Source organism: Tachypleus tridentatus, chromosome 4 (assembly GCF_004210375.1).
Source record: "Tachypleus tridentatus isolate NWPU-2018 chromosome 4, ASM421037v1, whole genome shotgun sequence".
NCBI lineage: Eukaryota > Metazoa > Arthropoda > Merostomata > Xiphosura > Limulidae > Tachypleus > Tachypleus tridentatus.
This window is the reverse complement of record NC_134828.1, coordinates 90,822,168-90,894,256: the sequence shown is the minus strand read 5'-3', so window position 1 is coordinate 90,894,256 and position 72,089 is coordinate 90,822,168. Positions and strand designations below refer to the sequence as shown.

At 33.6% G+C, this 72,089-nt stretch overlaps 1 protein-coding gene across 1 annotated transcript; it reads right to left on the bottom strand.

The window, feature by feature from the left end:
• Nucleotides 1-29,926: 29,926 nt before the first annotated feature.
• LOC143248378 (homeobox protein orthopedia-like) lies at nt 29,927-46,163 on the bottom strand. The gene is made up of 3 exons (XM_076496739.1): nt 45,878-46,163; nt 45,035-45,366; nt 29,927-31,225 (listed from the first exon to the last, which is right to left on the bottom strand). Exons 1-3 carry the CDS (start codon nt 45,912-45,914, stop codon nt 30,611-30,613), a joined length of 984 nt encoding a protein of 327 aa, XP_076352854.1. The 5' UTR covers nt 45,915-46,163; the 3' UTR covers nt 29,927-30,610.
• Between the last annotated feature and the right edge of the window lie 25,926 nt (nt 46,164-72,089).

The following is a 72,089-nucleotide window of genomic DNA, read 5'->3' as shown; positions in this document are numbered from 1 at the left end:
AAAACATAATCAAACCTACAGTTGGACAGACAATTCAAATTGTACTTATTTTTGTATGGCTTCTAAACTAAAGAAACTGATTAGTTACACCTGTTGTTTCGTATATGATATATTCCTTCAACAAGGGCCTGGGATAGCCAGGTGGGTTAAGGGGTTCGACTCATAATCAGAGGGTCGCGGATTCAAATCTCCGTCGCACAAAATATGCTCGCTCTTTCAGCCATAAGGGCGTTATAATGTGACGGTCAATACCGCTATTTGTTGGTAAAAGGGTAGCCCAACAGTTTGGTTGTGAATTAGTAAATCACAACAACAGTTTGACTGTCAATTAGTAAATCACAACAACAGTTTGGTTATGAATTAGTAAATCACAACAACAGTTTGACTGTGAATTAGTAAATCACAACAACAGTTTGACTGTGAATTAGTAAATCACAACAACAGTTTGGCTGTGAAATAGTAAATCACAACAACAGTTTGGCTGTGAACTAGTAAATCACAACAACAGTTTGGCTGTGAACTAGTAAATCACAACAACAGTTTGGCTGTGAATTAGTAAATCACAACAACAGTTTGGCTGTGAATTAGTAAATCACAATAACAGTTTGGTTGTGAACTAGTAAATCACAACAACAGTTTGGCTGTGAATTAGTAAATCACAACAACAGTTTGACTGTGAATTAGTAAATCACAACAACAGTTTGGTTGTGAAATAGTAAATCACAACAACAGTTTGACTGTGAATTAGTAAATCACAACAACAGTTTGGCTGTGAACTAGTAAATCACAACAACAGTTTGGTTATGAATTAGTAAATCACAACAACAGTTTGACTGTGAATTAGTAAATCACAACAACAGTTTGACTGTGAATTAGTAAATCACAACAACAGTTTGGTTGTGAATTAGTAAATCACAACAACAGTTTGGCTGTGAAATAGTAAATCACAACAACAGTTTGGATGTGAATTAGTAAATCACAACAACAGTTTGACTGTGAATTAGTAAATCACAATAACAGTTTGGTTGTGAACTAGTAAATCACAACAACAGTTTGGCTGTGAATTAGTAAATCACAACAACAGTTTGGTTGTAAAATAGTAAATCACAACAACAGTTTGGCTGTGAATTAGTAAATCACAACAACAGTTTGACTGTGAATTAGTAAATCACAATAACAGTTTGGCTGTGAATTAGTAAATCACAACAACAGTTTAGCTGTGAACTAGTAAATCACAACAACAGTTTGGCTGTGAACTAGTAAATCACAACAACAGTTTGACTGTGAATTAGTAAATCACAACAACAGTTTGGTTGTGAATTAGTAAATCACAACAACAGTTTGTCTGTGAATTAGCAAATCACAACAACAGTTTGACTGTGAATTAGTAAATTACAACAACAGTTTGGTTGTGAATTAGTAAATCACAACAACAGTTTGGTTGTGAAATAGTAAATCACAACAACAGTTTGACTGTCAATTAGTAAATCACAACAACAGTTTGGTTGTGATTTAGTAAATCACAACAACAGTTTGGCTGTGAATTAGTAAATCACAACAACAGTTTGGCTGTGAATTAGTAAATCACAACAACAGTTTAGCTGTGAACTAGTAAATCACAACAACAGTTTGGCTGTGAACTAGTAAATCACAACAACAGTTTGGCTGTGAATTAGTAAATCACAACAACAGTTTGGCTGTGAACTAGTAAATCGCAACAACAGTTTGACTGTGAACTAGTAAATCGCAACAACAGTTTGGTTGTGAATTAGTAAATCACAACAACAGTTTGACTGTGAATTAGTAAATCACAACAACAGTTTGACTGTGAATTAGTAAATCCCAACAACAGTTTGGCTGTGAATTAGTAAATCACAACAACAGTTTGGCTGTGAATTAGTAAATCACAACAACAGTTTGGCTGTGAATTAGTAAATCACAACAACAGTTTGGCTGTGAACGAGTAAATCACAACAACAGTTTGGTTGTGAACTAGTAAATCACAACAACAGTTTGGTTGTGAACTAGTAAATCACAACAACAGTTTGGCTGTGAACTAGTAAATCACAACAACAGTTTGACTGTGAATTAGTAAATCACAACAACAGTTTGGCTGTGAATTAGTAAATCACAACAACAGTTTGGCTGTGAACTAGTAAATCACAACAACAGTTTGGCTGTGAACTAGTAAATCACAACAACAGTTTGACTGTGAATTAGTAAATCACAACAACAGTTTGGTTGTGAATTAGTAAATCACAACAACAGTTTGGTTGTGGATTAGTAAATCCCAACAACAGTTTTGTTGTGAATTAGTAAATCACCACAACAGTTTGACTGTGAATTAGTAAATCACAACAACAGTTTGACTGTGAATTAGTAAATCACAACAACAGTTTGGCTGTGAACTAGTAAATCACAACAACAGTTTGGCTGTGAACTAGTAAATCACAACAACAGTTTGGCTGTGAATTAGTAAATCACAACAACAGTTTGGCTGTGAACTAGTAAATCACAACAACAGTTTGGCTGTGAACTAGTAAATCACAACAACAGTTTGACTGTGAACTAGTAAATCACAACAACAGTTTGGCTGTGAATTAGTAAATCACAACAAGAGTTTGGTTGTGAATTAGTAAATCAAAACAGCAGTTTGACTGTGAACTAGTAAATCACAACAACAGTTTGGCTGTGAACTAGTAAATCACAACAACAGTTTGGCTGTGAAATTGCAAAATAGATTTTATCAACTAGGAAGTGATCTTTATCTACTTGGCAATACCCCATGCTATGTGGCGTTATGTCTGAATACATATATATTTGCTATGACGACTGTACTACGTCAGAACAGATCACTGTCAAGGTCTGACTGAAATGTTACTAAACTCAAACAAAACTTTGAGTTTTGTTTCTGTTTAGTGGCTTTCAATGACGAAAAAGGATAGGTGCAAAGTTTTGTGAGTTTATTAATATAGCATGATTTAAGATGAATAATCTAATAAATATGGTACGTTTTGCTATTTTAAGTATTAGTAAACTAACTGTTTAAAGAATAATATGTCATTATAACACTGAAAGCTGCTTCTTACTGACCATTGATGAAGTGTGGAGACAATGATGTAATTGTTCACATAAGTGTACAAGTTACCATCTTTGACATAGGTTGAAGATCGTATGGTTTATGAGTTAGTTTCAATGTTTCATGGACTTTTATTATAAAAATTTGTTATTTTTTAGCAATTACTAGGACTGTAATGTAAATAAATCGAATCAAATGGCTCGTGTATTTTTAATCTTAACAAAAACAGTTGTGAAGTTTGTAACATATAGATGTGAAACTATTTATTGAAAAAGATGACGCTAACATGGTGAGTTGTGCCCTCCAAGATAAATCAGACAGTTAGTATGTTCTGTGAGTAATTATTATGATATTAATTGTCATGTAATGAATACTGGTAAAAGTATTTAAAAACCATCTTATCGCTGTTGTTAGATAAATGTAAAATAGTCATTGTCAATTAATTAAAATATTAATTAATTAATATTAATATTTTAATTAAAATTAATTAAATTAATTAAAATATTAATTAATTAATATTAATATTTTAATTAAAATTAATTAAATTAATTAAAATATTAAAATATTCGTCTGATATATAGCAACAATGTTTTTAAACACGATACAGTTAAAACAATAACGAAATCTCGTATATGTGAGGAAAAAACTGTTATAAACTAACTGATATATTCTGACCATTTGCTGCATGTCGAACAGAGTACGTACTGGCCCGGCATGGCCAAGCGCGTAAGGCGCGCTACTCGTAATCCGAGGGTCGCGGGTTCGCGCCCGAGTCGCGCCAAACATGCTCGCCCTCCCAGCCGTGGGGGTGTTATAAGGTTACGGTCAATCCCGCTATTCGTTGGTAAAAGAGTAGCCTAAGAGTTGGCGGTGGGTGGTGATGACTAACTGCCTTCCCTCTAGTCTTACACTACTAATTTAGGGACGGCTAGCACAGATAGCTCTCGAGTAGCTTTGTGCGAAATTCCAAAACAACCAAACAAACAAACGAACAGAGTATTCAATAATTGTAAGCTAACCTGTTAAATACTGAGAATGTTTCGTAACACAAGTTAACGCACTTCCTAGACAGCAACAGTGTTTCATCATTAATGACTGTATTTTAGAAACATACAGTTTACTTAAATACAAAACTTGTAGTTAACTGATATGCAGCACTATTAAGTTCATTATTAAATATATTGTGTATTATAATTATGATCTATTTGAATATATTAAGCGAGTAGTGAATATTAATTATTATACTAACTGATACTAAGTATATATATGAAAGCACTGAATCGTTACAACTTTAATCACTCGGTCCACTTATTGACTTGGTCATTCTAATACTGTGATTTTTCTAATTTTGTATATTTTATTAACCAAGATGGTTAGTGCCTTTAATGTCAAATACGTCACACTGTCTTACTTTATTTCTTCAAACTGGAGTGTTTTTGTCATACTCTGCTTTACTTGTACGTTGCAATACAGTACTTACTTTGTAAACTGCATAGACTTGACCAACTCAGAACTGATCTTCAAATGAGGCACACTTGATAACCTGTGTTTTAGTGATGTCGTAGAATAAAGTTTCATCAGATGCTGTTACAATCGTGTTCTAGTTTGACATCAGATATAGGTTTGTTAGTCTTGCGAATGTATAATAGAAACGGCATTTATAAACTTGAATGTATGTTTTGTGATAAACAGTCCACACGTTATGGCATTTTAAACACTAGTAACCAATAATTCACTCCTTTAGGTGAAGGTGGTTATTAGTTAGGTATGATTTGTAAAACATTATGTGTCCTATAAGTTTTGTGTGCATTTGAAGGTGATCGATGGTTCTTTATAAAAGGACGAATACAGTTAGTCAGTCATTTATTATTTTTATTACAAATAATGAATTTTAACATAATTAAAGGTAGACATTGATCATCTATCTATTGACAGTCGTTAAAATAATAATTTTGACATGTGGAAATCTCATGAAATATGAGTAAAATATTTTGGTACAAACTAATAAAACAGTTTAATTATTACGTAAAGAATGTTTAATTAACGATTTTGTTGTATGAGTTTTGTTTATTGCACAATATCGATTTGAACCTACAGACATATATTGTGTGTCTGGTATATTATATATTGTTATTATGTTATAATTAATAATATTTTATGTAATTGAAAATACTTTTTAGGACGAATTAATTATAGTTGTATTAATTAGTTGATAATTTAGTACCGAAAATCTTCAAACAAAAGGTTTTCATTATTGTATCGTCCCTTTTTTTAAGACGAATTATTTATAGTTGTATTAATTAATTAATAATTTAGTACCAAAAATCTTAAAACAAAAGGTTTTCATTATTGTATCGTCCATTTTTTACGATTAATTAATTACAAATACATTATTCTTAAGTGTCTTTTTTCTATAACAACTTGATTGATAATAAATGATTTAATTAATTAATTACAAATTATTTACTTAATAAATGTTAATTATCCTATTTATAATGAATTAATTGTAAATTAATTACTGTTAAGTATCTTTAGAACGAACTAATCATAAATTAAATTGTGTTAGGCGTTCTTTTAAAACGATTTAATACTTAAATAATTAATAATTATTAGCATGATGAGACATGAATTATATGAGTTACGGCGGCCTCTATCGATGCACAAGTCTATGATATTACTTTTGTAAAGAAATTTTCAGAACGATATTTTTAAACTGTGTTAATAGTAATTAATTAATGCAATCACATGTGTTTTTAAGGCTCTTCAAACAATACAGACAGCTTAGTGCAGCGTAACTTATGTCACAAACATGTAATAAATAACTTTACAAAGTTTTCATCACAGTCTTTTCCATTTCAGAAGCTCCCCGCTAGTACAACGGTATGTTTGCGGATTTACAAAGCTCAAATGAGGAGTTCGATTCCCGTTAGTGTGCTCAGCAGAGAGCCCGATGTGGTTTTGCTATAAGAAAAAAAAACAACACACACACACTATTCTAAAAAACAACAACAAACTAAACTTTAAGATATAATGATCTACTACAAAATGTTAGTGTACATTTCAGAACTGTTTCTTAATGTGTGATATTAGCAATGTCTTAGTATGATTAAGGAGATCGACTCATTTCAAATACAAATGTCCGTATTAACGCCCTCTCAGTGGCACAGTGATACGTCGAAAAAAAAACACAACCGGCTTAAAATATCCGTGGTGTATCTTTGTGCGTTAGACAAAGAAAATAAACCTTAATTAATTGTAACTAATATATGAGGTCAATAACTTCTAGTTATGAAGAATCGAGACAACTGAGGGAATTACAAAAATGTAAATCAGCAGTTGGCAGGATGCCAACATACTTATTCAAATAAAGAAGGAACAACATATTTTTGGTTAAATATACTATTTAAGACATTGTTATTAATGGGACTCCATTTATGAACCTGTGTATAACAATAGAGGTAAAACGAGATATTGTTTTAAAAGTTAAAAAACGTAATGTCATATACACTGACAAATAAGATAATTTTGTGTGAAAAATCAGTAAACGAGATAATTAGTCATCTTTGTAAAAGTAGGGTCAGGCCTCTCGACTCGCAATCTGCTGTTCGTGGATTTGAATCCCCGTATCAAAATACATTATTGCCCTTTCAGCCGTATGAGCGTTATAATGTGATAGTCAATCCCCCCTATTCGTTGGTAAAATGAGTATCCCAAGAGTTGTTAGTGGATGGTTATAACTAGCTGTCTTCCCTCTTGTCTTCACTGCTAAATTAAGGAAGGCTAGTGCAGACAGCTCTCGAGTAGTTTTGTGCGAAAGTAAAACAAAAAACGCACCATAAAGAAACGTGTAAAAGTAATTATATTAACTTTTCTAGTCATCCTTCTATTGTTCTTTTTATAAAAAAAATATATCTTCCTGTTATTGAAAGTGTGTTTCTTTCAGAGAGAAAGTTTTATGACAGAGAAAAACTGTTTATTAAAATTGATGTTTTTAATAGATTGCAAGAGTTTAGCTATCAATTAAAGCCACTTTGACACAAAAAAAAATCTATACATAGGAAGATGTTGGGAGATGCTTAAGTGTGGTATAGAACTTAACGTGCTTGTTGGATTTCACAACTTCTTGCCGCTTTCTGCACGGAGCAGCCGTAGATACACTCATAAGAATGAAGATCAAATCGTAAGTAGCTGAAATGTTGGCGGATGCTACTGTATGATTTAGCTGCCTTACCGTTAATCTATCAGCTCATAATTATATAGTGTAGTAATTAGTTTTCAGGAACGAATGTGTCTGTTTTCTTCTAGCAAAGCCACATCAGACTATCTGCTGAGTCCACCGAGGAGAATCGTACTCTTAATTTCAGCAATGTAAATCCATATACTCCAAGAATGAACGAACAACAACAATACAAAAAATGTCATTGAGAAGGTATGAGATATAAAATGGAAATAAATTGTGTTCTAGATATAGTTGGTTTTTTTTCCATTTTCTAATAATATCCAAGGGTTTTTTCAAAATGTAAAAGAGTCAACACTCCCTTCATAACGAAACTGTATTATAGTTACCAAAAGCAGGACTCAACCCAATCTCTCAATTTCCGATAAACCGTTCAGGCAAACAACCCGAAAAGATCATGCTGTGTGTTTTATTAAAAAGCCAGTAACGACCCACCCCAACCACGGAAACTCCCCTACGCTATTGTCTACTCCATACAAGGAGCGGACACACTTTGTCAGCACGTGCCACGTACTAAACTGAAACGCCGTTCGACATGTGATTAATCCGATTCCTGAGTTACCAGCAGAAAAGATCAGAGCGATGAACCAATAAGTTTAGGCGTCCTGGCTAGTGGCTTACTGATTGAGCGCACGGAGATCACTGTATACATCAACTAATATAAACTCTATTAGCCTTGTAATTCGTGCTTCAGGATAGAAAGAGAAAGCGAACAATAACGAAGCTTTCTCGTAAAGTTTGATCCGTCGAACTACCGGGACAACAAATGACACGAGGTATTTGTCGGCACACAAGGTGATGTTTGAGTCATCCTTGATCAATTCCTCGTGCAGTTACAATGAAATGTTTAATCGTTTCTTTGAGCTTTGATGGACAACACGAAACACGTGTTAACAGGCGTATGATCTGCTTGACTGTTTCCGTGTAATTACTGGAATATTCGTGTTATTAACACAAAAGATACATTACTTCATGTATTTAAAACATACCGAAAAATTGAATTCCAAACAGTGAACTAAGACTACTACTCAATATTATTTGTTCAATGCAAAGACACATTGGTCTATCTGCCTTGTCCATAGATCGAACCCTGGATTTTAGTGTTGTAAGTTCGTGAACTTACCGCTCTCTCGAGAGGAGACATAAAAGATTTAATACGGTCAAATACTAAATAATCTTTGGTTTTTATTAATCACTTTTAGTGTAAAGTTTGAACATTTCTATACACATTTCTCTGGGTATTCTGCTCTTTATTGCTACTAAGAAAAGCTGTATTATATATTATGTATTATAGGTAAAGTTTAGATACTGTTCTAAATTACAGTTTCATTCTATGATTTAGTTGTTTGCTATAGAGAGCAGCTAACTACCATGATGTAATTACCAGGAAACATTTCTAATATTTAGAGTACCTTATTGATAAATAGGAGTACTCAGTATGTGAATTTACAAAGAAATCAGTTCAGTGGAAGTGCAGTTTGGTTTATGTCAGAAAAGTTATTCGTTGAGAATATAGCATTTACACCCTTGTGCAAAGTAATTGAAACAAGACGGAAAATTACGATTTTTTTCAATTTTTTGCATTTTATTTCTGAGAATCCAAAAATTACTCACAAATTAATACATGGTATGACCGCCTTTATTTTTTAGAAGATCATTAATCCACTTTGGCATCGAGTCCACGAGTTGACTGCAATCTTTACTAATTTTGTATCGCGGTACCACACCTCAATTATGGCCTCAATTAGCTGACCTTTCGTAGTACACTCTTTTCCCCGAAGTCTTTCTTTACAAATCGCCCAAAGATTTTCAACAGGATGTAAGTCTGGAGAGTTTCCAGACCAGTTCAGCACCTTTATTCGCGTTGTAGTCGTAAAATTCTTCACAAGTTTCAATGTGTGGCACGGAGCCTTGTATCATACCATCTACGATATGTAAGCCTCTAACACCATAGTAGCTGAAAAAAACCCAAAACATTTTTTTCAAGAGATGTTTTACGAACTGATTGATGTGAGATTCTCGAAGTTTCTCACCTGAAGATCTGCGAACATGCTGACTTCTTTCACCCTGTACGAAGAAATGAGTCTTGTCACTGAATAACATCTTCCTCCATTGTTCTTGAGTCCAGTTCTTGTATTTCAGACCCCATTGATACCGTTTTTTCTTCATTGAGTTGATAAGAAGTTGTTTTTGACTGGTCTTCTTGCCCTTCGACCGACATCAAGAAGCCTCCGACGAACCTTTGAAGAGCTGACTTTTATTCCTTTAACCTCCAAATCTCTTTTTATGGCGTCACTTGTCTTTCGTGGATCTTTCACACACTCCCTAACCACGTACGCGTCGTCTCTTGGCGTTGTTTTCCTTTTTTGGCTACATCCTCCTTTACGTTTCGGACTGATAGATCCGGTACTCACCTTAGCCTTGATCACACGGCTGATGGTTGATAGGCGAACACCAACAACGTCCGCGATTTCCCTGTAAATCATACCGGTGTGCTCAAAATTTCGTCATATATCCCAAAAATAGATCGACCGTACTGCAAAACACAGCTAATGACGCCGTCTGTGTGAAAAAATGACTATTAAAGGAAATCAGTGGGTCCAGCGAGCCTACACCGGCCGCCATGCTGAACCTATTGTAAAATGACCATTTGTTTCAATTAATTTGCACAAGGGTGTATTTGGTCAATTGGTGAATTAGTGTTCTTTATTAATCGATTAGCCTTGCAAGGAATATTTAGAAATAGGTCTCACGTCTTACAGTTTAGATTGAAACATTGTATTTAAAATTAGGCTAACATCAGCTTCCACTTTTGTGCTGAAAGGTTTGTGTGAAGGTAGGCGTACAAGTGAACATAGTTGAAATAATCGTTTATTAAAGAAGTAAATAAATCTGCTATTATTAAGTGGAATAGATCTTGCATTACTTTTGTAAATAATCGAAAATAATCTGCCAAACGAAAGAATGCTACAACAATATCCGGTCATCAGATCTTATCAACTCGAAAATGCCTCATTACAAAAATAAGTAACCTCTACGAACGGACGTCAATCATGTAGCAGGATTTGTAGAAAACTTTGATGGTATTGGTAAGTGAAAGTAATACTTTACGCAGACGCGAGATAACCATTATTCTGTTTTGTCTACAATATAACATCAGATAGAATTAAATATTTTAGCACCAAACGTTAGAGCAACAACGACTTATGAGGTTTGGGGTTATTTGTATCCGGTCCGGTCGTTTTCTAACAACAACAACAAAACTTGAACAAAAAAGTCCAGTAAAGCAAAACTCGCAAACAAGTATTGGAAAATCAAATTGAAACCATTGTATAGTTTCTTTAAATAATAACCAAAACACGACGTGACTTGGCAAGGTTGCAATGGCTCGTTGAGCAGCGTAAGAACGTCGTGATGTTGAAACAGTTTCATGAATATTGTATGTTTATTTGTGTAGAGTTCGCAGAGAGTGAACAATATGCACAATGGCAGCTAGAGTCGTCGTTACTCGTTTAACTCACTCGGTGCTTATTTGACAAAAAACAACAGCCTTGGTGTTTAATTAGCACACAATAATAAAAATAGATTTTAAAGAAAATTATAGATTTTTTAATGTGAAATATTCTGTAAATAACAATCACTAAGTAAAAATGTCAATAGCAAAATATTCTACAAATAAGGCCCCGGCATGGCCAGGTGGTTATGGCACTCGACTTGTAATCTGAGGGTCGCGATTTCGAATCCCGGTTGCACCAAACATGCTCACCCTTTCAACCGTGGGGGCGTTATAATGTACGGTCAATTTCACTATACGTTGGTAACAGAGTAGCCTAAGAGTTGGCGGTGGGTGGTGATGACTAGCTGCTTTCCCTCTAGTCTTACACTGCTAAATTAGGGAAGACTGACGCAGATAACACTCGAGTAGCTTTGCGCGAAATTCAAACCAAACCAAATCTATGAATAACCATGACCAAGGAATAACGTCAATAGGGAGCTATTCTATAAAGAACCATCAGTTACGGTGTAGCATCAATATTGAAATATGTTACAAATAACCATTTCTAAGGTACAACGTGAATTGGTAAATGTCATATAAATAACTATCACTGAGGAACAATAGCAATAAATATCTATATATATACTCTATTAGTAACTATCTTTGAGTTTTAGTAGTCTTGCTGGGTGAGTTTGATTCTATACATAAATTATTTGTTGAACTAGAAGGAATGTTAAATCGTTATACAGTAGTACAGAATTAAAAAGGTAAATCCTAGAAAAGGAAGTTCACAAGTAAAGAGTGAAAAATGATACAATGTGGTAATCAGGTTAACTGGTGTCCGTCATAAAGTATAAATATACATAGTTTTGAAGTTTGAGGAAAAACTATGCCAAAAAATAGTTTCCTATTATAAATATTCTTTGGTTTGGTTTGTTTGTTTTGAATTTAGCGCAAAGCTACACGAGGGCTATCTGCGCTAGCCGTCTCTAACTTAGCAGTGTAAGACTAGAGAGAAGGTAGCTAGTCATCACCACTCACCGTCAACTCTTGGGCTACTCTTTTACCAACAAATAGTGGGATTGGCCGTCACATTATAATGCTCCCACGGCTGATAGGGCAAGCATGCTTGATGACGGGCCTTCGAAACCGCGACTTTCGGATTACGAGTCGAGTGCCTTAACCACCTGGCCATGCCGGACTTCAAGTATCCTTTGGATATAAACACTAAATTTCTAATAACTTGCAGCAGTCTTTGTATATTACCCTCTGAAATAAGTACCTCATCATTTCTAGAGAACATTACACTAAATTACAGAACAATTAGTGTTGTCTGTGACCTTTGTCCAAGCTTGAATATTAGCACAGTTTTAATATCCTGTTTAAAAAGATTTCGATTTAATTGGATATTGGACAAAAGAAAGTACCTCTATCAAGTATCTCTATCAAGAGTATATTTATCAAATATCATTGTTCAGACCAACTGATATTTGTAACAGGATTTTGTCAGCAGTAACAACTGGATACGTCTACTACCAGGAAAAATGAGACAGCCAACACCTGGTGAGAACTGAAGGAAAATATAATTGAACTGTCATATAGAATACAACAAAAGTTTGAGTCTCTCAATAGACTAATCTAAGATCATTCGACCGATCAGACAGTGCCAGACTGGTGTGCCCCCAAAACCCAACCAGACAATACGCGACAAACGTATCCCTAGAACTCAACCAGACAATACCATAGAAATAAGACAGTACCAGTCAGATGTGTTTTAAGATCCCAGTCAGATAATACCTGGTAGATGTGTCACAAAAAACCCATAATAACAAAAAAATACAAGATAATGTCTCAAGAGATCAATCAGACAATACTGAATAATGCGTCACAAGAACCAAATCAGACAGTACCATGATAACAAGGAAATACAGGATAGATGTATCCAAAAATAACAATCAGACAATATAGGATAGATGTGTCACAAGAACCCAATCAGACAGCTCCAGACTAGTAAGGAAATGCAGGATATATGTGTTCCAAAAACCCAATCAGACAATACCAGACAAATGTGGTGCCCAAAAGACAGTATGACACAAACGATGTGACAAAAATCACTTTATGACAGTCACAATGAGATTTAAAACCGATAATGTTATATGAAGATAATAAACTACAGTTTTAATGTGTTTATAGCGTATGAGGTCTTCTTGTGGAAGTGATGCAACATTGGTGCAATTGTTCACACGCCAGAAGTTTCTTTTCTCACTTCTTTATCAAAGTAAATAACTTGAAGTGTGGACCTGAACATTGTTGTCAAGTATGCCACCCTTCAGCCGTTTTCTTTGAACAGTACAGCCCTTTCCAATAAGTTAAAATAGAACATTATTTTAGTCACGACTATCTTGTTGCTGCCATCACTAAACCAACTTAAACAGCTCTTCTCATTAGTAAGAACTACTTCGTCTTGAAGAGTTTATAGCATGTTGAATCCCGACATCATAAATCGGTCCAATCTGACATTAAATACCATTCATACCTTGTAGTTAATACATGTTTTATGACTACTCCTTTAATCAGAACTGCTTCTGCATACGTTAATAGTTCATTTCATTAACTCTTATCGAAGGAGGAGATTCCCAAATCTAACGACATTAATGTTTTAAATAAACTTTACTTTCATGAGTTAGGATGCGTGACCCATACACAGTCTATCACAAAAATAAATTTGTAATAAATTGTAGATTTGTATAAGTTTCAAAGACAGAGGAGTACGTAATAAATAAAACAAGTTTGTGGACTTACATCGCTAAAATTCGGGGTTAGATTCGTTGCAGTGGACACAGTAAATGTGGCATTGTTCTAAAATAAATAAAATAGTTTAGATTATTAACGAGAATAAGTTGATAAATAATCGTATGAAAGTATAATGTTCTCTTAAACTTATGATTGATCTATCAAGATTTAAAAGAAATGAAAAACGGTTTATTGTTTTCCTAAATGAAATAGATATGATATTTTTAGGTTTCCTGCATTCAGGTTTTTGTTCTGCTACAAGATGCAAAACAGTTTAGAATAAACATTTATGTTCGAATTTTTTACTATTGGCCAGGTGGGTTAAGGAGTTCGACTCGAAATCCAAAGGTCGTGGGCTCGAATCCCTGTCGCACCAAACATGCTTGCCCTTTCAGCCGTGGGGGTGTTATAATGTTACAGGCAATCCCACTATTTGTTGATAAAAGAGTGATTCGATTCAAAAGTTGGCGGTGGGTGGTGATGATTAGCTGCCTTTCCTCTAGTCTTACACTGCAAAATAAGGAACGGCTAGCTCAGATAGCCCTCGTGTAACTTTGCGCGAAATTGAAAAAAAGCAAAACATTTTATTATAATACTGTGGAAGTATTTTTGAGGTTCACAGGCAAAAAATTCTTAAATTTCCATTGGCCTCCCAATGGCCTAGCGGTATGTCTACGGACTTACAACGCTAAAAACCGGGTTTCGATACTCATGGTGGGCTGAGCACAGATAGCCCATTGAATAGCTTTGTGCTTAATTCAAAAACAACAACAAAACAACAACAAATTTCCGTTTCTCTGTCAACATTATTCTTCGTACGTTAGCTCTCCTGTTTATCATTTTTATTCTCTGGTTTCCATGGGGACGTTTTCATCTTTATTGCTAGGCAACAGAAAGTATAATATAGAGTTTATTGGAAAAGGAGGGGTCGTTCTTTTTAATCAATAGCTCATTGCATCCTATAATAGACACTCGCTCCGCCCTGATATAGTTCCGTACATTACGTCAAGGTCTGATAAAATGACAATCAAAATTTAATCAAAGTCTCCTTATTTCAGGCTTAATTTCCCTTTGAATTGATTAGATATTTCTTTCTATTATCGTGTAACTTTTCGCGAGTTTCGAACAAACCCAAAGCCTCTTTTATTAATCCATTCTAGCAGAAAACTATGCATCAGTCATGTTTTCTTTTCTTCCAAGACTCGCTATGGCCAGGTGGTTGAGGCACTCGACTAGTAATCTGAGGGTCGCGGTTTCGAATCCCCGTCACACGAAACATGCTCATCCTTTCAGCCCCTGGGGGGCGTTATAATGTTACGGTCAATCCCATTATCCGTTGGTAAATGAGTAGCCCAAGAGTTGGCGGTGGGTGGTGATGACTAGCTAGCTGCCTTCCCTCTAGTCTTACACTACTAAATTAGGGACGGCTAGCGCGCATAACCCTGGTGTAGCTTTGCGCGAAATTCAAAACAAACAAACAAATAAAACAAATTTTCTTCCAATAGTAGAGGCCTCCAGTGACACAGTGAAATGTCTTCGGGTTCACATCGTCAAAAACCAGGTTACGATACCCGTGGTGGGCAAAAACACAGATAGTTCATTGTATAGCTTTGTGCTTAATTCTAAACAAACAAACCAATAGCAGAGAAGCGAAATTAAATCCGTCTATCTTTAAAATAGCATGGCTGTATATTTTGAAGCATAATTGTTTCTTTCTTTCAGCGTAGCGCTATATAACTGGCCATCTGCTCTCTGTTCACTACAAAGAATCGAACTCCGGATTTTAGAGTGTAAATACGCAAACTTACTGTTGACTCACTGGAAGGGATATAATATATATATATATACTACAAACATAGGTATCCAGAAACACCAGGCTTAAAAAATAATGATATAGATGTTATCCTGGACCTTCTTCTTCCATTATTTTCAGTCGCAGTATATGTACAGTTAATCTGGTGAAAAGTTACCCGTGTTATGCGCGGCATCAACCGTCACTTTCATTTGGTGCTGGCCTCGTTTGTTTTGCTAGTGATTATAAATTAAAAATAGTTAAGCAACCGACTGAGTTTGTCAGCCAAATGTTTGGCCAGTTCCTCAAAAGCGGTTCCCCGATAAGACAACGGTAAATCATTGGATTTACAACACTAAAATCACGGGTTTGATACCCCCTCCGTGGATACAGCAGATAGCCCAATGTGCGTTTTCTTGTAGCAAAGCCACACCGGGTTATCTACTGTGTACACCGAGGAAAATCGAACCCCTAATTTTAGCGTTGTAAATCCGTAGACTTACCGCTTTACCAGCGTGGGAACTACATATAGATATTGAAAACCTATTAAATATTAGTGGTTTAACCAAAACTTGAGATTTTATGTTTTATTTCTTAGCATAATGGACACTGTTAACATTCATCTCTTGTGATTTAAAAATCAAATTTCGATTGCAGTTAAAAGTAAAACACTAACATTTAATCAAATTGCAACATTGTAAACAAATTTATAAAAAAAAAATGCAAACGTCATTCGTAACAGAAACAACAAAAACAAAATTGGTTAAAATAAAAAAAATACTTAGATGAATACATTTAAACTTCGCCAGCAATCAACAGCTAAACAAGTAAACATAACTCATATAATTAATCAGTGATGACGAGCAAACCCACTTGTAGAGAAAAAAATATACATGTAAAAACGACTGGTTTGGGTTGAGAAAATGTTTTTTTCTGAGCACGACCTCTACATTCCTCCACTCATTTACACAACTGCCTTCAAACATGTGGTCAGCTATCGGTCAGTTACCTCTTTCTTTCTTTGTGAACCTGATGATGACCGAAGAAGATAGAAACGTTGTTTTACATAAAAATTTTCTCAGCCCAAACCAGCCGTTTTTACATATATATTTTCCATATAATTAAGTTGCAACACATATTCACGTGCAATGATATATAGCGCCATCTGTTACGTATTAAAATCCCTCTCGTAAACATTACCATTGAATTTTACGATAATACACTTTTAGAGTAAAACAGTTTCGTTTTATCCAACTAAAATAATTATATTATTTTACCTGTTTAATACTTCTAATCCACGTGTATGGTCAAGCAGTTACTAACTGACAGCAACTCGTTTTCATATTTTGATGTGGACATACGATTTAAGATGTTCACTTGTTCGTTTCTTTCTTTCATTTTATTCCTAAAAGCCAATGGTTATTGTTCTACACCTAAAATTTACAACACGTTAAATACTGGCTTGCTTGAAAACTTTAACTGTTTAGTTAAACACTTGTATTTATGATTCCGGACAGGAAACAATCCAAAAGCTTTTTTTTTTTTTTAATTAAGCACAAAGCTGCAGGATGGCTGTATGTGCTTTGCGGACCACGGGTATTGAAATTTAGTTTTTAGCGTTTAAGTCTGAAAACATACCGCTGTGCCACTGGGTGACTCCAGCAGTAAAGGTGATAATTTCTCAAACGTAACACGAAATAAAAACCTAATTGAAGGCAATCCTCGAAACGTTGCTGTAATTTGTTGTTACTTACTATCGATAAAACGTTTACAAGAAGTAAATATACTGGAGATATCACTGAGTGATACATTTCATTCTGTAACAATCATATTATTTCTAAAATATTACTGTTTACTTTCAAACCAAATACTCCCGGTAAATCATAGGTAAACTTGAAGATTTTTATCGCTGAAATTACAGGTTCAATCCTATCGTTTAGCACAGAACAGATAACGCATTGTGTAGCTTTGAACTAAGAAAGTAAACTAAAACAGGTATGCTCAAAATAACACTAAAATATCATTCGCCAGTTTCGAAACAAATGCATTCAAAATAATACTTAAATATTAGTCTCTTGTAGTGACACAAAGATGCATTCAAAATAATACTTAAATATTACTCTCCTTCAGTCACACAAGGATGTTTAAAATAATACTCAAATATTACTCTCCTGTAGTTACATAAGGATATTTAAAATAATACTCAAATGTTACTTTCCTGTAGTCACATAAGGATGTTTAAAATAATACTCAAATATTACTTTCCTATAGTCACACAAGGATGTTTAAAATAATACTCAAATGTTACTTTCCTATAGTCACACAAGGATGTTTAAAATAATACTCAAATGTTACTTTCCTATAGTCACACAAGGATGTTTAAAATAATACTCAAATGTTACTCTCCTATAGTCACACAAGGATGTTTAAAATAATACTCAAATATTACTCTCCTGTAGTCACACAAAAATGTCTAAAATAATACTCAAATGTTACTCTCCTATAGTCACATAAGGATGTTTAAAATAATACTAATATATTACTCTCCTGTAGTCACATAAGGATGTTTAAAATAATACTCAAATATTACTCTCCTGTAGTCACACAAGAATGTCTAAAATAATACTCAAATGTTACTCTCCTATAGTCACATAAGGATGTTTAAAGTAATACTAATATATTACTCTCCTGTAGTCATATAAGGATGTTTAAAATAATACTCAAATGTTACTCTCCTATAGTCACACAAGGATATCAAAAATAATACTCAAATATTACTCTCCTGTAGTGACACAAGGATGTTTAAAATAATGCTCAAATGTTACTCTCCTATAGTCACATAAGGATGTTTAAAATAATACTCAAATGTTACTCTCCTGTAGTGACACAAGGATATCTAAAATAATACTCAAATATTACTCTCCTGTAGTGACACAAGGATGTTTAAAATAATACTCAAATATTACTCTCCTGTAGTCACATAAGGATGTTTAAAATAATACTCAAATGTTACTCTCCTATAGTCACACAAGGATATCTAAAATAATACTCAAATATTACTCTCCTGTAGTGACACAAGGATATCTAAAATAATACTCAAATATTACTCTCCTGTAGTGACACAAGGATATCTAAAATAATACTCAAATATTACTCTCCTGTAGTGACACAAAGATGTTTAAAATAATACTCAAATATTACTCTCCTGTAGTGACACAAGGATATCTAAAATAATACTCAAATATTACTCTCCTGTAGTGACACAAGGATATCTAAAATAATACTCAAATATTACTCTCCTGTAGTGACACAAGGATGTTTAAAATAATACTCAAATGTTACTCTCCTATAGTCACAAAAGGATGTTTAAAATAATGCTCAAATGTTACTCTCCTATAGTCACATAAGGATGTTTAAAATAATACTCAAATGTTACTCTCCTATAGTCACACAAGGATATCTAAAATAATACTCAAATATTACTCTCCTGTAGTGACACAAGGATATCTAAAATAATACTCAAATATTACTCTCCTGTAGTGACACAAGGATGTTTAAAATAATACTCAAATATTACTCTCCTGTAGACACACAAGGATGTTTAAATAATACTCAAATGTTACTCTCCTATAGTCACAAAAGGATGTTTAAATAATACTCAAATGTTACTCTCCTGTAGTGACACAATGATGCTTAAAATAATGCTCAAATATTACTCTCCTTTAGTAACACAAGGATGTTTAAATTAATACTCAAATATTACTCTCCTGTAGTGACACAATGATGTTTAAAATAATGCTCAAATATTACTCTCCTTTAGTCACACAAGGATGTTTAAAATAATACTCAAATGTTACTCTCCTATAGTCACAAAAGGATGTTTAAATAATACTCAAATGTTACTCTCCTGTAGTGACACAATGATGCTTAAAATAATGATTAAATATTACTCTCCTTTAGTAACACAAGGATGTTTAAATTAATATTCAAATGTTACTCTCCTATAGTCACATAAGGGTGTTTAAAGTAATACTAATATATTACTCTCCTGTAGTCATATAAGGATGTTTAAAATAATACTCAAATGTTACTCTCCTATAGTCACACAAGGATATCAAAAATAATACTCAAATATTACTATCCTGTAGTGACACAAGGATGTTTAAAATAATGCTCAAATGTTACTCTCCTATAGTCACATAAGGATGTTTAAAATAATACTCAAATGTTACTCTCCTATAGTCACACAAGGATATCTAAAATAATACTCAAATATTACTCTCCTGTAGTGACACAAGGATATCTAAAATAATACTCAAATATTACTCTCCTGTAGTGACATAAGGATGTTTAAAATAATACTCAAATGTTACTCTCCTATAGTCACACAAGGATACCTAAAATAATACTCAAATATTACTCTCCTGTAGTGACACAAGGATATCTAAAATAATACTCAAATATTACTCTCCTGTAGTGACACAAGGATATCTAAAATAATACTCAAATATTACTCTCCTGTAGTGACACAAGGATGTTTAAAATAATGCTCAAATGTTACTCTCCTATAGTCACATAAGGATGTTTAAAATAATACTCAAATGTTACTCTCCTATAGTCACACAAGGATATCTAAAATAATACTCAAATGTTACTCTCCTATAGTCACACAAGGATATCTAAAATAATACTCAAATATTACTCTCCTGTAGTGACACAAGGATATCTAAAATAATACTCAAATATTACTCTCCTGTAGTGACACAAGGATGTTTAAAATAATACTCAAATATTACTCTCCTGTAGTCACATAAGGATGTTTAAAATAATACTCAAATGTTACTCTCCTATAGTCACACAAGGATATCTAAAATAATACTCAAATATTACTCTCCTGTAGTGACACAAGGATATCTAAAATAATACTCAAATATTACTCTCCTGTAGTGACACAAGGATATCTAAAATAATACTCAAATATTACTCTCCTGTAGTGACACAAGGATGTTTAAAATAATACTCAAATGTTACTCTCCTATAGTCACAAAAGGATGTTTAAATAATACTCAAATGTTACTCTCCTATAGTCACAAAAGGATGTTTAAATAATACTCAAATGTTACTCTCCTGTAGTGACACAATGATGTTTAAAATAATGCTCAAATATTACTCTCCTTTAGTCACACAAGGATGTTTAAAATAATACTCAAATATTACTCTCCTATAGTCACACAAGGATGTTTAAAATAATACTCAAATGTTACTCTCCTATAGTCACACAAGGATGTTTAAAATAATACTCAAATGTTACTCTCCTATAGTCACACAAGGATGTTTAAAATAATACTCAAATGTTACTCTCCTATAGTCACAAAAGGATGTTTAAATAATACTCAAATGTTACTCTCCTGTAGTGACACAATGATGCTTAAAATAATGCTCAAATATTACTCTCCTTTAGTAACACAAGGATGTTTAAATTAATACTCAAATATTACTCTCCTGTAGTGACACAATGATGTTTAAAATAATGCTCAAATATTACTCTCCTATAGTCACACAAGGATGTTTAAAATAATACTCAAATGTTACTCTCCTTTGGTGACACAATGATGTTTAAAATAATGCTAAAACATTACTCTCCTTTAGTAACATAATGGTGTTTAATATAATACTCATATATTACTCTGTAGTCTACAAATATTTTTAGAATGTTGTTCGAATTGTTCTAAATTATCGTTATTTATTCTTATAATCTAACACCTGGTTTGCTGTTAATTAACTTCTTCAATTTCCATATAAGCTCTTATCAGTTAATATTCGTATAGGAGGTTCATGCAAGCCAAAGGACGGATGTAAGCCCCCATCATCTCCTTTTATCCTCATGAATATTATTTCTCTACAGTGCTACATGGTATTCTTGTAAAATAAATATTTACCAAAAAAATATTTTGTCCGAAGAAATGACGTGATAGACAGAAACCTCAATAGTTAGGATGCAATATGTGATAGACAGAAATCTCATTGTGCTGTCAATAGTTAGGATGCAATAACTTTTGTTCAAATCGTTGACAACTTAGGATAGAAACTCAAACTTGTACTGATCCTCGATCATGTCTCCCCGTAGTCTGTAGTGATCCTCCATCGTGTGTCCAACATCTGACAAATTTTCATCGACTTTTGTTGAACAGTTCGTCTTGTATTCATCTGAAAACAGTACGTCTTTAGCTTTATTCATCTAATTCTTTGTGATCTGAAACCTATTTAACCTTTTTTGACTTGGTTATGCCTTGTCAGAATGGATATGAGGCTACAACGTGTTAATTTGTATCCTTCTGTTTTAAAATAACATGAAAATTGCATTTATAACAAAATTAGTTACAATATGTGTACTCGAGGATCTTCTATTTCATAAGAAACATATCTTGAGAAAATTCGCATTATGTTTTGAGAGCTTGTTTTTTTCAACGACCACTTCTATTATCAACGATGACAGTTTCATGTATCCTCTTTAAAGTTTAATATCACTTTCCTTCTGAAGCAGTGTTTTCTCACGTGATGTATCTTTGACCAGCCAAAAGTTTGGTTTCTGCACACTTGTAATGCAGAATTTCTGTTCTCGGAACCTTGACTGAGTCCACAATACTACTGGGCACAGTAGCGACACCTCTACTCCTATAAGCTTTATATTGGACATTAAACTTTGTAATATATTATATTACGACCAGTAACAATGTAAAGTATTAACACATGACTGTACTCTGAAGCAGGTCATGTTCACACCATACAGACATCTTTCTGAAGAATTCGCCTTTTACACCATTTGTTCCTCACAGATTCCACAATTATTTCTAAAACCACCCACGTACACACACACTTATACACGTATGTATACATAGAAACATTTGTTTGATATGAGAATGAATTTCCATTTTTATTCTTATGTATGAATTTAGGGCTAACCTAAATATTCTAAGCTGTTCAAATCTCGTGATGTATTGTTGGGATTACGGCCGAAATTATTGATAACAGCTAGGGTACCCTACTGATAAATAAATGTATTGTAACCATTTAACCGTTGTAAGTGTTGGTTTTATGACACCTTAGACTGGCTTATTATTTCAGCTGCAGTTTTTTCTAAGCCATTTGACATTTGTGGTCTACCTAGATATCTTGCATTGATCATAAGTTATTGTTAATGAACAAATGTAGTCTTACTTTAGCTTTGGATATTTGTTTCATTGTTTATTATTGGTATGTAAACTTGTATTATGACACAATGGAATTTCATTGTATATATGAAGTGATGCATCTTGAATATTTGTTCTGTCGTTTGAAACAATGGGTCATTTTGATGTCGCCATGTTTACTTGGTGTCACACAGCTTTGTATGTTTGTCCTTTCGTACAGAACTGCAGAGTTTCCTTATGAACAAGTTCAATTTGTCAAATGAATCGATGCGGCGTGGTGGTTACCATGTTAATTTGTCATATTATATAAATAGGAAAGGTTTTGTTGTCTCCATGAAGAATTATGTTATCACATGAAATAATGTAGGTTACTGATGGCTCTCTAGATTTTTTATGTTGTATATGAACTGAAGGAAATTTCGCTGCAGCTATAAAGAGTTGCTCTGACACATTAAATAATGTAGGTTATTAGTGGTCCACGTAATGTTACGTGAGCTAGGGGAATTTAAAGAGACTTTTTAGAGATGTCTTGTGGCATGAATCATTGTAGCTTACTGATGGATCTGTATGTTTAGTACATTATATGAACTGAATGAGTTTCATTCTGATTCTATAGAGTTCTTCCATCAAGTGAATTAATGTAGCTAGGCAGTAACCTTGTACATTTATCATATTATATGAATTTCTCCAGTTTCAAAGAAATTCTGTATGTTTCATCTGCATAACTATATCCAAACTCCATCATTTAAAATGCATTTAGTGCATTCTCTGTAGATATGTGTTATGATAAAAGTGATAGACTTTGTTGGTGCGTCTGTAGGTATGTATTGTCATGGAAATGATGGAATTTGTTAGTAAGGCTAGTTGTGTACTGTCATGGAAATGATGGATTTGTTAGTGTGTCTAGGTGTGTATTGTCATGGAAATGATGGATTTGTTAGTGTGTCTAGGTGTGTATTGTCATGGAAATGATGAAATTTGTTGGTTTGTCTGCGGGTATGTAATGTCACGGATATGGTAGAATCTGTTGATGTGTCTGTAGGTATGTATTGTCATTGAAATAATGGAATTTCTTAGTGTGTCTACGTTTTCAGGGAGGTGTTGGCGGGGTACCTTCAGATATGTACTATTACGAGAATGTTCTTTCTACTTCTCTTGATTTGTTCAACTTTATAAAAAGGTGAAGTTTTGCTGTGGACGTGTAGAGATATCTACTCATATGGACGTATTTAGGTAAGTAATTGCTATGGTGATATCTACTGTTATATATGTTATAAAGGGATTGAATAATGGATTTAATGTTTAAAACTATTATAACTCTAGTACACATAACATAATTCTATAACACATAACAAACATAGACTAAGTACTCGACCTAGAACACTAGTAAGGTGAGTTTAATAACTTTTAAGCAGTGTATATCGAATCAAAAAACAACCTGAAGCAAGAAAGCATCCTTATGAGGATGTGTCTCAGAAGAGCAGACCTAAACTAGTAAATTTACAAAACTCACACGTAGTTTGTGCAAAGGATTGTTGATACAATATTGTTACAGCTACTGTGTACGTTCTGTAAAAAATGGCAGATACAATCTTTAGTAAGACAAGAAGATTCACGTATTTCTACTTTCGTAATAAATGTAAATAAAATTTACATTCTTTTTCACGATGAGTTTCAAGAAATCGTAATGACGTTTCTGGATTTACTATTTAGTCTGAAAGATTTTTTTGGAAGATCAGTTGTATTATTTCGTAAATAAAAAGACTATTTTAATTACCCGTAGTGCCAGTGCATTAGATTCGCGTGCAGCGTTCCACGACGTTATATGTGCACCCTGAGAATGGAGGAAAGTAAAGTTCTCTGTGGCAAGAAACGGAGGCGAAATGGGAAAGTCGTGATGCCTATTGCAAATCTACATGTACACAGGATAAAAATTTTATGAAATTGGGGTTGCACATCACGTAATAAAAAGGTTTTTGTAGTATCATATAAGCAAGAGTTCCATTATAGTATGATTTTTCCAGGCTAAATAATGTCATTCTTTTATATGTAACACACTCTGTTACTTTTTTCTCGTCCTAGTAATTTATTTGAGCTGCTTGGAAATATTCAAGAAATCAAATATCTATTTGCGACTGTAATTTAAAAGGTACTGTGCTAAAACAACAGAAAAAAGCACAACCAATAACTCAGTTAACATGAGTCTTTTGTGCACATTAAAGAAATACGAAGTTCAACTAGTATTATAATAAACATTATCAAAACAATGTACTGGTTTCGTGAAATGTGTCGCTTTTCCTTAGGTGACCAAAGTTGTGATGTTTCACTTTTGAAGTTGCAATAGACACTACAGACTGGTTTTGTGAGATGAGTATCACCTTGAAGTTGTAATAAACGTTATTAGAAGACTGGTTTTTGTGATCTGGGTGCCACCCTTCAAGTTTCTAATAAATGTCATTACCGTGATATGAGCGTCATTATTTAAGAACATAGGAGAACTTTGAATCCCACATTTGTCAGTTTCTAGTAATTTTAACAATAACATTTTAACTAAATGATCTATGGTGGTGAGTTACATCAGTTAACGTTTCAGATCACATCACGAACACTTAACAACGCAAGGAGTTATTTTACATACAGTTCATAACTAAACAAATATTAATAAAACACTTCGCCATATGTTTAAATAATACTCGTAAGTTCAATTTATTTGACTACATACTTACGAACAACGAACTGTAGATAAACAAAACAAAATATATAGATATATATTGTTTATATATATATATATGGTAGTGAAAATTAATAAATTTTGATAAAGTTAAGTAAACAAAGTCACAAGGAAGGACTGCGTTAAAAACAGCAAATCCAAACCTCTGACTAATTATATTATTTTGTTATAACTTACAAAACAATCCGAAACAAAAATAAATTAAACAAAAAACGCTGTACTGGAATGCTAACTTTAAGAGGTAAGTTTTCAACTTACTTACCCCCAAATGGTAGTACCTTATTTTCTTATTCTTATTTTTATTCTAAATAATGTTTTTTCTTTACTTTGGAAAGCAGTCACCTTCCCACAACTGTCTGCAGACAGTGAAGGGTGATGCAGATGTGGGACGTTATGGGCTTGAGCGCCCATATTTTGCTCTTTTAATTTCTATTTCTATACACATTGCTACTCTCATGTGAGACTGGCGAATAAAGGTCAAGACTGACAGACGGTGTATCCCCACCGCAATGTCACCTCCAAAACCTAGGATCATTTTACAATCTTACATTGTAGTTTGTACTCTGTTTGTATTTTGTTTCAGCTTGTTTTTGAGTTATAACAAACTAATATATATATGCACACATACAAAACAAAATAAAATTTGTATCGTAGTAATAATTTATGTTATTCTCAAGTCTTAACAGTAAATTCTATAACAATAGATTAATACAGAGGCTTGAGTACATTAGTTTAAAACCATATTGAATCTTCTTCACGTCTGATCATACTCTGTCTGACGATCGTGCATCTTGTCAGTAGTACTTTAGCGTAACTTTCATTGAATCAAGTTCACAAGTTCGTGCGGCTACCGTGTCCAAAACACACCAGTGTTCATTGCTGGCTTTCCATAATCCATTTAGTGCATGATCAGTACTGTCTTCCAGTATCCGTTTCGATAACTAATTCGCAAAGAAATCCGTAAGCACATTGTTTAATGACTGACCGGTATGTAGTCGTATTGAATAAAAGGAATAGCTGTTTTATTCTATAGCTGTTTGAGGTGTGCAACAATTGAACGAATATATTACCGAAATTCTTATCTTGGTGAGCCCGCACCCTCTTGACCTAGTTTCCAGATAAAGCTCTTTATTGACTTTTTGCGTAATGTTGCCTGGTATAGAGGAAAATCTTTCAGTGTTAACTTTTGTCCCACAATATACCTATCTTTCCTCACCACGCCTGAAGTACGACTTGTTGCAGGTCGATTTCTGGATGTTCCTTGTTTCCACAGATGATCCCTATTACTTTTAACGACGCCTGAAGTACGACTTGTTGCAGGTCGATTTCTGATGTTCCTTGTTTCCACAGATGATCCATATTACTTTTTCTGCTTTGCCATTAACGAGAAGGAATATCTCCGACTTCAGAATTCTCTTTTCCTGATCTGAACTGATCTTTATAATCCGATCGTATGAATATTTTACTCTGGAAAGGTTTACCATTCTAAAATGTTATCAGTTTTACTTCGATCAAGACTACCAACAAACTCCGATACATTCTCTCACAACATGACCATAAGTCGGTTGTGGTTCTCACTTCACTTCCTGATTTTTATGCCAAAACTGTCTTTACAGAACTTGCTCGACCTCCATATGATTTAACTTAATCGATTTAATATATATTTCCTAATGAACTAATCACTGTTTGTGTACAAGGTTTAAGAAGCTATAATTCTAAACATGTCGGCACAGAGAATTTTTAACGCATATTGTTTCACTACTTTGAAACACACACGTGCCACTAATTTAACTGTCGAATATATTTTAAATTCAACTATAACACACCATAACTATCATCACATGTAATAGAAAACACTACAATATTTCTCAGTTTTGAAATACTTAGAGGTCAGTTACAATTGCTGCGGTTTGGTCGCCGTAATTTATGTAATTATTTTATACACAGTTCTTATCAGGATTATTTTTATTTACTTGTAATTTCTTTGCTGATTAAGTAATGTTGCAAATTGTTAAACTGAATTATCTGATTATGATTAAAATGCTCATATACTCTGTATTAAATAATTTGGTCTCACATAGTTCGTAGATCTTCGTGATTAATATTTTTACATAATCTATATTGGATGACCAGGTGGAGTGCCCATTGTGATTAATATTTTTACATAATCTATATTGGATGATCAGGTGGAGTGCACATTGTGATTAATATTTTTACATAATCTATACTGGATGATCAGGTGGAGTGCACATTGTGATTAATATTTTTACACAATCTATGTCAAATGACCAGGTGGAGTGCACATTGTGATTAATATTTTTACATAATCTATATTGGATGATCAGGTGGAGTGCACATTGTGATTAATATTTTTACATAATCTATACTGGATGATCAAGTGGAGTGCACATTGTGATTAATATTTTTACACAATCTATATTGGATGATCAGGGAAGTGCACATTGTGATTAATATTTTTACACAATCTATGTTAAATGACCAGGTGGAGTGCACATTGTGATTAATATTTTTACATAATCTATATTGGATGATCAGGTGGAGTGCACATTGTGATTAATATTTTTACATAATCTATACTGGATGATCAGGTGGAGTGCACATTGTGATTAATATTTTTACACAATCTATATTGGATGACCAGGTGGAGTGCACATTGTGATTAATATTTTTACACAATCTATATTGGATGATCAAGTGAAGTGCACATTGTGATTAATATTTTTACACAATCTATGTTAAATGACCAGGTGGAGTGCACATTGTGATTAATATTTTTACATAATCTATATTGGATGATCAGGTAGAGTGCACATTGTGATTAATATTTTTACATAATCTATACTGGATGATCAGGTGGAGTGCACATTGTGATTAATATTTTTACACAATCTATGTTAAATGACCAGGTGGAGTGCACATTGTGAATAATATTTTTACATAATCTATATTGGATGATCAGGTGGAGTGCACATTGTGATTAATATTTTTACACAATCTATATTGGATAATCAGGTGGAGTGCACATTGTGATTAATATTTTTACACAATCTATATTGGATGATCAGGTGGAGTGCACATTGTGATTAATATTTTTACATAATCTATATTGGATGATCAGGTGGAGTGCACATTGTGAATAATATTTTTACATAATCTATATTGGATGATCAGGTGAAGTGCACATTGTGATTAATATTTTTACACAATCTATATTGGATAATCAGGTGGAGTGCACATTGTGATTAATATTTTTACACAATCTATATTGGATGATCAGGTGGAGTGCACATTGTGATTAATATTTTTACATAATCTATATTGGATGATCAGGTGGAGTGCACATTGTGATTAATATTTTTACATAATCTATATTGGATGATCAGGTGTAGTGCACATTATGATTAATATTTTTACACAATCTATATTGGATGATCAGGTGTAGTGCACATTATGATTAATATTTTTACACAATCTATATTGGATGATCAGGTGAAGTGCACATTGTGATTAATATTTTTACACAATCTATATTGGATAATCAGGTGGAGTGCACATTGTGATTAATATTTTTACACAATCTATATTGGATGATCAGGTGGAGTGCACATTGTGATTAATATTTTTACATAATCTATATTGGATGATCAGGTGGAGTGCACATTGTGATTAATATTTTTACATAATCTATATTGGATGATCAGGTGTAGTGCACATTATGATTAATATTTTTACACAATCTATATTGGATGATCAGGTGTAGTGCACATTATGATTAATATTTTTACATAATCTATATTGGATGATCAGGTGTAGTGCACATTATGATTAATATTTTTACATAATCTCTATTGGATGATCATGTGAAGTGCACATTGTGATTAATATTTTTACATAATCTATATTGGATGATCAGGTGGAGTGCACATTGTGATTAATATTTTTACACAATCTATATTGGATGATCAGGTGTAGTGCACATTATGATTAATATTTTTACATAATCTATATTGGATGATCAGGTGTAGTGCACATTATGATTAATATTTTTACATAATCTCTATTGGATGATCATGTGAAGTGCACATTGTGATTAATATTTTTACATAATCTATATTGGATGATCAGGTGGAGTGCACATTGTGATTAATATTTTTACACAATCTATATTGGATGATCAGGTGTAGTGCACATTATGATTAATATTTTTACATAATCTATATTGGATGATCAGGTGGAGTGCACATTGTGATTAATATTTTTACACAATCTATATTGGATGATCAGGTGTAGTGCACATTATGATTAACATTTTTACATAATCTATATTGGATGATCAGGTGGAGTGCACATTATGATTAATATTTTTACACAATCTATATTGGATGATCAGGTGTAGTGCACATTGTGATTAATATTTTTACATAATCTATATTGGATGATCAGGTGGAGTGCACATTGTGATTAATATTTTTTACACTATACAGTATTATTTGACACAGACCACATTACGATTAATATATTTACTTATTCTGTATAATATTCATTTATAAAGACACGTCGTAGTTAATAATCTCAAATACTCTCGACTGAATGATATAGTTCTGGATACCACGTGATTGATATTTTAAAATACATTGTATTGTATTATGTGACACAGAACGTGTTGTTATTAATAACTTCACTAGCCCTGCATTGAAGATATGACCTAGTACATAGTAGCCCTGTATTGAACGATATGACCTGGTACATAGTTCATTGCATTTTATATGTTTACATACTCTTTACAGAAAGAACTGGTTCAGAACACATTGATATTAATATCTTCACTTACCATGTAGTGAATGACATGACTACTACGAAGCTCATTATGTTTAATATGTTTACATACTCTTTACTGACTTGTCTGTACGAAACATATTGCATTAAGAAATTCTCCTAGATTCATAGTTCAGTCATCGAACATTTATCTGTTGTTTAATACGAGTTAGAGTACACCTGTTGTCTGATCACAAACATATCTAACATTCACAACTTTGGTAATAGAAGATGGCATACAGATTAGAAGTCCGATCTCAGCAGAAGGATGTTTTACACTGAGTTACACAGCGATCTGTTTGATGTTCCTGACGAATCGTTGAAGAAATACTGTACCATATATATATATACATGTATAGCTTAAGCCTAATATCTTTCAGTGTCTTAATCTAAAATATTAATCACAACCGTCTTACGGAAAGAAACTACATTCCCCTACAATTCCACAGATACGTTTCATCTAAACACCGACATAGTTGCTGAATGTTCTATAGCTTTTCGTCGCAGTGATGTAATGCTAGTTTCCCGCCAAACTTCTCCCTCACTGTTGCCGACGCTCTGATCAAGTCCTCCCATCGACATGGTGCAGGCGGCCGATAACTGCGGAGGCGTGGAGGAACCTGAATTCTGCGGAGAAGCTGCGGCCATGGACATTCCAACTGCCACTTGGGCAAAGCCGTGAGAATGCGCTACTCCGGCTGGAGAGCTGAGCGTGTTCAGGCCATAATGAGACTGATAGACGTTACAACCCGAAGTTGTCGCAGGTCCGTGGTTAAATGGGACGCCGGTCTGGTTGATTCCGGACATGGAAGAGGTAGATAATGACTGACCGAGACAAGATTGTCGGGACAGGGTTGAATGACCCAGGGTCATTGGCGGCGTGCCCATTGGTGTCATACCCGTAGACATAGACCAACGTGTATCTGAGCCGCTTCCGAAAGAACAAAGCCCATCACTCATAAAACCCAGAGGAGTAAGAGTGTGCGAGGGTAGGAGAACCCCTGGGTTCCTCAGCACACTGGTGCTCCTTTTTCTCTTTTTCCACTTGGCTCTCCGGTTCTGGAACCACACCTAAAAAATACGAAGTGTCCGGTTAATGTTAGAGTAGCAGCAACGATCATTTGTTCTATTGTATTGTAGAACAATAACTTATAAAGACAGAAAAAAAGTTCTTTGATGGATCAGCAGTAAGTTATATGTCTTATAACCATAAATCCTAGGTGGACAGAGCGTAGATTGCCCCGTTGTGTATATTTACACTGAAATGAAAACCACAACAGCAGAAAATCTGTTGTTAGAAGCGATTCATTAACTAGAATAGAACTAGTGTGTTTTATAGCAAAGCCACATGGGGCTATCCGCTGAGCCCACCGAGGGAAATCGAACCCCTGATTTTTAGCGTTGTAAATCCAAAGACATACTGTTGTACTAGCGGGGGGCAGTAGAATAGAACTAATACTTGTATACCTTTGCTAACAAACTAACAATGCATGTTGTACCACGTTACATTCTAAAGAACAGGGGTAGTGGTAATAATAGTTATAGTTACGAGTTTTAACAGAATTTCAAAACAGTTACACAACGGTATCCGCCACTGACGTATTACTGTATCTCTAAGATAAGACATGGAAAGTCTTTTCTCTTATCTAATTCTTTACTAAAATAACACATAGAATACTTAATATTTTACACTTTGGTTGTTTGTTAATTATTAGTACAATACTACACAGTCTGAGTTCTGTCTACCGTGAGGAATCGAACCATCGTTTCGCGTTATAACGCTCTAAAGTTACCGCGGATCCACGGAAGGCGAACCATCGTTTCGCGTTATAACGCTCTAAAGTTACCGCGGATCCACGGAAGGATGAATTACCCGTTACCTGCACAGGCGTACAAATTATTTGAAATAGGTATTTAAAAACACAATAAAACTGTTTATAAGAACATTTCTTATGATAATATAAAGAGGTTTAGATGGGATCCAACTCTTGAAGATTCTACATAGAACTAACCATGTGAAAAGCAAAGCTCCTTTAGGAATAATCCAGCAAGCTTTAAACTTTGACCTTGTGGCTTATTAATTAACACTGCAAGAAAAATTGTGTCTGCAATTGGAAGCTTTCTAAGTTCAAATGGTAACTCTTGGTTTGTTTTTTTGTTTGTTTTGTTTTTGAAATTTCGCGCAAAGCTACACCAGGGCTATCTGCGCTAGGCGTCCCTAATTTAGCAGTGTAAGACACGAGAGAAGGCAGCTAGTCATCTCCACCAACCGCCAACTCTTGGGCTACTCTTTTACCAAGGAATATTGGTATTGGCCGTCACATTATAATGTCTCCACGGCTGATAGAACGAGCATGATTGATGCGACGGGGATTCGAACTTGCGACCCTCAGATTAAGAGTCGAACGCCTTAACCCACCTGGCCATGCTCTGGCCTATAACTCTTGGTATCAAAGAATTATTGGAATGAGGACATCTTCACCTTTGGCGCGACCACTTGCATTATATAAATTTGGAGGCTCAAAATTTATGAACAACATTATTAGTGAACCAACCAATGCGTTGTTAGAGAATGTAAAAAGTAACGTTTCCATGTAGTATAACAACAAGTTAATTGATATTATTCTCACCAATCATAAAACGAAACTGCAGCTGAGTGAAAAACAACCACAACTAGAGATACGTAAACATTCGTGAACTGCAGAGTTAGAGAACTATAGAGAACTGCAGAGTTAGAAAACTGTAGAAGTGACAAACCTAAAACTATTTACTTATATTTAAAAAATATGTGATAAAGTTTACAAAACAAACACATCAGTTGTGGAGTTACTATTTGTTTATAATTACTAATTTTTTTTTCTTCACATCGGATCGAACTGAAGGTTTCAAGACAGTGGTAAATGGAGCAGTTCTTGAAAATTACTATTAGGCTAAAGTAGGGTTTCTTTCATTTGAATTTCGCGCGAAGCTACACGAGGGTTATCTGCGCTAGCCGTCGCTAATTTTGCAGTGTAAGACGAGAGGGAAGACAGCTAGTCATCTCCACCCACCGCCAACTCTTGGGCTACCAAGGAATATTGGGATTCACTGTCACATTATAACGCCCGCACGGCTGGAAGTGCGAACATGTTTGGTATGACGGGGATTCGAACCTGCGACCCTCAGTTTACGAGTCGAGCGCCTTAACCACCTGGCCACCAAGATAGGGATTCTACGTTTACTGAAACAGTATTGTAAAGTCAGTTTACCCACTTCAATTTCTTGCTTTCACGCACAAGGTGTAATAGTTTACATAGCTTCAAAACTCTCCTATTGTTGAGAATTTCCACACAAGTGGATATGTATAATTTCTCTTATTTAGGGAAAATAATGTACTCAACATCACATACATATAACACACTGTCTGACGTAAAGTAATTGGAATTTTCTACTAAAATGGAACCACATACGCAAGAAGACTAAACGGCCAAGTTAACAACCTCTATGTCTCAAGTATAGTCGTCCCTAATACCGAACTACCGATCACAATGTCTGAAAGAGCTGAATTTTAAAATTAATACAGCGCAACTACCTTGTTTCGAAACAATTTTAAGTGCCCTAGCTATAATACATGAAGAATATTAATATACCAATTTATTCTACCTAAAATAATATTTTCTTTTTTTAAGAAACGATGATTTCATCACTGAAATAACAATAGTAGTACAAGTAATTCAAATTAAAATGAAATTGTGTTCTCCAACAGATAAAAACTTTATAGAACTCCTGAACGTAAGATATTTCAAGTACCATCACGCGTAAGCAGGATTTTACGTTATTGCCACGGTAAAATGGATTAAGGTGCTCCATTAAAGTCTCCAAACCATCCATTTCTGTTAGTTTTATGAGTTAGTTTTATTTCAAGATGATGTGATAAGTGTGGCCCTCAGGTCCTTAATGAAGATATTTCTATACTTTAGGTTGACAACAAAAAGTAAAAATGTCACATTTACAAGTGAATGTGGTTATTCATTGTATATATATATATATATATATATCATAAATTGAATCTCTGAAAGAGAAGACAGTAATATTGGAAATATATAATAGAGTGGTAATAAGTCGTCATGCATATAAAAGGATTTCCGGATTAAAATCTGAATAATATTTATTGTATAAGTCTCATATCGGACTCTGAAATACCGATAATATGGTCGTTAGAAGAATGAGAAGCCATCACTGACTGATAACTATGGTCGGACTTAATAAACGTCTCGTATCAGCTACTAAAGATTTCGGCGTTTACTTGTATTTTGCAATGTGTGATGAATAAAGTACATTTAACTATTAAGTCGGCAAATAATTCACTCTGTGACATAATGGTTGTTATTAACGACTGTGAAAGTCTAGAGAAAGTCGAAATGGAGAAAGGAAGCATTTAATTGCACATTAGAAATGTCTCCAAATATTCGAAATGTGAAATGTTTTCATTTGTTTGTTCATTTTTGAATTTCGCTCAAAGCTACACGAGGGCTATCTGCGTTAGCCGTCCCTAATTTAGCAGTGTAAGACTAGAGGGAAAGCAACTAGTCATCACCACCCACCGCCGACTCTTGGGCTACTCTTTTACCAACGAATAGTGGAATTGACCTTCACATCATAACGCCCCCACGACTGAAAGGGCGAACATGTTTGGTGTGACGGGGATTTGAACACGCGATCCTCAGATGATGAGTCGAACGCTCTAACCCACATGGTCATGCCGGGCCATTTTCATTTGTTGTCCAACAATACAGACCCAGCATGACCAGGTAGTTAAAGCACTCGACTCGTAATCTGAGGGTTGCGGGTTCGAATCCCCGTCACACAAAACTTGTTTTCCCTTTCAGCCGCGGAGACGTTATAATGTGACGGTCAATCCCACTATTCGTTTGTAAAAGAGTATCCCAAGACTTAGCGATGGGTGGTAATGACTAGCTGCCTTCCTTCTAGTCTTACACTGCTAAATTATGGATGGCTAGCGCAGATAGCCCTCGTGTAACTTTGCGTGAATTTCATAGCAAATAAACGAAATATTTCTTTAACATAGATATACAAACTAAATTTTCAAACGCCAAGTGTCTCACTTATAATCACATTCAACAATATCGAGTATTTCCAGCATAATTTTCAACATTTTGAATTTAAAGATTCCAAAATAGATTAAACTTTGATAGGTTTTAACGTATAGAGAAAATCGTAAATTTATATTTCACTGGTTTTGTGTAATGAATAGACACAAACACACACATATGTATTCTATCCCTATAGATGGATACCTGAGCAAAGAAGTTTCAAACTCAGATGATAATTACTCTCGTGGTATTAATTAATTACACCTTTTTTACAAAATCTGTCAACCATGTCAAATAATCTATGTTGCTTAAAAATTGCTGTGATGTTACTGTGTGTCTGTACAGGTGACAGTTTAAATGATCCATATCCAGTCACCATTTTACGGTTGACAGCTCGTCCAGCGATTGGCTGCTTCTTTTACTCACTGTTCATACCAATATCATTAATACAACACAGCACTAAACGTATCTCGCAGTTCGTTTTTTTTTTCCATTAACATTTTCATCCATTACTTTCTACCTTGTATATTCCACAACCGTCAGCTTCAATTGCTCTTCGTCTTTCTCTTCGCGTATCGGTGAGGGACTACTTTTTAATGAAACAACAAAACTACATTAATACCAAATGCATATCTTCTGTAGTTGGTGGGGCTATGAATCGACAAGTGAGAAAGACAACAATGGCAAGCTGAGATTGGCCCCCATCTAACGGGGCTCGAGGGAACACCTTAGCAGGGGCGAAAGTAAGTTACACATCTCGGTTTCCACGTTTAACTGTGGATAATTTATAAATCATGGCGCAAGTCAGCTCAGAGCATTAGGTTTCTTACGTCCCTTGAGGTCGTTGCTACCGACTGAAAACCACATTGTTATGGTTCGTCAAATACTTTGCTGACGTAGCTTCAGTTAACATCGAAGTTTATCTTATGGGAATAGACTTTATTAATGAACTGCCTAATGGCTGGTTATTAATGTATGCACTGTTCATCTGCTTTACAGACATACCAACTGCTCGCATGCTTAGAAAATGTTGGCTCTCACGTTAAGTACAAAAACTTCCTAAAGCTGTTAACGTCATGAAATTCTATTAATCTTATAATAAAAAAGTTTCTAGTAAAGTTTTGTAGTAACTAGATATGTTTTTCTTTCTTTTACGCTACGGTATACTTGAAAATTCTTTTAATTCATCATATTCCACAAACAACAAAAACCCTATGACCGTAACAAAAATGGCGGACAGTAATTACGAAGAGTGAAGAATTCTAAATTAAAAAAAAAAGATTATGAAAATAATTTGTCATTCATTCCAGAATTACTCACTAACCTTTATATATGCATAATTACTTGTAGGACTAGGACTTTGTTGGTTAATAGAATTCGTAATGACATATGAATCACCCACAAATTATAAAGAAATTTATCACCAAATGTTGTAACTGGTTCCACTGATTTTTCATATGGTTCCCTATGTATTTTCCCATAAAATGTTTTTATTTATCAGTGCTTTACATTGACCCTTGTAACATACCAAAGCATATAAACTAAAGCATATTTGTTTGAATCTTATAGGAATGAATAAGAAACCTGTAACCTGAGCGCTTTCGAAAGGTGGATCTTTTCTTCTTCAGGGACAATCTGGTATGCCCAAATCAAAATTTAATTTTTGTTCATCAGCATTCCTCTTTAATAGACCTAGGTCTAGCAGTAATTATAATTTTATCATATTTTGATAGAGTAAAACAGTTTTTATGATCTTTGACTACTTATTTTATTATTAATTTGTGCAAAACTAAAAAAGAAATCGTAATTCTTGTGTAAGCAGTGTTACAAAGACTTGAAGTTAGTTTCTTACAAATATTTGGTGTTCCTTTGAAAAGCGTAAAAACAGCTGTGAAACAAAAATTATTAGCGAATAATAGATGAATATTAGACAACTGTAACATGTAGAATACTCAGTGCTTTGTACACTATACAATCCGTGTCTTTAGGGACCGAACCGCTGTATTATATGTGAAGTGAATGAGAAAAAGAGAAACGTCAATAAATATCAGAAGCTAAATATGAAGAGCTACCTGGGACAATCGCACTATCTCTGGTGTATTTAATACATTTCATCTACCCAGAGCGTCCCAAAATCCAAAACCGGGGAAGAAGCGGCGAAGATCGAAAATCGATATTTCATATTTTCGTTCATCTCTAGCAGTAACTACAATTTTATCATCATCTGATAGAGCAAAACTGTCTTAATGAACGTAGACTACCTGTTTTATTATTCTTGTATACAGAATGGTTTAAAGGGTTAAAATGAACTAGTAACTGACGTTGACCACCTAGTGATAAAGTGAACAAATATATACTGGATAAATATATATACATATATATTGCTAAATAAAAAAAGCTGTGTTTGGCTGGCTGCTGTATCTGAAAAATGAACAAAAAAATGATGTAATTGGACATACCACTTGATCCAGCTAATGACCACATAGCAGATTAAGGCATCTTGACTTTACATACAGAATAAAATATCTTCACTTATGGCTTCCTCACTGGCAAAACAAATTGAACAAGAATTTGCAATATTAAAATGTTATCTTTAGTTACCTGAAGGAAAAGAAATTATATTCAAACACTAAACTTTCGACATAGTGGACAGCAGTGTCGCAATTCTTGAACTGAATGTTAGACAGTAATGTGTCATCACTATTTGAACCAAATGTGTTAAACAGTAGAGCTTTAGCACTCTAAAACTAGGTTAACCAAGTCGATTTTTGTTGTTGAATTTTGTATAGAGCAACTCGAGGACTTTCTGTTCTAACCGTCCCTAAGTTAACAGTAAACACTATCTACTGTCAACTCTTAGGCAAGTCTTTACCAACAAAACGTGGGATTGAAAGTCACATTATACCACCCATATAGCTGAAAGGGTGTGAAGATTTAGTGGGAGTAAAAATCAAGCCCGTCACTCGTATAGAGCGAATCAAGAGCCCTAACCACCTGACCATATCAGGACCGAAATGTATCAGATGACCACTAAATATGATCTTTAATTCAGGCACGTCCTGAAGCACATGAATATAATAATTAGCACACAATTTGTTTACATTTTTATACTTTCGTTTAGATCGATGCTATCCCTTTTCCATTTATTTCGTAGATTCCATCAACAACAGTATAAAATACATTAATGAATAACATTCTCCTGTTTCGGAATACCCAGGTCTGCAATAGTTTTATAGTCTTGAAATGTTTACATATTATACAGTAATTCCTGTATGCTATATTCAAAAATTACATCCATTTTTCTTTATCAAGTACAGATTTTTCATAAAATGTCATATGTACTTTTATAAAAGGAAATTATTTTCATTGAAATCAAGTCAAAATTTTCAAGCTTAAAATGTTGACAACCACTGGCTGTAGATTTCTCGAGACCAATCGCGACGTGAGAGTCTTATCACGCAAACATAACAAATATAATAATAAAAATTATTCACTGTGGTAGGCGAAATAATAATTTTATCTAACTAATACACTTTTCCCCGATCTATAAAAACATTTTACGTGATAGAAAAAAAAAACATTATTTTCGAAATTTGCATAGTTGAATTATAAAAACTAAATCAACTTTTACGAAGTTCAAACTTGCTAGCCTGTGATATTATTGTATAATTTAACATAAACGTATCTTGTTAGAATTACAATACGTTTTGTGAAGTGTAAAACAAGTTTCATATTCCTATTCAGTAAAAATAGTACTTCATGTCTCGTCTTTTCAGTTTGGTGCAACATTAAGAATAGGTGTGTTTTAAACAAAGCCAAAGCTTCTTGGTCACTTTGGCGTGAGAAGTACATTATGCACAAGTTTCCACATAATTTTCGGACATTATTTTAAATACATTTATTGATTAACAACAAATACATGCCTAAAGGAACGGCCCGTTATGGCCAAATGGATGGAGCGCTCGACTTGCAATCTTAGAGTCGCGGTTTCGAAACCCCATTTCACCAAACATGCTCGCCCTTTAAGCAATGGGGCTGTTATAGTGATGGTCAATCCCATTATTTGTTGGTAAAAGAGTAGTCCAAGAGTTGGCGGTGGGTGGTGAAGACCAGTTGCTTTACTTCTAATTTTTAACTGCTAAATGCCATTTGCGCGAAATTAAAAACCAAACCAAGTTATTAAAATAATACCCGTTTTGAAGTAAAATTTGTTTTGTCGTGTGGTGTGAAAGAAAGCGTTTGTTTGTGTGGTCTCTTTAATATTTGCTCGATTGCTCAGCGAGTGAGACAGCGGTAAGTCTAAGGCCGGATTCCTACTCCCCGCGGCAGGTAGCCCAACGTGAATTTCCTTTAAAACAAACGCACAAATTAATAATTTGTGTCATAACGCTTTTACGATGCTCATTTTTAATAACCAACAACCGAAAATTTTCTTATAACGAGAACTTGTAGAGGTCATTCTTTTTCACTCCTGGCGTAGGGATACCAACCTCACCACTGATCTTTATTTGCTTAAGTAAGAACACTTCGATTAGCAGTTTCTCCATTTCTAAAAGGCCTGGTAGTTAGAACGCTTGATTCTCAGCTTGTAAGTCGCAAAGACAATACCAATTAAACCCCTCAATGGCTTGATGTGACTATGCTACAAGAAAAACACACTCACACACACACACCAAAGCTTAAAGGGAGCTAGTGTATAAGGAGACGTGACACCTTTCTATTTATAGAGGGCTTCTTTTCTCCTAATAACATCATTATATAGGAGTGCAATCTAGGAATGTCAGTGATAACGAAAAGAATACATCCTGGACTCGGAAAATAATTTTGAATGGGTCTTTATGTTATTACAAAACTTCTGTACGTGAACTGGTATCGAGCAAAAAGCCTCGTTAGAACGGAATTTAGCAAACACGTGTTGTTTAATATATTTCAAACACTTGTTTTTAACTTTATTTCAGTAGTCTTATTAATACTGTTCACAACAACATTGAGAAGTAAACAATGATAGCTTGGATAATAAATAAAGTGACAAAAGAAACGAGAAAAATGTGGGAAAGTGAGTATCATGGTACAATATATACGTTGGTTACTTGTTTTCATTCTAATACTTCACCAGAAGGATCAACACAATTAATGTCTATACCGTAGAAGTAGATAATGTTCTTTTTTATAAATGGTTCTGGATAAACTATATAACACACAAACAGCATTAACGTATTAAAATAACTTGAAAACTATTATGAAGACTTGGGTATTTGTGATCTTACAGTTTCATGCAAGGAAGAATTTTAAAACTGAGTTAGATTGTTCTTTACAAGTATAACAGACAATAATATAACATCGCAATCCAATATACAAAGCGAGAGACAAGATAAGAAATTTCCCGTCAAGACATAAGAAGGCTTTTGGGTTACAAGACAGATACACTAATGGGTAACAAGTATTAATAGGGTTCTGAAAAACTGTTATATATACGTATATAGATTCGGGTTGGACCGGCATAGCTAGGTGGTTTAAGGCGTTCGACTCGTAATCTGAGGGTCGCGGGTTCGAATTCCCGTCGCACCAAACATGCTCGCTCTTTCAGCCGTGGGAGCGTTATAATGTTACAGTCAATCCCACTATTCGTTGGAAAAAAATAGACCAAGAGTTGGCGGTGGGTGGTGATGACTAGCTGCCTTCCCTCTAGTCTTACACTGCTAAATTAGGGACGGCTAGCGCAGATAGAGCTCGTGTAGCTTTGTGCAAAATTAAAAAAAAACAACACCAAACAAACAGATTCGGGTTACAAAGAAACATAAGGTATTGAGTAACAGTGACAGCTACAGTAAAAAAAAATAATAAAAAAATTAATAAGCTCCGACTTAACGAGAAAACATAGTGATCTGGGTTATAAAAATATATACTGCTTTAGGTAACATTAATTAATAAGGTTTCCTGAGTTATAAAAATATATACTGCTTTAGGTAACATTAATTAATAAGGTTACAAATAACAAGGATAGAAGAAGCTTCCGATAACAAGAGGACAAAAACTGAGAAAAAAGAACAGATACAGCTATCAGACTGTGGTTAACAAGGTTATAAGCATATATACAACTTTGAATAACAAGAATGCATAAGTTACTGAGTGCAGTAATACATACTGCGGTACCTTACAGTAATCAATACGTATCTTAAGAAAAAAGAGTGAGTATTGAATACCAAGGATCAGGTAAGTACCAAGTAACAAGAATAGATACAGGTATAACTAACAAGGTAAGTTAAAGATAAGTGTTATAACAATACATACATAGTGACTGTTAACACTAATTATTAAAGGTATCAATAGAAACAATATACAAAGGCTTAGATAACAAATATGACAGAGTGTAAAACAATTAGATAAAGATCTAAGTAACAGCAGTACAGAATGCTATAGATAATAATTAATAACGTTCTAAGTAACAAGGATATGTATATACAGATTTATGTAACAAGGATATATATATACAGGTTTATGTAACAAGGATATATATATACAGGTTTATGTAACAAGGATATATATATACAGGTTTATGTAACAAGGATATATATATACAGGTTTATGTAACAAGAAAACAAGATACTGAGATAATAGGTTTCTGAGTAATACCAATATGTGTAGGTGTAGGTAACACGGAAACATAAGATATTAAGAAGAAAGAATAAATAGAGCTATAGTTAATAATAATTATAAACTTTCTGAGTTATAACAACAACAGTAGTTACGGTTAACACGGAAACATAAGAATGTTAGGGAGCAAGAACAGATACAGTTATAGTTAATAATAATTCATAACTTTCCAGGTAACAAGAATATGTATAGATATGGATAACACGGAAACAAGATTTTAGGAAGCAAGAATAGATAAAATATAGTTAATAATAATTAACAAGTTTCTGAGTAACAAGAATATGAGTAGGTATGGGTAATACAGATTGAAGAAATTAGGGAGCAAGTATAGATACACCTATAGTTAATAATAATTAACAAGTTTCTGAGCAACAAGAATATGAGTAGGTGTTGGTAACACGGAAACATAAGATATTAAAAGACTAGAATAGAAACATCAGTAATTAATAGGTTTATGAGTAACAAGAATATGAGTAAGTGTGGGTAACACGGAAACATAAGATATTAAAAGACTAGAATAGAAACATCAGTAATTAATAGGTTTATGAGTAACAAGAATATGAGTAAGTGTGGGTAACACGGAAACATAATATTTTAAGGAGGAAGAATAGATAGAGTTAATAATAATTAGTTTCTGACTAAGAAACATATATACAGGTGTGGGTAACACGGAAATATAAGATATGAGAAAGGACGAATAGATAGAGCTATAGTTAATATTAATAAATTTCTAATTAATTAAAATATGTGTAGCTGCGGGTAACATGAAAACGTAAGATATTAGGGAACAAAAGTAGATACAGCAAGTGTAAATAATAATTATTACGTTTCTGAGTAACAAGAATGTGTGTAAGTGTGTGTAACACGGAAAAAATGTGATATTAGGGAGCAAAAATAGAGTCAGCATTATTTAATAGTAACTAATAAGTTTCTGAGTAACATGATTATGAGTCGGTGTGAGTAACACGAAGACATAAGATACCTAGTGCGAAGAATGTCTGCAGATATAAATATTGTGATATCGTGTCTGATAGCACACGAGCAATAAGCCATAATTTATAGATATAAAAGAACTGATCAGAAGATCTAAGACAAAATTTAAGAAAGTAAAACTAACACGCTGTAGATACTATTGTTATAAAATGTTAAAAAACTTCGATTTGAGACGACGTTTTAGGCCTAAACCTGCATTTAAAGTAGTCTGTAAATAATTAACTAAAGGTATAACGCTGATTACTTTTTAATAACTTTTCTATCTACAAACTATATTTTCTAACCTATTCGTCTATTCGTTTCATCATCAGAAATATTCGCACGTTCATTTAAACACAAGAATCAAATTGATCTTTAAGAAATGCAGAATATATTAAGTTCATATAAGTTCTGGTGATGACCATAATACGTCGAAACAGACAAAAGCTGAGAAACTGTTCCCAGTTCCACAGTATTTTATCTTTATACATAAAAAATTACTAGGTAAACTAGTTTTTGTATCGGAATTTGAATCTGGCGAAAGTCTCATTGCTGAATATTTATTTTGTATTATTGAACGTTGGCATTATTTCTTTAATACATATGTGTGTTTTAAATAAACTGACGTTCTTTGTTATACCGTATTCGTCGTATCATGGACACTGACAAACCGTGCTTGGCTCGAAATTTCACTAACCCTAACTCTGATGGTATACATAGGTACATAAAAATGCCTAAACTGTTAAAATGAACATAAGTGAATTGTGTGTATATCCTTCTATTTTATACTTAAAACTTAATGATGGCGTGCAAATAATATGTCTAACAATTACTAAAAAACATGAAACGAAGATGGCTGAATTACATTTATAAATACGACGTTTAGCGTCCATTGTCAAATTACAAATCTACACATATTGTACATGCACACGTAATACGTAACACAGAAAATACATTTAAGGTAATTCATTACTTTTCTGTGGCTTATAAAGAACAGATTATCATTAAGTAATCAGAGCAAAAGGTAAACTTAATAGTCACTACCTGTACTACAGCTTAATTTAGTTCTTCTGTACTGATAAGAGGAAGAAATCTCTACGCATTGAGCTAAAGAAAATAATATCAGATTCCACTCAATACATATACGATATAGGGCTTATAAAGTTAATTCAGGCGAAACCATAGCTACAATTGTAAAAAGTAACTGTAGGGAGCCCAATTAATTTTTATATGGGTAACGCCCCATCTTTTGTAGTCAATTTAATGTTTAAATATCTTTATAAACAAGAAAAACAAACAACAATAAAAATAAACATGACGACAGCCATTTTTTATACCTTTTGATACCCTTATATTAACAATTAAATATTTTAAAACTATAACGTTTTCACAGTTGTATTAGATGTACACACCGCCAGTCGTTTATCGTCTGCGCTGTTGAGAAATCCGCTTTCTTATGCTATCTCAAAATAAATTCGAAAAGGTGGCTAAAAAATTGACAATTAAAGTTTCAATTTCTTTTTCGTTTATATTTCTAAAGCAAATGTCAAAATAAAACTCCTATCAAAAGAACATTTAAAGCCTCATTATTTCACTTATAATTTAATTTTTGGAGAAACCTTTTGAGAAAAATCACAATTAACTTTCCCAAAATGTGATGTCGTACTATCATTAGGGGCAATACCCAGTTGGGGTAGTCTGGATCCAATAGTTTAAACTGTACAGACATCGAGGTAAAACGACTGTACATTTGTGGACAATTACATGGATACGTAAGTTTACTAAGCGTTGATAAAAGATGATTAATACCTGAAAGATAGGGTATTTATACAAAGAGTGTTACGTACTGAGATAGGGTATTTATACTAAGAGTGTTGTGTACGAAGATAGAATATTTCTACTAAAAGTGTTCTGTACAGGGATATAGTTTTGTAGTACGTAGATATTTCAAACACATTTCTACAGTTAATTATTTTAATACATAGAAATGCGTTTCTTAATGTTTCGCTTTTTGCGCAGTTTTCTCAAATATATCGATGTAATAAGTATAAATACGCTTTTTATGGAAAACAACTCTTTATCCCTTAGCCCATATTATAATGATATGTCTTCTTATGTAGTTCTTCAGATAAACAGAACGAAATTTTGAAAACAAACATACCTGTACGCGAGATTCTGTCAGCCCAATTCTCATGGCTATTTCCTCCCTCATGAAAATATCTGGATAATGGGTCTTGGAGAAGCTACGCTCCAGTTCCTGAAGTTGGGCAGGAGTGAATCGAGTACGGTGTCGTTTTTGCTTCCCAGTTTTATCGGTGTCAGGACCTTGGATCTGGCCTGAACTGCCACCACTTCCGCTCCCTGGTATAGTCATAGAACGCGCGTGAACACTGGCTGACTCCAACACCTGGAGAGTAGGTCCTCCGGGTGCATAATGGTGGTCTACCCTTCCGTTAGGCTTAACATTCTCTCCTGCTCCGTCGTCCTTCGCCACTGAAAGAGAAGGAGTAGCCCAACATGGCTTTTATAATGACCGCTTAATTTTAGTTTCATTAGTTTTAATTTACGTTTCTATATAAGCGGCTCTTTACTAATTTACGGGCCGTACTTAAAGAAACAGGGTGTGGAATGCGCAGAATCCACTACTTATTCTTTATTTTATATTGCAATAGAACTCTAGAAGATTAAAATAACTGAACAACAAAATTATGGAAGTGGTCAAGGCAGTGGTCCCAATTTGTCTCTCAGCGTAACAATAAATAAACAAATAATAAGAACTAACAGTTAACCGCAGAGGTGCGCGCGAGTACGCGGTGAGTTGACACGACAAATTGCATTTAAGAGAGTGCATAGAATAGGCTGAGAATAAAGTGGTTAATCCATGCTCAGCAAATTTAATCAGAGACAAACCTATCAAACGGGAACAGCCTAATGAAAGAGTCAAATAAGTCAATTAATTCTCCTTTCCACTGATCAGTGTTTGAGACGCCAGCGCAGAGCCTACCTGAAGGAGACGTTGAACTGTGCAGGTGATTCAGCATCCTGACACAGTAACTCAATTTTTCCTGAGAAAAGTTAACGTCTCCTGTTTGTCCTCTATGCTGGGTTTGCTTATCAATTGCTTGAAGCTAGGATTTTCTTGATCATTTAGAACAGCAATATAGCCTTTCAGCCTTTTGTTCTGGAAACGATTCACGTGCCTGCTTCGATCAGCCAATCAGCTGATCCTTTCTTCGTTGCTTGTGGTAGGTGGGTCGGCCCCGTGGACGTCGTTCAGCCTTTCACGTCAAGACTCTTCCCGACTTTGAGAACTGTGATGAGAAACTGACACCAGCCTTTGGCGCTGTTCTGAATGCGAGACTGAAGAATGGGATAATAGTACAAGGTAACGTATTTAACAAATTATCTTAATATACCCTACTGTTGAGCTCTTCTCATGCGTTGTTCCAAGTTTAATATCTAAGTATAGATTACAAAAGTTTGCGTCTAAAAAAACCGTATAGACTGCTATTCAGACATAGCATAATGACAAAAGTCACAAGATATTTTTCATTAAAAGTCTGTATATTGAATATCATATTTTGCCACAACGTTATGGCATAAACTGATTTTGTGTTTCTAACTATTTGAAATACATCGCGACCTAAATTTGAACTCTTTAAAAGCGTGTGACTACAAATATATAAGTCAATATCGTTTCTTAGTAGTAAATAACACGAAGAAAGAAATGACCATCTGCTTAAGACTTTTTATTGAATAACTAATAATGTCGATGCAGGCCTGATGTTTTATTTTAAAAACTGTATATTTCATACTTATTAAGAAATGATATAGATTGATAAAACCGAAAAAAACTTTTATAAACATTATAGATACACAGTACTGTAATGACTTCTATAAACACGATATACTGTATACCCCAGGCTTATCATCCTGTTAAAACACTTTGCATAATTATAGTTAACATTCTTTCTCCTTAAAACATTATATAATGAAATCTAAACTTGTCTAACTCTGAAAACACTTATGGATAAGATTAAGCCTTATTCGTATTTTAAAACATTGCACATAATCACAACTAGTTATCTACTTCACTTCCAAGATCTTACATAATCAGAACAAATGTCATTTAAAAACATCAGAAACCGAAGACAGAATTAAAACATTTCACTTTAAACCACCTATAAAAACACAGAACCACAAAACTTTTCACTCTAAAACTAACACATAAAAGTAATAAAAAACGTTAGATTTTTAATGTTATATTACCTAAATTATATAGTATTCGAATAATAACGACATCAACTAATTTACTCATTTATGTTCAGTGAAAAAATAATAATAATATTGGAACACAGATAATATTATAAAGTTGTATAAACTTTTAAGCTTAAAGTATTACCCTGTGCAAGTAACACAAAAGATACTAAGCATGTTGTCACTGTGTATTAATTACACATTTTCATTACACCAGTGAATAATTTACACATCGTTTACACTTGTTATTTCATATTCAAGTCTCCATTAAAATAATGTTACAATTTCATCGTGTTTTGGTTGGATTATCCTAAGTAAATTGAACAGGAAAATTACCAGGTTAGGAAACCAGATGTTACTTTTTATCTTTTGTAGATAATTTAGAAAATGTTTCGCACTAGTTCTATTGTTCTTCTTTAGAAGATTATTTAACATATGTTTAACTTTAAGAAACAAATATTCACTGTTGTTCATTCCTAGAAGATTATTTAACAGATGTTTAAGAGTTAGAAACAAATCTTCATTGTTGTTCATTCCTAGAAGATTATTTAACAAATGTTTAACATTAAGAAAGAAATCTTCACTGTTGTTCATTTCTAGAAGATTATTTAACAGATGTTTAAGAGTTAGAAACAAATCTTCACTGTTGTTCATTCCTAGAAGATTATTTAACAGATGTTTAAGAGTTAGAAACAAATCTTCACTGTTGATCATCTCCAGAAGATTATTCAACAGATGTTTAACAGTAAAAACAATTCTTCACTGTTGTTCATTTGTAGAAGATTAGTCAACAGATGTTTAACTGTAAAAACAAATCTTATCTGTTCTTCATCTCTAGACGATTATTCAACAGATATATAACAGTAGAAATAAATCTTCATTGTTATTCTTCTTTAGACGATAATTCAACAGGTGCTTAACAGCAAGACACAGTTCTTTACTGTTGTTCATCTCTACAAAATTATTCAACAGATGTTTAATAGTAGAAACAAATCTTCATTGTTGTTTATCTCCAGAAGATTATTCAACAGATGATTCATACTAGAAAGAACTCTTCACTGTTGTCTATTTCTAGTACATTATTCAACAGATGTTTAACCGTGAAAACAAATCTTAACTATTCTTCTACTCTAGACGATTATTCAACAGATAATTAACAATAGATAGAAACCTTCACTGTTCCAAATCTCCAAAAGATTATTCAACAGATGTTTAACAGGAAGAAACAAATCTTTACTCTAGTTCTTCTCTAGAAGATTCTCCAACAGATGTTTAACTGTAGAAACAAGTCTTTATTGTTGTTCATTTCTAGTAGATCATTCAACAGATGTTTAACAGTAAGAAACAAATCTTCGCATATTGTTCATTTCAAGAAGATTTTTCAACAGGTGTTTCACAGTAGAAACGGATCTTTACTAGTGTTAATCTATAAACGAAAATTTAACAGGTGCTTAACAGTAAGAAACAAATCTTCACTGTTTTTCATCTCCAGAAGATTATTCAACAGATGTTTAACAGAAAGAAACAAATCATACCTGTTCTTCATTTCTAGAAAATAATTCAACAGATATTTAAAAGTAATAAAAAAATCGTAAATGTTGTTCATATCTAGACGACAATTGAACAGAAGCTTAACAGTATAAAACAAACCTTTACTGTTCTTTCTCTCCAGAAGATTTTTAAACAGATGTTTAACAGTATGAAACAAATTTTCACTGTTGTTCATCTTTAGACGATAATTCAACAGATGCTTAACAGTAAGAAATAAGTCTTCACTGTTCTACATCTCCAGAAGATTATTCAACAGATGTTTAATAGGAAGAAACAAATTTTCACTGTTGTTCATTTCAAGAAGATTATTCAACAAATGATTAACATTAGAAATAAATCTGCACTGTTGTTAATCTCCAAAATATTATTCAACAGATGTCTAACAGTAGAAACAAATCTTCACTCTTGTTCATTTGAAGAAAATTATTCAACGCATATGTAACACTAGAAACAAATATTCACTTTTGTTCATCTCTAGAAGATTATTCAACAGATGTATAACAGCAGAAACAAATCTTCATTGTTATTCTTCTCTAGAAGATTATTCAACAGATATTAAACAGTAGAAACAGATCTTTACTGTTGTACATCTCTACAAGATTATTTATCAGATGTTTAATAGCTGAAACAAATCTTCACTGTTGCTCATTTCTAGAAAATAATTCAACAGATATTTAAAAGTAAGGAACAAATCTTAAATGTTGTTCATATCTAGACGACAATTCAACAGAAGCTTAACAGTAAAAAACAAATTTTCTGTCTTCTTTATCTCAGAAATATTTTTAACAGATGTTTAACAGTAAGAAACAAATCTTCACTGTTGTTTGTATCTAGTTATTTATTCAACAGATGTTTAACCGTGAAAACAAATCTTAACAATTCTTCTTCTCTAGACGATTATTCAACAGATAATCAACAATAGATAGAAACGTTCACTGTTCTAAATCTCCAGAAGATTATTCAACAGATGTTTAACTGTAAAAACAAGTCTTCACTGTTGTTCATCTTTAGGAGATCATTCAATAGGTATTTAACACTAAGAAACAAATCTTCACTGTTCTTCATTTCAAGAAGATTATTTAACAGATGATTAACATTAGAAACAAAATTTAACTTTTGTTCATCTCTAGACGATTATTCAACAGGTGTTTAATAGTAAAAAACAAATCTTCACTGTTGTTCATCTATAGTGGTTTGTTTAACATATTCTAGGAGTACGAAACAAATATCCATTACTGTTTAACTTCAGCAGATAGTTTCGGAAATCTTCAGAGTTTGAAATAAAATATCATTATTATTCGGATATTACAGTGTTTTAAGAAACTATTTCAAACGAGGAAACAGCGTTCCATTATTGTTTAACTCTGATATAGGTATTAGGAAATATTTGAGACTGGAAAGCGTTGTTATTATTACTCAGTTCTAGCAGAGTTTTTAGAACGTATTTCAGACTAGGAAGCATTATTATTATTACTCAGTTTTAGCAGAGTTTTTAGAACGTATTTCAGACTAGGAAGCATTATTATTATTACTCAATTCTAGCAGAGGCTTTAGAACGTATTTTAGACTAGGAAGCATTATTATTATTACTCAGTTCTAGCAGAGTATTTAGAACGTATTTCAGACTAGAAAGCATTATTATTATAACTCAGTTCTAGCAGAGTTTTTAGAACATATTTTAGACTAGGAAGCATCAATATTATTACTCAGTTCTAGCAGAGTTTTTAGAACGTATTTCAGACTAGGAAGCATTATTATTATTACTCAGTTCTAGCAGAGTATTTAGAACTATTTCAGACTAGGAAGCATTATTATTATTACTCAGTTCTAGGAAAGTTTTTAGGACGTATTTCAGACTAGGAAGCATTATTATTATTACTCAGTTCTAGCAGAGTATTTAGAACGTATTTCAGACTAGGAAGCATTATTATTATAACTCAGTTCTAGCAGAGTTTTTAGAACGTATTTTAAACTAGGAAGCATCAATATTATTACTCAGTTCTAGCAGAGTTTTAAAAACGTATTTCAGACGAGGAAGCATTATTATTATTACTCAATTCTAGCAGAGTTTTTAAAACGTATTTTAGACTAGGAAGCATTATTATTATTACTCAGTTCTAGCAGAGTTTTTAGAACGTATTTCAGACTAGGAAGCATTATTATTATTACTCAGTTCTAGCAGAGTTTTTAGAACTATTTCAGACTAGGAAGCATTATTATTATTACTCAGTTCTAGGAGAGTTTTTAGGACGTATTTCAGACTAGGAAGCATTATTATTATTACTCAGTTCTAGCAGAGATTTTAGAACGTATTTCAGACTAGGAAGCATTATTATTATTACTCAGTTCTAGCAGAGTTTTTAGAACGTATTTCAGACTAGGAAGCATCATTATTATTACTCAGTTTTAGCAGAGGCTTTAGAACGCATTTCAGACTAGGAAGCATTATTATTATTACTCAGTTCTAGCAGAGTTTTAAAAACGTATTTCAGACGAGGAAGCATTATTATTATTACTCAATTCTAGCAGAGTTTTTAAAACGTATTTTAGACTAGGAAGCATTATTATTATTACTCAGTTCTAGCAGAGTTTTTAGGACGTATTTCAGACTAGGAAGCATCATTATTATTACTCAGTTTTAGCAGAGTTTTTAGAACGTATTTCAGACTAGGAAGCATTATTATTATTACTCAGTTCTAGCAGAGGTTTTAGAACGTATTTCAGACTAGGAAGCTTTATTATCATTACTCAGTTCTAGCAGAGTTTTTAGAACGTATTTCAGACTAGGAAGCATTATTATTATTACTCAGTTCTAGCAGAGTTTTTAGAATGTTTTTGAAACTTGGTAACAGATTGTCATTATTTTTTTAATCTGGACAAGGAAACAGGGTCTCACTTTCACACAGAACAAGAACTTTTACCATTGGTCGTCTGCGTGTAAGACAAATATATTTAATTGTTACAACAAGAATAGTTTGGTATGGTTAGATGTGAGGGTAATTTCCTCGCAAATTTTGAATCATGGGATCAATTCGTGTTAACTATTATGCACGTGAGGTGTCATAATGTAAAGATACGTAAGTTGGTAACGGTAAGCCAAAATTATAAGGAGGACGATGTTGATAGCTGCCTTCCGTCTAATATATCTCTTTAAAATTACGGACTTCTGGTGCACACTGCTCTCGAATACCTTTGCGCAAATTTCAATAAAACGATCATTATTTTAGGTACGATTTGACCTTTTCTCAATTAAAATATAGGTAGTAATTACAATATGCTTAATATTATTGTAGCTGCTTAATAATTATTTTTGTTTTCTGATTGATGAAAAATTGGAGCAGGTTGATATGTTAGTAAAATATATATCCAGAAGTTGTTGTTTATTGCAAAATAAATAAGAAAACAAATTATACACATTACAGAAAACGAACTAGTTTGAAATCGATACAATCATTTATTCAAAACATCGATAAAGTTTAGGAAACAGTAGTATAGTGATTTAATACTGACGTATCCATAGTGGTCAGAGTCGTTGTTTTCTTTTTTTTTAAGACCCTAGGAGCTGCGTAAATCGAGTGAAATATTAGGGTTATTTACTGATCCGTGGAGAAAGGACTGTTGGAGTAATATATCAGGACCTTCAGTCAATTTGCAGAGACTGAGTTGTTCAATTGAGATGCCATTGTCTTCTGTTGATCTGCAATGATTGGAAAGCTGAAGTGAAATATCAGATTCTTTTATTAATCTCTAGAGACTGGATAGATCGGGAGAGGTCAGTAGATTTTTCTGATCCACAGAAACTGGATAGTTTGAGTAACAGCTAACAGTCTACTATGGATCCATAGGGACTGAGTAACTATTGTGAGAACTCGTGGTCATTTATTCATCCGTAAAGACTAGGTCGTTTGAATAATAGGTCAAAGTCTATTGATCCACAGAGACTGGATAGTTTGAATAACAGGTTAAAGTCTACTGATCCACAAAGACTGGGTAGTTTGAATAACAGGTTAAAGTCTACTGATCCACCGAGCCTGGGTAGTTTGAATAACAAGTGTAAGTCCACTGATCCACAAAGACTGGGTAGTTTGAATAACAGATTAAAGTCTACTGATCCACAAAGACTGGGTAGTTTGAATAACAGGTTAAAGTCTACTGATCCACCGAGCCTGGGTAGTTTGAATAACAGGTTAAAGTCTACTGATCCACAAAGACTGGGTAGTTTGAATAACAGGTTAAAGTCTACTGATCCACCGAGTCTGGGTAGTTTGAGTAAGAGGTCAGCTGATTTGTTGGTACAGGCTAGTTCGAACATAAGTAATGATACTGTACAAGGAAATTCTTCGATAAGATTGGAAGATCCACATTTTCTGTAACAAAGATCACCTGTACAATAAAGCTCCCTTTTTGAGTAAAGTATATTACAGAACAAAAATATATATAAGATGTTTTTCTCACTAACATAATATTTTCTGCTTCGTAAACATTCTTCCAACTACTACTTTCTGACACCAAAAACGGAAATAGGAAATGAGCAAACTTAGAGTGACAAAAGAATTATCTCTTTTTTTAAAGCACCGATATGCTGACTTCGAATGACACATAGTTATCAATATCTTTCGCAGCACATAACTGGAAGAAATTTTAAAGCGTGCTTGTTTTAGACTTTATAATTTCTAAACGTAAATCAGTGTTATAAAAGTTATCGTTTTTAATTTTTGTGGAATATAGTTTTTCTTTGATGCAATAACTAAATACAGTATTATTAATGTAACTTATTACTCTCAAACAAGAAATACATTATTTATAGTTTTTGTTTTTTTTATTGATAAAAGATAAAAGGCTATCTGGGGTCTGCCCACCACTGGTATGAAAACCTGGTTTCTAGCTGTATAAGTCCGCAAACATACCACTACACCACTATGGTCAATAATTTTAGAATATCATTCGGAAACTTCCATTTAAACATAGATTTTAAAACATGTTAGCTAAACATCGTCACCCAGTAAACGGTACTGAGTTCTCCGCTGGGACGGCGGTAATTCTACGTATTTACAACGCTATAATCAGAGAATCGATACCCCTAACTGGAAGCAGCAGATAGCTTGATGTGGCTTTGTTATAAAACAAAAAACAAAACGAAGACACTAATGATGTACAGCAAAGCCTAAAATATCTTCATTGAATTTTTATCAAATCTGACAATAATCAATCCAGTGACCTAACACATAGAATATTTATATGGAATTGAGAACCGTTGAACTAGTAAGACTGTATTTCAGTTTTCCAGATGCTTTCATAGGTTGTTTCATTAATCAGAGAAAGAATAACCTCACGGGTTACCGTGGCACTAGTTTCATTTGTTTCCAACGTCTGTTTGTTTAACTTACTGAAATACTAGCTTATTATAAGTAGAATAACTGTACGTATTATACTAACTTACTGCTCTTACACTGACTTACTGTGTCTGATGGACATCCTCCATCTTGTAGATTCAGTTCTAGACTGACTTCTGTGCAACCAAATTTGACTCGCTGTGCTTGGCCAATTGACTTAATTTGTTTGTACTTTTGACATTCTGTGTATTATATTGACTCCTTATACCCAGTCAGTGTTAATTGAACCTCCTATCTATATGCCCTTATTGATAGATTCACTGTGTCAGAAAGATTGACTTATTATTCCTGATTTACTACACCTGATGGATTTGCTATAATGGTGGCTGAAAGAGTGAGTTATTGAACTTATGATACTAACTCAGTACAATATTTGACAGATTAACTTACTGTATCTCAGAACGGCTGATTCGGGTGTTAAAACTTTTTATTGATAAGTAAAAACCTTTTGGTTAACCTGAAGATGACCCAGGAAGGTCGAAACTTTCTCTTCTTAACAATAAAACTGTTAATACCCATACCAGCCGTTCTGAGACACATTTTTATTTCAAGTTGGTTTCTCGTCATCAAGCGATTAACTTACTGTAATGGAAAGGTCGACTTACTAAACCCGTTATGTGGGCTTATTGCACAATTGTATACAAGTTCAACGTAATTAACGAAATGTTTAGATGTAGAAATATCTGTTTAATAAGTCTCGATATTTGAGAGTCTAAACGTACTTAAATTCTGAGCTTCGTTTATAATTCTGACAAGCAAATCGACTTCAAATATTGTATAATATGCTCTTTACCCTCACGGAAAATAAACGCATACAAACTTTTCAAGAAAGTTCTAGGGGGGTGTCTCAAAAATGAGGACTTTTTGCGGCTGTCAAGTTAGGTTTAACCGATTTACTTACAAACTGGTATGAACATATAAAGAACATTCATAACGATAAACTAACTGGAAATATTACAGCTTTTGGAAACTTTAGCAACTGTCTGGATCTATAAATTCCATGAAATCTGACATGGACATTAAGGGATCGCCCAAAATAAGGATTTGCGTTCAGATTTTTCGAATTTCTAAATACGAATCCAATTAGTGTGTGAAGATCTAACAATTAACAGCATAAATTCATTTGAAAATTTATAAAAATCTATAAGTATCTATTCAAAGAAAAAGGGAAGAGGTTTTTAGTTGTCTCTCGTGAATTCTCACGATCAGTTTAGTGGCTAATAATAATTGTAAATTATTCATACTTTTGTTGTTATTACTCTAAATTAATGTGCAGTTTCTGTACACTTATTACGTCTTTTTCTTTAGCATAGCTTGTAGAGTAGTTAAAGTTATAGATTCGGGTAACAATTAAAAAATTATGGATGAGCCAACAAAAAAAAAACATCTTTATAACACAGTTAATTTTATGAATATTTTAAGTTTGTTTATTTTTGAATTTTGCGCAAAGCTACACGAGGGTTATCTGCGCTAGCCGTCCTAAATTTAGTAGTGTAAGGCTAGAGGGAAGGCAGCTAGACATCACCACCCACCGCCAAATCTTGGGCTAGTCTTTTACAAATGAATAGTGGGATTGACTATCACATTATAGCGCCCCCATGGCTGAAAAGGCGAACATGTTTGGTGTGGTTTGGCTTGTTTTAAATTTCGCGCAAAACTACACGAGGGCTATCTGCGCTAGCCGTTTTTAATTTAGCAGTGTAAGAGTAGAGGAAAGGCAGCTAGTCATCACCACTCACTGCCAACTCTTGGGCTACTCTTCCACCAACGAATAGTGGGATTGATCGCAACTTATAACGCTCCACGGCTGAAAGAGCGAGCATGTTTTATGTAACGGGGATTAGAACACACGTGCTATAGATTACGATTCGATCTCCTTAACCACTTGGCCATGCCGGGCCATAGCATTGAAAGGGGAATGATTTATGAGTTCAGACTAAATACAGTCATAGAACAGCTATGAAATCTGATGACAGACGTAATGATAAGCTTACGTCATGTCAAATCTGGCTGGAAATACGCGTCTACATCTCCGTTAAACTTAAGAAATAATTGGAAAATACAAGTAATTATACAAATTAAATAAAGACTAACCTTTTACTGCTGTAAAGATTTTACTTCAGAAATATAAAAAATCTTTAATAAGGTTATTTTAAATGCAAAATTATTTTCAAGTATCTTTGACAAATTTTTAGATAATGTACTGACGCTAGAGATTCATTGACTGAAATCCGTTGTATAATATTGTATGTATAACTTCACAAGTTTATTTCCATCCAAGAAAAATAACTTTACCTGGACTATATGCAGATAATGAAGACGGTTGACACACATCGCAAATGCCATATTAAAATTAGCAGTTTCTCCTCCATCTCTCTCTCTTTATCTCTTTTCTATGTGTGTGTGTGTCTTCATTATGGCCCTTGTATTTCACCAAGTTCATTGTTACTTGTTACTAGATACTAACATACGAATTTCTACCTTGAAATATTATTGCCAAAAACTAATGCCGTACACTTTCAAGGTAAGTTTAAATTACTGTGTTCACTGTTAATAAATACTTCAGGACTGACAAATATCGCGTTTACCACTACTAAATAATTTATTAATGATAACCAATACATTACTGACATATCATGCTTACTACTACTAACTAATTTATTAGCGATGACCAATACATTACTGACAACTGTCATGTTTACTACTACTAACTGATTTATTAATGATAACCAATACATTACTAACAACTATCATGTTTACTACTACTAACTGATTTATTAATGATAACCAATACATTACTGACAGCTATCATGTTTACTACTACTAACTGATTTATTAATGATAACCAATACATTACTAACAACTATCATGTTTACTACTACTAACTGATTTATTAATGATAACCAATACATTACTGACATATCATGCTTACTACTACTAACTAATTTATTAGCGATGACCAATACATTACTGACAACTGTCATGTTTACTACTACTAACTGATTTATTAATGATAACCAATACATTACTAACAACTATCATGTTTACTACTACTAACTGATTTATTAATGATAACCAATACATTACTGACAGCTATCATGTTTACTACTACTAACTGATTTATTAATGATAACCAATACATTACTAACAACTATCATGTTTACTACTACTAACTGATTTATTAATGATAACCAATACATTACTGACATATCATGCTTACTACTACTAACTAATTTATTAGAGATGACCAATACATTACTGACAAGTAATTAGATTCTGTGCTGGCTAAAAATGACACGACCGTATTGTCATTTCACTTACAAATGCATTAGGCCTAACACTGCAATGTCTCATAACGAGTAAAATATACATACACAGTGAGTACGCCTATTGCAAACAAGTCATTCTTTGACTTGTTTGCAATGCGTAAGGTTACCGTAACAACTATTATTGTATTAAATTGTTTCTACAAATAGTGTTACAAACAGTGCTGTGTTTGTTGTATCCCAGCCAGTATTAAGAGCTCTGGACTGAGCATAACGCATCTTCCGAGACGGATATGACAAATGTGGTTAGAATAATGTTAGCATACGTTCTTCTCTTTCTTGAAACTTCACAGAGGAATAAATTAAGAATCTAGTGTTTAAAAATACAATAGGCTTAATACCAATGTGTTGTGGCAAGTAAAAGGTTTTAATCATTTTTTGCTGGCTTGTATATACCATAATAACGTTTTTTGTATCAAGTAGCTAATCGAACTAGTGTTCAGAATAGTGCTAGGTTTGTCGTTGAAATACTGTTATTCACTCTAATTTTTCTTAAAGAACTTTAAATACTGTATTGTGAAACATATAATAGGCCTAATACTAATGTCTTATGATTAGAATAAGCAACTTGGAAAAGGCGTTCGCATTCTAAGAAGTTAAAAAAATAGTGATGTGTATTAAAAACAGGAAGATATTTTGATATTATTGTAACTTATATAAATGGATGGCCTTAAAGTATTCTTACAAATGTAAATAAAAATTAAACAAACTGAGGAAGACAATGAAGGGTTTAATCACTTAATTTAAAATAAACAAATAATTGTTGTACAACCCAGTTAAGAAAATGACATTATTATTTTAGACTGATATAATTATCTAAGATGGAATATTCATAGTAATATCTCATAAAACTAAATTTAAAAAACTAGACTTCAGACCCTAAGTACATAAGAGAAGCTTATTTAATAAAGATATCTGTTAAAGTTACAGAAAGGTAAAGCAGTTAATGATAAAGTTTACGAATATATTTGACAGATTGGTTCTCACTGTTTTATTGTGTATAGCCTACCTAAAATGAATACAAATAAATCTCATTAGACCAATAGTTTTAAACATAGGCACCTATAACCTGAAATATATGTGGTATACATTAAGGTGGTATACATTATACCTGTTCAGCAGCACACGGAATTAATGAGTGAAAACAACTAACGGGGTATTACAGCTAACCTTTGTCGAAATTCCTTTCAAACCATTTCCAAAGTACAATCAGTGATGACGATAAAACCCACTTGTAGAGAAAAAAATATATATGTAAAAACGGCTAGTTTGGGTTATGAAAATTATTTATGTAGAGGAGCGAACAACGTTTCGACCTTCTTCGGTCATCGTCAAGTTCACCAAAGTACACTTAACATTTATATCTCATACAAGTCTATCGCCACGTTCAAAACTAAACTGGTTCTTAGGCAGTAGAAATGTAAACCTTGTTTTGTATTACTTTACTGTTACTTGCAGATGGAGATGATGAACTGATGTAAAAAAGCTTGTGGGGTGCTCGTATTGATAGAATATTCTTTATTATTCAGATACTTACAGTAGAGTGTCATCACTTTTTAATTATTTGTAATACCAGATATTTGTCTAATAATAAAAAAAAAACAGTGACATAAAATAGAATAGAAGACGTAGTTGCCAGCTGTATTACACCAACTCATAAACTCGTAACTCTTTGATGAGATGAAGAATCTGAAAGAAAAAGGAAAGAGACAAAGAAATAAAACTGTTCAACTAACATTGATGATGAGACAAAGAAATAAAACTGTTCAACTAACACTGATGATAAGACAAAGAAATAAAACTGTTCAACTAACATTGATGATAAGACAAAGAAATAAAACTGTTCAACTAACATTGATGATGAGACAAAGAAATAAAACTGTTCAACTAACATTGATGATAAGACAAAGAAATAAAACTGTTCAACTAACATTGATGATAAGACAAAGAAATAAAACTGTTCAACTAACATTGATGATGAGACAAAGAAATAAAACTGTTCAACTAACATTGATGATGAGACAAAGAAATAAAACTGTTCAACTAACATTGATGATTAGGTAAATCAGAAAATCAGTTTTAAGTGATTAGTTTCTATTACCCCATCATTAGTTTTGCTAAGTATCTTAAATAAATAGAAAGTTTATTAAGTATTAACTTATAAAGGAAAGCCTAACTTGATTGAATTAGCTCAATATCTATCTCCTCATAAGCAGTCATAGGCTTTCTTTCACTAAGCCTTACTTTCCTTACACGTAAGCAACCAATTCAGTGTTTGGATACTCTTTTAGTCATTAGTTTTTTTAACGTAAGATTAGAAATTATTATGTATTGTTACACACGAGACAAATACATCTTAAGATTTCTGCATGACGAAAAAATGAACTGTACGACAGTGGTTTTTCCATCATCCGTCTGTGTAATTTTGCATCTATTAATAAAATGTTTGATATACATTTGTCAGATGAAGAACGAGCCTATATCTGTTACATATTCAAGAGCATCAAGTGGCGTATAGCGGTTAAAATATATTAAGGATAAAACTGTTATTGTTTCTTCAGACATTTTTAAAGAACATATTAATTTTGAAAAACCTGAACAAGTATTAAATGTTTTTTAACATTGTTAATTCGAAAATTTGACTGCATCATACACTGTGATTGGATGATAATTATATTGATGGAGAGATTACTGTATAATAACTCAGGAGTTGCAGAAAAGTATCAGAAGGAACTTACCTTAACAAACAAAATACAAAATACTTTTAAGATATACTCCATATCTATAGATTCACTGAGTGAGAACTATCAGGTTACGGACTGTTATAAGAGGCTTGTTCTGAGAAAGGTTGGAGACCCATATATTAACATATTGTAAAATATCACGGAAGCAATCTGAATATATTGTTCTAGGTCACTTCATTTTATCTAAAAAGCGATAAAGTTCTAAATTATAAATCCTTATATCTAGAATCGTTGTGCAATCGATTAACTCCATTGAACAAAACCTGGGTTGCTTTTGTCTAAGACAAAGTATTTTTGTTCACATCACTCAAGACAAACATTCTGTCTTTGTTTCAACATTACACGAACCCTTCATTAACTTTTATTGGAAAACAGGCATTAGTTTTAAATGTGTTTTGTTAACACATAAGATTTAAATTTATTTACCTCTTCTGATGTAGTCTCACATAAGGCTTACTCCTGAGGTCGAGTTATAAGGTTTAATATTTTTATACAAGTAGTGAGTAGGATATGAAGGTGGTTTCTGCCCTCTACTGGATTGGCTATTAATTTTTAAGATAGTTTAATAACAAATGGAATTTGAATTATTTCGTTATTTTATTCTACTGGAAACTGGCATTGATGTCAGATATTTTGATAAAATAATGTGGAATTTTAAGAATAATTTTATTTCTTTATAATTTTACTGGAATCTGATATTAATTGTTTTATAATATCGAAAGTCTGTAGGGATATTTTTCTTTCTTTCACTGAAGAGCAGCAGAAACGTAAAAGACCAACTCCGATTATCGTCAAAGATTTAGTGGAAGGAAATAATTTTTAAGGCGGAGTAGTACCACAGTTAGGATAAGAGTGTGTTTAATTGGACTTATCTGATAACCCGATTGACTTACGACCTCAGTTTATGAATGAATAAGCTCACATACTCTTTCTCTCACACAAAAACTATGCCAATCAGTAGTCTGAGTTCAGATTTTAAAACCATGTGAATAGATTACTGCATTGTACTTACCCAGGGAGTGCTTCAATACGTTTTTGTTTTTTTTGGCGCTCTTAGATTTGCATGTTTCTTTACTCACGTCAGCATTTTCTTATCCTAGACCTGATGTAACCCTACTTACTTCAAGAACATATAAATTTGACGTTTTTAGTTGAGAAATGCTGTTTCTATATCTGCGGACGACATTTTTGTTTATAAATACATTGCATTTGCACATGAGGATACACTTCACGAAGAAAGATGAACTTTTTTTTTAATATGCAAAGATATTTTCAAGTATATGCCAAGGTTATATAAACTGGCCTTTTAGGTACTTTTGGTGTCGCAAGCACACTAAACTTTCGTTGTTTTGAATAATCGCGAATTATTCGATTAATCAGATAAATATGACAGTAATTTTTGTATAGAAGATGTCTGATGTGTCAGTTCTTTTTATAAAAATTATTACGTTCTTGAAAGTTTATATTTGCGATGAAGCAAAATATTAACTAGATTTTTTTTTTTTTACACACAGATATTGTATAATTCTTATAATTAAGGTAAAGGTTGGTAAATATTTTGTTAAGGTTAACTTTATATTCAAAGTTAACATCACATGTGTCAAATACGTATCCCCAAATGAGGGAAATCAATGACTTTGCTGGTGTTCAACAGTAAATTTATGTCTATTATTTGAATAGTCCAAACTCAAAACCATAACTTGAGCCTCTGTAAACAATAATGTTTATCACCTACAAACTATTTATAATGTAATGGTTTAAAATAGTGTGGACAATCAGCTAACCACTATTTTTCATTAAAACAAATAAAACAATTAACTAAAATTCGTTATTCTCATAAAGATAACTTTTACTTCAAAGTTCGATTTGCAGTTGCTTAAAAAATGAAAGTTTCAGAAGTCGTTATTTGTATGTCATTAAGCATTAAGCTCATACATAAAGTATGTCTCTTTCAAAGAAATGTCAATATACAAGATATCAAAGTTAACATGTGTGAAGTACTTATCTGGCCCATATAACACTGTCATATATTGGAAAGTGTGTTCTTTTTATATACATTAAAAGAAGCTATATATTCTACTATGGTCACGCGTATCTTTAAATATAGGTGTCGTAAGCAGCATTTCTTCAGATTTCAGATTTAAAGATGGTGTTTCTTCATTGACAAATCGAATGTAATTCATAAATGTACGTATTCTTGTTACAAGCAAGGCTCCGTTGATTCTACGACAAGAAAACTGTTAAAAAGAGGATAAGAATATGCAAGATATAATGGAACACGTTAGTACAAAATAGCTCTACATTCTAATTACACTGTGTAACACAAATTTTGTTCTTGGATAGTACGTGTTATTTCTTAATTGCTTATGTTGTAAAAGAACACAAAATGACCATTATTCCCTTCAAACTTTGCTTTTGTAACCTGAATAATGAAATTTAGAAATTAACCTATTTTATATGTAAAAATGGACAAATTTGCACATTTTCATTCACATAAGGTCTGAATAAAACAACATATGAATCAAGATTTACATGTATTTATATTAAAGTTATACAAAAAGGAACAAACATGTTTAGAAGTCAGTAGTTTCTCGAGATTTGCGACTGTAATGTAAATCACTTCACGTATCAGCCCCCAAATTTCGTCTTCCATGATATTTTCTTATACGCTCCCAAGTCACGAAAGCAAAGTTTGAAGAGAAAAATAGGTCTTTTACATTTACTTTAGGCATAAGCAATTGGAACATAACACTTTTTACCCAGGAACAAGAATAAGTAAAAATGTTGTTACATAGTGTTATTATAAGAGCTTAGAATGTACCAATAATGAACGTATCATCTATATAAAGAGAGGAAGGATTAAGTACTATAAGCTCGAAGAGAATGGTCGTACATTTTATTATTATTTATATTTATTTATTACTAACCAGGATTATATATACTAGCCCATTACCCATAGTGTCAATGCATTAGATCCACGCATTTATGACGTCATATCTGCACACTTAAAATGGAGAAAAATAAAGTTTTCCGTGACGAAAACGGAAGTAAAACGGGAAAATCATGACATCTATTGCAAATCTACATGCACATGTGATAAAAATTTCGCAAAGTTGGGGGTTGCATATCGTGTAATAAAAAAGTTTTTTCGGAATCATATAAGCAAGTTTCCATGATCGTATGATATATGAACAATATTCTACTTACACATCAATGAATGTTTCGAATCAACAAATTCAATTATATATATAGTAAAACAGGTGATATACAAGGAGAAAAAAAAAGTTCAATGTTCGAGAACGACATGTAGTTGATGTAAGTGGAAAAAGAAACGAAAATGTAAATATATAAAAATGTGTAAATAAATGTTAATAAAAATAATACAAAAAGTATACTGTGGCTTTGTCCAGGTATTTCTGAACATACTGTACGCTTAACGATAGAAAGGACGAAAGATTGGGGTGATTAAGCAGTACTATAATATCTCATAACCTCACCCAACTTTTCGTTTTCAAAATATTCATGATTATGATGTCTTTGTCTCATTCGCGCCTTTGGTTTTTACAACTGACGACAGAGTTTATTTATTTTTCCAAAATATCTATCGATTGCATAAAAAAACATTTTTGATCTATACGTTTGTAACTAACAAATAAATATTATTGAAAATAACTTCAAAATAATTAATAAAACAGGAAGTGAGAAAGTAAATATGTTGCAGTTAAATAGTTTTCTCACTTTTTATTTGAATGATATTTATGAATGAAAGTCGTTTACATTTGTAGGGAAAGGTCTAAAGATTCCTCTAGCGTGCGACATAAATGAATACGTTGTGTGCGCCACGCGTGCAGTGAAAATGGAATGCTTACGAACGTGACATTTTCCGGAAAAGTGCAACAATTCAACTTCCGGTGCCTCTACCCAGTGTTAGACATAAACAGAACCAGTTCCTAGCATCACGAGATTGTTACACCAGGTAGACATCAGAACAGACAACATTTATTTCCGCCAGGAGGGCAGTCTATAATAGGAAAATGATGCTTACCGTAATATAACATCTGCTAGCGAGCAATATACGATAGCGACCAGCTGCCTTACACCGTGTATTATCAATGTTCCGCCAGATATATTGTTATTATTATCCAAGTCGTGATTTCACTGTTATTAAATTTACGAGCGCATCAGTGGAACAGCTAAATCAAAAATGTCTCCACATGATTTACAGTTACAGTGTAGAACTTTACAAATACAGTAAATAAATTTTTTTTTGTTTAACTTACAATCACATAATGTGTTATTTTTGTATTAAGCACCTATTAATAGTACAATAGCCAAACGAAATGGTAATGATTCTACATTCTAATAACCGTCGTAGTATGTACTCATTAACAAAATGTGCTTGACTAAAGTCTGAACATTCACCCAATGTGTGGAAATAAGCTGTAAACTCCTTCCTTAAACAGTGCGTGATCCGAGGGTCGCAGGTTCGAATCCCCGTCGCACCAAACATGCTCGCCCTTTCAGCCGTGGGGGCGTTATAATGTGATGGTCAATCCAACCATTCATTGGTAAAAGAGAACCCCAAGAGCTGGCGGTGGATGGTGATGATTAGCTGCCTTCTCTCTAGTCTTACACTGCTAAATTAGGTACGGGTAGCGCAGATAGCCTCCGTGTAGCTTTGCGCGAAATTTCAAACAAACCAAACCAAACCTCATTGTGATGCTTAGTTTTGCGAGTATTCAATAAAATACTAATTTTTCAAAATCTAAAAGCCAAATTTTGAATAAATTTTCCTTGTTACAATAAGACTACGAGTGTAGAATGTCGAAAACATTCCGAGAGATAAACACTGTAAAGAACACTCTTGTGTCACGACAGAAATATTTCGACGTTATTGCTAAATCAAAGAACATGTGTTTATAAAAAAAAAATGTAGTTATTCTGTCTCTTTAGAGTGCTAAAGTATTCTTTCCAGTTGATAAACATTCACTCGTTCACTTTGGGTGTTATTTGCATGTTAAACAATAACCCAAATTTTACCATTAGACAACTGAGCTATACAATAGGCACTAAAAAACGTTATAACCCAAATAGAATAGACCCTGTGTATGTATTTTCTTATAGCAAAGCCACATCAGGCTATATCTACTGTACCCAACGAGGGGACTCAAACCTCTGATTTGGGCATTGTAAATCCGTGGGCTTACCACTGTCACAGCGGGAGACAACTAGAATGGAACGTTATTTATATTATCAATCAGGGACTTGTAAATTAACTGTTAGTTCTTATATAGAATTTCAAAATATAGAACCTTTAGTATCATGCTCTCTGTACTGTGGTAACCACATGTATTCACAGTAAAATCAACAGAACCATGTTGACTCTGAAGTTACCATGTGTATTCAGGACACTAGCTGTAACTTGTAATAAAGGAAAACTAGAATGTTTAGTGTCATGTTCACTGTGTTCTTTGAAGCACTTGAACACAGAATTAAACAGTAGAATTTTCAGTGTCACGTTCGTTTTTTCTGTGATAACACTATGTAACACAAATTTTGTTCTTGGATAGTATGTTATTTCTTAATTGCTTATGTTGTAAAAGTACAGAAAATGGCCATTATTCCCTTCAAGGGGCCTGGCATGGCCAAGCGCGTAAGGCGTGTGACTCGTAATCCGAGAGTCGCGGGTTCGCGCCCGCGTCGCGCTAAACATGCTCGCCCTCCCAGCCGCGGGGGTGTATAATGTTACGGTCAATCCCACTATTCGTTGGTAAAAGAGTAGCCCAAGAGTTGGCGGTGGGTGGTGATGACTAGCTGTCTTCCCTCTAGTCTTACACTGCTAAATTAGGGACGGCTAGCACAGATAGCCCTCGAGTAGCTTTGTGCGAAATTCCAAAACAAACAAACAAACAATTCCCTTCAAACTTTGCTTTTGTGATCTGGATAATGAAATTTAAAAATTAATCTATTTTCTATGTAAAAACGGACAAATTTGCACATTTTCATTTACATAAGGTCTGAATAAAACAACATATGAATCAAGATTTAGATGTATTTCTACTAAAGTTATACAAAAATGTTTAGAAGTGAGTAGTTTTTCGAGATTTACAACTTTAATCTAAATCACTTTCACGTATCAGACCCCAAATATAGTCTCCCATCATGTTTCAATTATACGTGTTCACTATGGCGTGACGTAAAACATCAGTTGGTATCACGTTAATACAAGTAAAATTTAGCAATTTTCCGTAAACAAAAGTGGATGGGTTTTTTTATTTGTTTTAGTTGATTTCCTTCATGGATTCATCATTTATGTATCTATACATAATTGGTTAGAACTAAGTAAAAATGATGAATACAATGTCTGCAGTATTTTCATGTCTCATGTCTGGCAAATCGTGTGACAAATGTGTGCATTTTGTAGTATTTCTTCTTAGTAATGTTTTAAATACAATGTCTGAATATTTCTGTTTTGTTGCTACGCATGATGAAGCTACCAGTTTCTCTTATTTTATGTAGGAAACACATCTGTCAGAAGCCAATGCTTTTAAAGGTTGCAAATTAATTATTCCTATTCAGATAAGAAAAATCTCTATGGAAAAAAAATAAAGGTAATTGTAATAATATTACTTTCATAGCATTCTCCCGCCCTCTAGCGCTTCTCTTAGGCTTCTGTATCAAATCTCCACTGAAGTGTTGACACCGATTTGTCGCTGTGAATGGAAAAGAAAACGTGAACTCCACGTTCGTACAAGAACCCACGCAGCGGAACTTGTTAGAGTTAGGTGACAAATGTTCTGAAAATCGCATTCTTGAAAACATGGCTAGAAATAATTGAAATTGTTAAACTAAAGCAGTGGCTGAAGTAATATTACACTTCGACTAGACATCTTTAGGTTTTACATCTGATAAGGGATTGTACTTAACTTTAGTGAAGTAATAACCCACAATATGCGTGATAACAGGATCTTCACAAAATGGTAGAGGGTGCTTTGTTCGATTGTTTCCGTTCGTGGTTGGGTATGTCTACACTTAGTTCACAGAGTTGTTTTTTGGTGTATGCGAAACTAATTTCCATATTTCAAATATATTTAGCACGAATATGTTGGACAAAAAATGAGACTAAAGTATCTGCTGTTCTTAATGATTGTTTGTTTGTTTTTTAATTTCTCGCAAAGCTCCACGAAGGCTATCTGCGCTAGCCGTCCATAATTTTTCAGTGCCATTATCACCACCGCCAACTCTTGGGCTACTCTTTTATCAACGAATAGTGTGATTGATAGTAACATTATCACGCTACCACTACCACGACTAAAAGGGTGAGCATGTTTTGGTGTGACGAGAATTCGAACCCGCGACCCTCAGATTACGAGTCGAACGACTTAACCACTTGGCAATACTGGGTCTTTTCTTTATGAAGCATTATCAAAAATATATTCATTACATATTGTTGCATTACATCGTCTTGGAAGAGGAGGAACCCATCAAGGTAGAAAACAGGCACTTTGTGATGAACATTGATAACAATAACGTAAAAGTACATACCAGATGTCATCCTCCTAAAGGAACCACGAGGCCTAACTACCAAGAATGGAAGAATTTGGAAATTCGCATAAAGCTACTCGAGGGCTATCTGTGCTAGCCGTCCCTAATTTAGCAGTGTAAGAATAGAGGGAAGGTAGCTAGTCATCACCACCCACTGCCAACTCTTGGGCTACTCTTTTACCAACGAATAGTGGGATTGACCGTCACATTATAACGCCCCCACGGATGGGAGGGCGAGCATGTTTGGCGCGACTAGGGCGCGAACCCGCGACCCTCAGATTACGAAGCGCACGCCTTAACGCGCTTGGCCATGCCGGACCGCTTAAACAAACTCGCTTTCAGCGGTTTTGCTTTAACATCTCGGTAGTGTTCGTTTGCTAGCCGCGTGGTGGTGAAATTCTTGACATTACCGTCACCAAAGGCTGCTTACTTTTAGCGAGGCATAACGAAAGTCTATATATATATTATTTATGGTCATAAGGCAGATCTGGCGCTTTGTACATGAACTAATATTAGAGTGTGTATTATATTTCGGAGCAAATTAAATTAAGAAATGAACTAATCAAATATCCCAGCTAGCTGGTCCGGCATGGCCAAGCGTGTTAAGGCGTGCGAGTCGTAATCTGAGGTCGCGGGTTCGCATCCCCGTCGCACCAAACATGCTCGCCATTTCAGCCGTGGGGCGTTATTATGTGACGGTCAATCCTACTATTCGTTGGTAAAAGAGTAGCTCAAGAGTTTGCGGTGGTTGGTGATGACTAGTTGCCTTCCCTCTAGTCTTACACTGCTAAATTAGGGACGGCTAGCACAGATAGCCCTCGAGTAGCTTTGCGCGAAATTTAATTAAAAAACAAACAAACCAAGCTAGCTTGGAGAAAATTGATCCTATATAAATAGGGCTTTCGTAACTACGTATTTCAGTTCTACACACACCAGACTACACCGGGTATTTTTCAATGCATACTTGGAGAAAAGTCGTATGTTCTGTGTGTTTGTGTTCTTCAAGAGTCCAGTCAACAAAGATACATGTGTATTTGAAAATATATAAATATATTTCACCGTTTAGCACGTACGGAAGCAGAATTCTGTGACATTCTGTAATATAAAATAATGTTGGTGGCACAAGTTGAAACCTGTACACGCTCAACGTTCCGTTGAAGTAGGCGACTTTTTGCATTTAATCTTACCACTAGTAATAACTGTCAAACACACAGAGAGTTATCTGTAATCTCGGCAGCTATAGCTGATATTGCTTTGTTACCCGTCCGCCATTGATAGTGTCTACAACAAAATGCTGTTTCTCGTATAACCAGTAATATCACCTAGGGGTCCTTCACGTGACAGGACTTGATCCTAGGTGTCTCGTCTGGGTTTACTTCACCAGCTTAGACCAGAACAAAAAAGCTTGGACACACCAGCTCTGCTTTCTCTCCCTATTCTCCTCTGCGTCTAATAGTTGTCCATGGAGAGTTAATAAAGACGTGTTATTTGCCGATAAAACGGCAGAGCCGTAATGGCCATCCACAAATAGGATCGATATCTTTGATGGCAGCACAGTGTTTAATGGCACAGCCATTGTTATTGTAAATCACCACTAGAGGAAAGCGACTTTAGTCAGGTTTACACTTTACTGATTTCCAAATAAACGGTTCGGTATTTTAATACCATTCTATGAATAAATTCGTGTGTAATTATTTGTACATGTTTTTTTTTGTCGGTTATATAATGACGCGACTCGTTAAATACTCTTGTTTTGAAATCAGTTTCCTTTAAAAAAGTTTTTTTGTTTTTTATGAAAGGTGGAAGGTTTTCAAAAGTATTACTGGCTAACAGAAATGATTGAAGGTTCTCTGAACATTGAGTGCATAACTTTTCGGCTTATTTTGTAATTCAATCTAATAATGTAAACGTTAAACAGCCTACGATTTTCCTCAGAAAACATTTTTGGTTGTAGGGCTGAAAAACAAACAAACAATATAACAAAGACAACTGCAAGTTTCACAAATATTTAATTTATTCACGACTATGATTTTGCCACTGAAGGCATTACTGACCAAACCGTGGTCGTTAATAAATGTCGCTTTTTCGTCGCTAATTAATTAGATTCTATGTGAAATAGAACTACATAATTAGGTTCAGCATTGCCACGTGGTTAAGGCACTCGACTCGCAATCCGAGGGTCGCTGGTTCGAATCCCCCGTCACACCAAACGTGCTTACCCTTTCAGCCGTGGGAAGTTATAATGTGAGGTCAATCCCACTATTTGTTGGTAAATAAGTAGCCCAAGAGTTGGCGGTGGGTGGTGATGACTAGCTGCCTTTCGTCTAGTCTTACGCTGCTAAGTTAGGGACGGCTAGCGCAAATAGCCCTCGTCTAGCAAAATTCAAAACAAACCAAACCAAACTACAAAATTAATAATTAAGTTTGGCGGTGCGGGCCTAGGGTGGTCAGCGTATTAGGTAGTTAATCGAAATGACCAAGCCTTGGTCTGACGGTATAACGCTTAACATTCTCCCTAATTTCAGCTGTGGCACATAACAAAAGTGACAGTCAATATCACTATTCTGTAATGAATATCCTCATGTGCTATAAGTAGAGCTAACTTTGTTGCCTTCCATCTTGTTAGCAGCTCCGTATCCATATATAAGCTGTGTGTTAACCACATAAATAATATAATAATTAAATCGGAAATCTCCATGAATATTTTATTCGTCATCATAGAAACACAAGGATATACTTAGTATTTGTATTGTAACATCAATATATATAATTAGCCAATAAAAGGCTTGATGTATAATTCTCTTGGTCAAAATGCAGTAATTTTGAAGAATTAACTCAGTAGAAGCGATGGTACAAGACGTATATTCAAACTGGGGTTTTAGTTTTTATAAAACAGCTGGGAAGTTAATAATTACACGAAAGAGTATGGACAGGGATTGCAGTTCCAGAAGATTTCAGTAAAATTGATTAACCACGGTAATGGGCTTAGCTTATAAAATATTTTGCTTGGGAAGTTTTAACAAATGACACCTTTTAATGAAATATTTCTAACTGTAAACCTAGGACTAAAACTCATTGTAACGAATTCTGTATTACCTCAATATATCTCAGTAATTAAGTTTGGTTTATAACTTGTGAATGAGCTAACCTTTCATTTATTTATTTATAAACTATATCAAAATTTGACTGTATTTCCTATTGCATATAATAAGCTTTTTCGATATAGGATTTATCATCTTGTTAGAATACTTTTGAACTAACAAATGAATCCACTTATTGAAGATATGAATTTCTAATAACGTCCAAATCTGTCCCGAATAAAACGGCATTGTTTTTATGTAGCCATAACACTTAGAGAACATGAGGACATAGAAGAAGGAAATATGTAATGGCGTTACTATTTAACTTTAAAAAAAAAAACGTGCTAACATAAATACACAATACCTCGCTCTGCACAAAACAATTAAAGAATAATTAGAATTTGTTATATTTGTAATACAGTAACTTTCTTAATTACACCCTCCTGTTAATGAAACCAGATATATGATGACTTGTCATGTGATCTGAAAAGCGAATGGTTCAGTGTTATTCAGTTTGGTACAATCAGTGGTGTCAAACAATCTTCTGTCAGTTGTCACTTTGAAGAGTGTGGAAGCGCTTCTAAACTAATAACACCCTTTCTCAGGCATGTGGACAATCAATCATCCATCATCCAGAGTACAAGCAACTTACCGTTCTTTTTGTTGATTCTGGCTTACCAAAATAATAAGGTACTTGCTTTAGGACTAAAGTAGTTGTAAGTGACCGCAAGTGGGCATTTTGTCAGTTTAAAACACTTAAAAATAGCTCTTATCGTCATTACTATGTTGTGTCTCCAGAGTTAGTACGTACTAGTCTAGATCATTTAGAGGCCTCTTGAATGTTTGATATTTAAAGAGTTCAAACTGCTCAGTAAACATGTTACAAAATAAACTATTAAGAAACTACGTTTCGGTCTGGATTTTACTGAACCATTTTATAGAAAGTGCTGTTCTATTTGAAAAAAAAAATATCCACGTGCAAGTAAATAGCGTCATGATTATACGTATAGAGCATTTATTAATTTGAATGAAAGCTCTTAACATTGTGAACGAAAATCCTTAAAATAAAAAAAATTAACTCTAAGTTATTTTTTAGCCTGCCAAGTGTTCACAAGTTTTTCTGTAAGGCGTGGCCTAGTGTTTAGCGTGCAATCACTATAAATAAAATGATTCATGGCTCGTGACTTGATACCACCAAAAACGTGTTCCGCACTTTGAAGCAGTGGTTGCGTTTTAGAGTGATAAAACCTAAGAAATGGAACTGAGCACTGCTGTCTTTTATATGGTCTATCAGTTTAAAACTAAGGACAGTTATGAGCA

Bases quoted from the DNA above. Each gene is read 5' to 3' on its own strand.
- LOC143248378 (XM_076496739.1), bottom strand. From the start codon at position 45,914: ATGCTGAATCACCTGCACAGTTCAACGTCTCCTTCAG. The intron at 45,367-45,877 runs GTAGGCTCTGCG...CTTCTCTTTCAG, and splicing joins CAGTTCAACGTCTCCTTCAG to TGGCGAAGGACGACGGAGCA. The intron at 31,226-45,034 runs GTATGTTTGTTT...CGTATTTTTTAG, and splicing joins TGACAGAATCTCGCGTACAG to GTGTGGTTCCAGAACCGGAG.